Source organism: Capsella rubella, unplaced genomic scaffold (genome assembly GCF_000375325.1).
Source record: "Capsella rubella cultivar Monte Gargano unplaced genomic scaffold, Caprub1_0 scaffold_6, whole genome shotgun sequence".
In the NCBI taxonomy this organism is placed as follows: Eukaryota; Viridiplantae; Streptophyta; class Magnoliopsida; order Brassicales; family Brassicaceae; genus Capsella; species Capsella rubella.
Window position 1 is genome coordinate 14,756,169 of NW_006238918.1, and position 60,260 is coordinate 14,816,428.

General features: G+C 34.5%; 9 protein-coding genes and 2 long non-coding RNA genes across 80 annotated transcripts; 7 read left to right on the plus strand and 4 right to left on the minus strand.

The window, feature by feature from the left end:
• Positions 1–5,363: 5,363 nt before the first annotated feature.
• On the plus strand, positions 5,364–6,759 carry LOC17884275 (peptide methionine sulfoxide reductase B6). The gene is made up of 3 exons (XM_006289238.2): positions 5,364–5,542; positions 5,659–5,815; positions 6,580–6,759. Exons 1-3 carry the CDS (start codon positions 5,439–5,441, stop codon positions 6,757–6,759), a joined length of 441 nt encoding a protein of 146 aa, XP_006289300.1. The 5' UTR covers positions 5,364–5,438.
• Positions 6,760–7,637: 878 nt separating this feature from the next.
• LOC17882166 (K(+) efflux antiporter 3, chloroplastic) lies at positions 7,638–12,386 on the plus strand. Its single transcript, XM_006287050.2, has 18 exons — positions 7,638–8,035; positions 8,190–8,531; positions 8,620–8,721; positions 8,811–8,891; positions 9,081–9,182; positions 9,377–9,454; positions 9,564–9,632; positions 9,827–9,877; positions 9,992–10,105; positions 10,233–10,334; positions 10,416–10,550; positions 10,649–10,830; positions 10,931–11,066; positions 11,153–11,224; positions 11,298–11,393; positions 11,487–11,648; positions 11,738–11,827; positions 11,907–12,386. The coding sequence occupies exons 1-18, from the start codon at positions 7,985–7,987 to the stop codon at positions 12,267–12,269; spliced, it is 2,328 nt and encodes a 775-aa protein (XP_006287112.1). The 5' UTR covers positions 7,638–7,984; the 3' UTR covers positions 12,270–12,386.
• A 437-nt stretch (positions 12,387–12,823) lies between these two features.
• On the plus strand, positions 12,824–14,995 carry LOC17881368 (derlin-2.2). Its single transcript, XM_006288483.2, has 6 exons — positions 12,824–13,142; positions 13,296–13,395; positions 13,897–14,111; positions 14,192–14,275; positions 14,364–14,417; positions 14,508–14,995. Exons 1-6 carry the CDS (start codon positions 13,044–13,046, stop codon positions 14,688–14,690), a joined length of 735 nt encoding a protein of 244 aa, XP_006288545.1. The 5' UTR covers positions 12,824–13,043; the 3' UTR covers positions 14,691–14,995.
• A 2,238-nt stretch (positions 14,996–17,233) lies between these two features.
• LOC111830097 lies at positions 17,234–18,203 on the plus strand. Of its 4 annotated transcripts, none has more exons than XR_002833399.1 (5): positions 17,234–17,427; positions 17,503–17,649; positions 17,722–17,865; positions 17,951–18,025; positions 18,104–18,203. It is a non-coding gene; the product is annotated as an uncharacterized LOC111830097 (long non-coding RNA). The 4 variants fall into 4 exon arrangements; XR_002833398.1 differs by having other exon boundaries at positions 17,239–17,427; positions 17,503–17,629; XR_002833396.1 differs by having other exon boundaries at positions 17,236–17,427; positions 17,503–17,865.
• A 101-nt stretch (positions 18,204–18,304) lies between these two features.
• On the plus strand, positions 18,305–23,518 carry LOC17883447. Of its 28 annotated transcripts, none has more exons than XR_002833385.1 (24): positions 18,305–18,346; positions 18,433–18,500; positions 18,637–18,796; positions 18,886–18,957; positions 19,085–19,155; positions 19,245–19,271; positions 19,352–19,475; positions 19,562–19,765; positions 19,840–20,059; positions 20,151–20,215; positions 20,321–20,450; positions 20,542–20,636; positions 20,730–20,808; positions 20,892–20,970; positions 21,089–21,271; positions 21,352–21,502; positions 21,605–21,666; positions 21,743–21,853; positions 21,939–22,042; positions 22,154–22,288; positions 22,494–22,658; positions 22,845–23,013; positions 23,091–23,177; positions 23,298–23,518. It is a non-coding gene; the product is annotated as an uncharacterized LOC17883447 (long non-coding RNA). The 28 variants fall into 28 exon arrangements; XR_002833387.1 differs by having other exon boundaries at positions 20,892–20,967; XR_002833383.1 differs by having other exon boundaries at positions 20,912–20,970.
• Positions 23,519–25,112: 1,594 nt separating this feature from the next.
• LOC111830221 lies at positions 25,113–32,951 on the plus strand. Of its 38 annotated transcripts, none has more exons than XR_002833618.1 (29): positions 25,113–25,319; positions 25,410–25,489; positions 25,568–25,616; positions 25,689–25,884; positions 25,969–26,073; positions 26,217–26,357; positions 26,432–26,509; positions 26,581–26,655; positions 26,860–27,078; positions 27,184–27,268; positions 27,349–27,398; positions 27,533–27,581; positions 27,682–27,748; positions 28,024–28,338; positions 28,503–28,553; positions 28,643–28,789; positions 28,881–29,030; positions 29,130–29,253; positions 29,347–29,658; positions 29,757–29,967; positions 30,200–30,458; positions 30,552–30,708; positions 30,797–31,019; positions 31,102–31,159; positions 31,262–31,406; positions 31,509–31,630; positions 31,718–31,786; positions 31,905–32,023; positions 32,244–32,951. XR_002833618.1 is itself a non-coding variant. In XM_023781855.1 (10 exons), the coding sequence occupies exons 4-9, from the start codon at positions 30,942–30,944 to the stop codon at positions 31,941–31,943; spliced, it is 432 nt and encodes a 143-aa protein (XP_023637623.1). In that variant the 5' UTR covers positions 29,974–30,199; positions 30,344–30,458; positions 30,552–30,708; positions 30,797–30,941; the 3' UTR covers positions 31,944–32,023; positions 32,244–32,951. The 38 variants fall into 38 exon arrangements, 2 of the variants coding, with proteins under 2 accessions (XP_023637623.1, XP_023637622.1); XR_002833626.1 differs by having other exon boundaries at positions 31,262–31,312; positions 31,529–31,630; XR_002833619.1 differs by having other exon boundaries at positions 30,797–31,003; positions 31,227–31,406.
• A 4,057-nt stretch (positions 32,952–37,008) lies between these two features.
• Positions 37,009–39,576, minus strand: LOC17882246 (cardiolipin synthase (CMP-forming), mitochondrial). The gene is made up of 8 exons (XM_006288061.2): positions 39,005–39,576; positions 38,857–38,923; positions 38,702–38,776; positions 38,491–38,542; positions 38,011–38,096; positions 37,807–37,881; positions 37,626–37,720; positions 37,009–37,506 (listed from the first exon to the last, which is right to left on the minus strand). The coding sequence occupies exons 1-8, from the start codon at positions 39,481–39,483 to the stop codon at positions 37,413–37,415; spliced, it is 1,023 nt and encodes a 340-aa protein (XP_006288123.1). The 5' UTR covers positions 39,484–39,576; the 3' UTR covers positions 37,009–37,412.
• Positions 39,577–39,783: 207 nt separating this feature from the next.
• Positions 39,784–42,156, minus strand: LOC17883572 (adenosine deaminase-like protein). The gene is made up of 11 exons (XM_023781221.1): positions 42,032–42,156; positions 41,801–41,871; positions 41,566–41,657; positions 41,424–41,483; positions 41,074–41,286; positions 40,909–40,985; positions 40,755–40,824; positions 40,555–40,668; positions 40,405–40,471; positions 40,186–40,290; positions 39,784–40,070 (listed from the first exon to the last, which is right to left on the minus strand). The coding sequence occupies exons 1-11, from the start codon at positions 42,106–42,108 to the stop codon at positions 39,949–39,951; spliced, it is 1,068 nt and encodes a 355-aa protein (XP_023636989.1). The 5' UTR covers positions 42,109–42,156; the 3' UTR covers positions 39,784–39,948.
• Positions 42,157–42,528: 372 nt separating this feature from the next.
• LOC17884646 lies at positions 42,529–46,135 on the minus strand. Its single transcript, XM_023781069.1, has 4 exons — positions 46,043–46,135; positions 45,086–45,836; positions 43,065–44,519; positions 42,529–42,836 (listed from the first exon to the last, which is right to left on the minus strand). The coding sequence occupies exons 2-4, from the start codon at positions 45,816–45,818 to the stop codon at positions 42,667–42,669; spliced, it is 2,358 nt and encodes a 785-aa protein (XP_023636837.1). The 5' UTR covers positions 45,819–45,836; positions 46,043–46,135; the 3' UTR covers positions 42,529–42,666.
• Positions 46,136–47,366: 1,231 nt separating this feature from the next.
• LOC17881365 (polyadenylation and cleavage factor homolog 4) lies at positions 47,367–51,429 on the plus strand. 2 transcript variants are annotated; one of them, XM_023780603.1, is made up of 7 exons: positions 47,367–47,846; positions 48,063–48,164; positions 48,259–48,501; positions 48,690–48,846; positions 48,938–50,046; positions 50,134–50,649; positions 50,782–51,429. In XM_023780603.1, the coding sequence occupies exons 1-7, from the start codon at positions 47,502–47,504 to the stop codon at positions 50,824–50,826; spliced, it is 2,517 nt and encodes an 838-aa protein (XP_023636371.1). In that variant the 5' UTR covers positions 47,367–47,501; the 3' UTR covers positions 50,827–51,429. The 2 variants fall into 2 exon arrangements, with proteins under 2 accessions (XP_023636371.1, XP_023636372.1); XM_023780604.1 differs by having other exon boundaries at positions 48,941–50,046.
• Positions 51,430–51,677: 248 nt separating this feature from the next.
• Positions 51,678–57,624, minus strand: LOC17883132 (homeobox-leucine zipper protein PROTODERMAL FACTOR 2). 2 transcript variants are annotated; one of them, XM_023781106.1, is made up of 12 exons: positions 57,305–57,624; positions 55,185–55,573; positions 54,959–55,076; positions 54,647–54,835; positions 54,128–54,568; positions 53,923–54,024; positions 53,621–53,824; positions 53,339–53,510; positions 52,964–53,235; positions 52,664–52,759; positions 52,156–52,575; positions 51,678–52,052 (listed from the first exon to the last, which is right to left on the minus strand). In XM_023781106.1, the coding sequence occupies exons 2-11, from the start codon at positions 55,415–55,417 to the stop codon at positions 52,165–52,167; spliced, it is 2,238 nt and encodes a 745-aa protein (XP_023636874.1). In that variant the 5' UTR covers positions 55,418–55,573; positions 57,305–57,624; the 3' UTR covers positions 51,678–52,052; positions 52,156–52,164. The 2 variants fall into 2 exon arrangements, with proteins under 2 accessions (XP_023636874.1, XP_023636875.1); XM_023781107.1 differs by lacking the exon at positions 57,305–57,624 and adding an exon at positions 56,526–56,670.
• Positions 57,625–60,260: the final 2,636 nt, after the last annotated feature.

Sequence of the window (60,260 nt, forward strand, 5' to 3'; positions counted from 1 at the left end):
ATTTTCCATTATCAAATAGTTGAGAAAATAATATAATGAATTTAAATCAAAGAATAACTATCATATTATTCACAAATCATATATATATATATATATAAGATCTTACCATCTTCTTATTGGTCCACTTGGCATGTAACTTTTAAAAATATTTTATATTTGATTCACACTTTAATATAAAACTGAAAAAAACAAAGAAACCACAAAACACATTTAATCATATATATTAAACTCACACTTTAATATAAAAACTGAAATAACATAAATTTGCATTAACTATATTTTCCATTCAATTTTTTCAATACACAATCAATTATAATTGACTCCCATAATTGTTTTATGAAATTGTAACTCGCATCACTTATCTTCCTATATATACTCATTTTCTCATTATATTATTCTCTCATTCTCTCATTATATCATTCTCTCATTCTCTCATTCTCTTCTTCATGAAATTTGTTTGCTTTGTTTATTTTTGTTGTATGAGTTTTGAAAAAAAAAATTATTATATAAAATTTCAACTGTAGAAACTTTTAGAGACTATATGATATATTGATAGGGAAAACGGGGAAAATCAACCCAAACTATTTCCCAAAGGTATTTTCATACCCAAACTCACGTACTCTGAATTCAAATAACCAACCTGAACCACATCAAATTTTGTCGATTTCAACCTCGACGTTAACAATATCCCTACCCATCTTGAAGATTTGGACAATCAAGCTCAAGCTTCTGTAAAAACCAAGAGAACTGGACATATAAGTACATTCACTCCCTCTCTTCCATTATATTCATGTATCTTTAATATTTTTTTCTATTTTTTATGTTCTTATGTGACATAAAAATCAATGAAATAATCATTTTAAGAATTTGATATAAATATCTTTAGAAAGTATGATACAAATCTAACCTAGTATCTTATATTAGTTCCAATAATCGTACAACAAGAGAATTAAGTTATAAAGATCCATTTTTATATATGCATTTTCTTTTTTGATTATGAAATATCTAATTAACTATTTTATTGTAACACAATTTCCAAAATAATATATTAACCACTTTTTTATTAACCGCAATTCTTGAAGTCCTGATCGCTTGTTTAAGCTCAGGATCGAGTGATTGGCTTGTTATATAAATAAAAATTTCGATTTAAAACATTTATCAAATAATGTTTTCTTATTTTTTTAATCTCAAATATTGTTTGTAATTCATTTTAATATATCTGTCATTATATTTAGTTTTTGTGATCAAATAGACTATTGTATAAAAAAATTATAATATTTAGTTTATTTAAAATTTGCAGTCAAAGTGTTAAAAAAATATTTATACTTGCTTACAAAAAAATTGGTCCCTAAATTTTTTCTTTTAAAGATCATACATTTTATGAAAGTTATATTTAATTTAATTCATTAATTAAATTATGATAATTAATAACATACCCCACTCTACACTCTTAGTAACTTAACCTCATTTGCTAAAATAAATAATAATTTTTATATTCATAATAATAAAAATACCTATCCAAGTTATTTTCCTAAAGAGACCGAACATATAGTTAGTATTGTTGTCGTGTACATATAATAGATAGATATCGCCAAGTATATTTTTTAATAATTTCTTTTTGTATTTACATTTTCTTTAAAAAATTTTAAATTGGTTAGATTTTCTTTCTGTTTGGTAATTTATATTTATAAATAAAATAATAATAGTAAGCAGAGTTAAAATTTTATTTTTATCAAATGAAAAGGGCAAAAACCTAAAAATTCGCCATCATGTACATATAATAGATAGATGTCGTTGTTCATCTTCTCTGTTAATTTTGATGTAAACATGTTATGCTATTTTAGTTTGGATTCATTTATTTAGCTTTTATAGTAATGTAAATCTTCATGCATATTTGTTTTTAAAAAATTTAGTAGTAATTTTAAAATTAAACTAATGCTACATTAAATAGTCTATATATATATTCTCATCTACCTCCTATGTCAGCTTCCTTTACAATCAAATAGAATATAAAAATATCAAAGTTCTTCTTTTCATGTAATCTTCTTCTGTTTATTTGGCTTATGATCTCTCTTTTTAGTTTTACATAACTATAGTTTAAATGCTTTTATAATCTAAATTGAAAAATCTTTTCTAAATAAAGTTTAAAACAATATATCATATGTTTCAAATGAAATCTTTTAATTTGATATTTTGAAAAGTTTAACTTGATCATTTTTAAAATTTAAGTTACTTTTAGGTTATGATAAAATATAAGGTGAGTCACAAATGCTCATAATTTTGTATGTGCTAATTTTGTATTACTTTGTTTAGATCTCATTCAGTTCTATATTTTCCAAATATATTTTTCGTTTATTTTTAATGTTTACAATGTACACAAAATATGTTTTATACTAATTTTGCGATCGCGTTCAATTTTGTTTGTGCGTTAATTATTTTGTTTTAAACGTAAAAATTAATATTATTTTGTAATACACATAATGAATATAAACATATTATTTTGTTTTAAAATTATTTTCAAAACATATATTAACACTTATACACATATATAATTTAATATAATTTTTAATTAATATTTCATGTATAACCCACGCATCGCGTGGGCAACTTTCTAGTATATATATATATAAGAGACAATATTTTAAGGGCTTTTATACGGTAATTTGTTTTAAGTATCTCTTTGGTAAGATGAAATACGGTTATAACTTATAAGTATTTAGATGTGTCCATTCATTATCTTCTTTTGATTCTTTGGTGGTTACTTTAGCAGAGCCTAGACAGGAGAGAAAAAAAAAAACAACTCTTCTACTTTGATTTGTCTAACTTTAAAGTACTTTAAGGGTAGGTTCAGGTGAGAATGCAAACTTGTTTTTAAAACCATATTCACTTTTGTTTAGACAAAGTTAATACACAAGTGTTTGTCACTTTGGAAGTCCGAGTTTTGATTACATGAAACATAGGCTTTGAATGGAAAGCAATAAAAAACAGATAAAAAGCAGTTTTCCTGCCAAACAGATCGACTGTCCTGTATATTTACCATTCAACATAAAATACATAAAGTGCAGTTCAGAAAAAAAAATTATTAAAAAATAATTGTCCTGCTAGCAGATCAAAATTTAAAAGAAAAATTGTACTACACTATGAACAGTAAAAGCGCTGGAGATTTGGAGTGTTTGATCTGCTAGTTCGCTTGATCTGCTTTTGTTCTGCTAGATATTTTTGACCCGCTTGATCAGCTCTGCCCGAAACGCTCTCTCCATTCGAAGCCATAAAATTATGTTTTCCAATCTTCTGAGTAGAGATGCTTGACGTCATAACATTCAGGATTGGTTGCTATGTTGACCAAATTTTGGATTGGGACTGACTGTAGACGTTGTTATCAACAAATTCCAAGTTACAGAAACAACTGCTTTTCTGATCATCTTTATCAGGGAAATGACCGGAACTCATCTGAATCGTCATATGTCGTCCTAAATGTTGCGAGTTCAGAATTTTACTGCCTCACTGTGCGTACGCTGCGTGATCAGCCAGTGTTGTAAATAACTCTAATGGCCAATATCCTACTATGTTGCTGAAGCCTAAACTTAGCCACCAGTTTCCTGAATTTCGATCGTAAATATACATTAAAAAATACTATATATAAACAAAGTCGAAGTTATATGATAATATGAATGCGTATACCGGTATACATATTTATATACTAGCAACACATCACAATTTCGAAAGATGACGTTATAATAACTGAGTTGATTTTTTAATTGACAAAAGAGATAAACAAACAAAAATAGAAAAATAAGCAAACAATGAGCAAAACATAATCATAACATAAGAAAAACATAAAAATAAAGTATACGCAAAAATAACAAACATATGTCAAATTTCAAATTGTATAAACCTTATGAAATCTTATAGACATTTTATAACTAACAACGTATAAGCTTTATAAATATTCATTATGAGAATTTCTCTTTTATTAATAGACTTTTGAATGTTACACTATTTTCTTTTTTAATTTGCTTTTTTGGACACTTTAGGAAGAGATAAAACTCACTTGATTCCATATTTAGGTTTCTCTAAACCATTAAACCAAAGATTTTATATGATGTAATGTAATGGTGAAGTGTGAAACTCACACTTGCTATATATTATTAATCAGCTTTCTAATTTGTCTGCAGTTTCTAATTTTTAACATTAATTCATCTATCTCGTAGCTATCTTTTATATATTTACTAATGTGCATGGATATATATTATTCATTTGGGATAGAGCCACCCAATATATCACCAGCGAGTGACATGAATCATGTGATAGAATAAGGAAACATATGTGGAATCGACACCCACATCCATGAATAATATACAATTGAAAACAGAATAGTACTTTTTAGTGATTTTTTGTTTGTTTTAAAATATGGTATATGTGGCATATGATTCAACAAAAGTTGTATATATGACTCATCATAAATGACCAACACTATTTCGAGCAATATTATTTTCTGCAAAAATTTGATAGTTAGTTTAATTCGGTAGAAACAATACTATATCAAAGTTCAGATAGAAAAATGCATTTTGTTGAAAATGATCCTTTCCCCATCAATATGATTCATCTAATTGATCTAATTAGTCCTCTAACTCGTCTCACAGATTCTTAACCGTTGTAAAGAGATCTCTTCCTCTGTGCATGTATATAAACAGAGTATCATTATCAATAATAATGATTATACTAAAGTCAATATCATGAATGAGAGACGCAGATACATATGGTCTCTCATGCATAATACAAACGTGTTAATATTTAAGGGTGATCTCCATCATATATATGACCAGTGACAATATACGTGTTTTTATCTCAATGCCTCACAACTTCCATTTGTCTTTTGCACTACGCACTCTCCTCACGTCTTGATTAGTGTAATGATTACAATAATAAAATAGTAAAATGTAAAAAAAAACACGTTAATTATCAATAGTAGTAAAACATTGTCGTCACACGTTAATCAATAGTAAAACATTGTCTCGTTGTCAGCAGTCATCACTAGTCACAGCACCAAATTGCGGAAGTCAGGGCAGCTGTAAACGGTAAGTATATACTCATCTCATTTCAACATGCAACAATAATGCGTCAGTGGACAACACACATGTGGGGAGTATACGTACGTTCCTGATACTTCAAATATTACAGCACTACAACCATATCTAGTATTTATGGGTGCATGGTGGTGTGCTTGATGTAAGATTCGATTTCCACATACTCTAAAGTTGAAAGACAAAGTTAATTACAACCAGAAACAAAAAAACCAATGTGCAAAACGTGTCAACTAGTTGTTTACAGAATGTAGGAAAAGAAAAAAAAAAGGTGAAAGCTTCTCTAGGCATATAAATATGCACAAATTAATGTATCGATTCTTCATAGCCAAACCTTAACAAACTTACCAAAATATGACGACAGCTCCGGAAGCTTGTTTGGTAAGAAGATCCAAGGAGGAATGGCGTGCGGTTCTATCTCCTGAACAGTTCAAGACTCTTCGGGAGAAATTTACCGAGTAATTATTAACTTTTTTCTTCCTCTTCTAATTAGGGTTTTTTTGTTTCTTAAGCCGCACGTTTTAGGTTTGATAACGTTTTGTATATATTTTTATTTTCTGACTGATCATCGTAGGAAGAGAGGGTCAGGAGAATATGTGAAGCTGTTCGAGGATGGAATCTACTGTTGTGTTGGTTGTGAAAACCCGGTTTATGAATCAACCACTAAATTCGATTCCGGTTGCGGTTGGCCTGCATTTTTCGATGCTATTCCCGGCGCCATTAACCGAGCTGTAAACATAACATCCACTCTCTTTTTTTTTTCCTTTCTCTTCTTATAAAGTTAGATTGTTATTATGTTATACATATATATGTAACTAAATTAAATCCCAAAATATATATAACATAACAGGCATTCTTGCGGTTTAAAACGTTAAACATAGGTAATTGCTAAACTGATAATGGTAGTTGAGTTACTATAATCAGTTTTACTCATATTTTAAACACAAACACAAATAAAGGAAAGTTATGTGGAGCTAATTGTAGTTATGCATGTCGAGAAATGGAATTGAATCATAACTAGATACATGCATACTTATATTATAACCACGATTAAAAATTTATGTGGTTCATATGGGGCTGCATGTACTGATGTACATATAGTGTCCATATTTTTTTTTTTTAGTTTCAGAAGTTCGATTACATCAAAAGAAAAAGAAAAAAAAAAGTTATTATTAGTTAAGAGTCTTGTAATATTATCATGTTTTTGTAAGAATGAAAATCAAATCCATCTAGGTGTACGTATATAACATAATCCATATATACATAATATATAACAATTGTATCTTGTAGCTAGAAGTACCATATCTTTTGCTTTAAAGTATATCACAAACCAACGAATATGTTTTCTTTAATAATTAGCGGATTTGATTTCGAGTGATTAGGATAACTAGCACAACTTCATTAGCACAAACAGCTAGCTAGTTTACAAATCTTACAATCCTAGTCAAGTGGACGAACACTTGCAATGAAAACAAAATGTTAATATTGCATGCAGGAGGAGAGAGCAGGGTTAAGATATGAGATAACATGCGCAAAATGTGATGGACATCTCGGCCATGTCTTAAAAAACGAAGGCTTCCCAACACCAACCGACGAACGCCATTGCATCAACAGCGTTGCGCTCAAGTTCTCTTCCGCCATTCCCATCTCACTGATCATCAAAAGTGATGCCTAGCTAGATGCCTTTCTTGGTTCATGTATTATGCATTTTGAAATCCATATGAGATCTAATTTTAAAATCAAATTTCTTGGTTCATCTCTGGATTTGTCTCTTTGTATTTTTCATATCCAAATCCATTAAAGTAAGTGTAAATTTTTTTTATTTCACTCAACCAATATAATACATACTTTTAAGGGAGAATTTCAAAAATAACTCTTTTCATATACATCTTTTTTAAAATACTCCACTTTTAAAATTTATCAAAAATACCACTAAAAATATTGAAATTTATCCAACTAAAAATATTGAAATTTATCCAACTAAAAATATTGAAATTTATCCAAATATGTGTGTAAACTTATAAATATATACTCAAATTATCTTTATATGTGTATACAACTTTATAACTTTTCATAAGTAGCGTAAAATAAATTATAAAAACTTTATAAAAACCTTATAAAAACCGTATAAACCTTTTAAAAACTCTCTACTTTTAATTAAAAAAACTAATAACTGATCACACATAATTTTTATTTAAATTTTAAACCAGTTAACCTCCTAAGCAAATATGGCAGACGATATGAAAAATTTCCGAATGCAAAAATTATTGTTGTTTCCTCAATAAATTTATGGTTTTGATATAATTAAAATTATAATTTGCCGTTAAAATAAAGTTATTAATATTATATTAATTTATTTTTAAAAAACTGGTGAGCTGCACTGTGAGGCCCACTCGTACGAAAAATTCGGCCCGTGAAAAAACACAATAGACACGTGTTGTTTACTAAACCGATGAGAACCGGTTACCGGTTTAAGTGTTAGCAACAGAAGAGGAGAGCCAAAACCGAAAAGGATTGTCTTCTTCTACAATCAGAATCTGTCTGTGTGGCTTGTAACGACGCTTCAATATCAGTGAGGTCTTAAGTTATCCACAAAAATTATACAAAAATGAGATTAAAACCAAAAAAAAAAATGAATCTTTTATCTCTCTAGACTTGAAAATTTCCCTCCTTTCTCACTCCCTATGCATGTATGTATATAGAATCGTATACTTGGAGAAAATACACACAAGGTGCTCCCGTCTCTGACGTGGTCTATTGTCTTCCTTAGCTTTTAGTCAATTTTTTCATCGGAGTGTTGGTTCTGTAATATTATCTGAAATTAAAGTTCGAGCCTTTAGTGTTTATGGGTAACAAAAGTAATTGCCTTTAGGCTTTACTTCTGTGGATTTCATCTCAATATGGCAATTAGTACTATGTTAGGGTCCATCTCTTGTTGCCCCTCTCCCAAGGTATTTCCTGCTTTCTTCTCCCTCTTCTTCGGCTGACTCGCATGTCTTTTGACTGAAAAATTACTTCTTTATGTGAAAAACCATAGTTAAGCCTTAGTATTGGTTCTTGACAGTGAATCTTGTTTGCTGAATCCTGGTTCTGATTCGATTGCAGGGTTATGAGATAGCTAAACAACACAGTGGTCGTTTGAAGCATTGTGTTTTCACGGTGAAATCGTCGTGTGTGCCTGTGTATTCGGAAGGCGTAGTAAACAAAGGGATCAAATTGCATTCTTTTGGGGGTACAGATTTAGTTAAAAGAACAGTTTTTCTGGATACTTCTAGAAGATTCTATTTCCAAGGTAGATGGTCTGAACCTTCCGGGAAGAGAGTGGTACAAAGTTATGATGTAGCAAGTGCTGTTGATGTAATCAATGATCTTGGATTCGATACTTTGACCTTCTTGATGGTCACTGTTATTATTGTCCCTGCATTCAGAGTCCTCAAAGCCAGTCCGGTATAACAAAATGCTACATGGGGTTAGTTTATATTCTCCTTGTTATAACTACTTGGCGATAACATTTGTCTTTTTGATGATGTCCCAGATACTTGGTTTCTTCTTTGCTGGTGTTGTACTCAATCAATTTGGTTTGATTAGAAATCTCACAGATGTTAAAGTTCTTTCGGAATGGGGGATTCTTTTCCTGGTGAGCATTTGGTTTGTTTCGTTGACAGAAAGGCTTTATGTATCGAATAAGTGGTAATGACCGGGATTGTCCTGATTATTCTTTGGCAGCTCTTTGAGATGGGTCTAGAGCTTTCACTTGCACGTCTGAAAGCTCTCGCAAAATTTGCTTTTGGCATGGGACTAACTCAGGTAAGGTCCTAAAACCGCTTTCATTCCTTCCTATATCTTCACTTCTGTCAGATAAACATCTCAAGAGGCAATAATCTAGCAGACTCAATTTGGTAGATCATTGTCTTCTAAGATGTCAGTTCATACATCGTTTCCTTAACGGTACCCTACTTGTGCTGTTTTACATTGACCCTTTTTCTTGTTTTAAAGGTTTTGTTATGCACGCTTGCATTCACTGCTTTTGAACTCCCACCAAATGGGGCCATAGGAACAAGAATTCTCGAATTCCTCTTTCATTCAAGGCCTGACTTGGTAAGACTTTTCACATGGGGTGTTCTTAAGATTTTCTCTTGCCCTTTTAGTACCTTTTGCTTAATGTTTTTGAAATTTAGTAGACACCTATTTACCCGATGATAGATAGTCTCATAACTGTCCACCTCCAATGCTTTATGCTAGACTATTAAAGCTATATCCTTATATGATCTATACTTTCTGTACAACTCTAGGTCAACATCAGAAGCATTGATGAGGCCGTAGTCATTGGCGCTGCTCTTTCACTGTCATCTTCAGCTTTTGTTCTACAGGTATTAGCACAGTTGCGATACCTTTAAGTCATATTTCTACAATGGTTATGAGAAGAGGCAAACTCATTCAAGACTTCAGTATATTTATTGACATTTTCGAAATGTATAGCTGCTTGCAGAGAAAGGTGAGCTCCCTACAAGATTTGGCTCAGCAACCTTGGGAATTCTTCTTCTACAGGTTTTGCTTATCCTGTATAATCCCTATCTTCTATTCTATGAATTTTTATCCGATACTCCATAAGTTATAGAAAACATGTATTTCGGAAAAGAATCAGTTGATTTGTAAATTCACCAAGATATGCAAAAAATCTTGTGCGAACTCCTGAAGTAGACAAACTTTTTCTTACTATTCCGGCGTCCCATTGTTTGCAGGATATAGCTGTTGTACCCTTACTAGTCGTTCTTCCGGTGTTGGAAAGCCAGGTAACTTGGCTATCGACTTCTTGAACTTTTGTGGAATAATATTTATAAGTAGCTATAGATTAGTATTGATTAAAACCTTTGCACTTAATATCTGAATTTCCGTAATTTTGCAAGAATCTTGGTGGGGAAAGTATATGGCCTATGCTTGCAAAAGAAAGTGCAAAGGCTCTTGGTGGGTTGGGCATTCTCTCTCTTGGAGGAAAGTTCTTTCTCCGTAGAGTTTTCGAGGTAAGTTATTTTGTGTCCTTATAACTTTACAAAACCCTTTATGTTGAGTCCCCCTTTTAAGTGAGTGAATACAGGACACTGTATTATTTGGTGCAAAGCTCAATACTAATTCCACAACAATATTCAGGTTGTAGCAGAAACCAGAAGTTCAGAAGCTTTTGTGGCCCTTTGCCTTCTCACAGTTGCTGGGACTTCACTTCTGACTCAAAAGCTTGGTTTCAGCGATACGGTTTGAATTACTTCCCCTTCAAAAATAAAAGTTCCATCTAAAATCCTCACTATAATGGCCTAACTCAATTTAACTCTGAAGCTTGGAGCTTTTCTTGCTGGCGCACTTCTAGCAGAAACAAATTTCCGAACACAAATAGAAGCTGATATTAGGCCGTTTAGAGGGTTACTTCTTGGTTTATTCTTTGTGACCACAGGAACTTCCATTGACATGGAGGTAAAATGTTATATTGCATTGCATAAAGATTCACTGGTTTTCGCTAAAACATATGAAACATTTCATATCCATGTTTATGTGGTTAAAATCTTTTGCAGGTTTTGTTTCGAGAATGGCCTAATGTCCTCTCACTCTTGGGTGGTCTGATTGTGATCAAAACTCTGATCATAACCGCAATCGGTCCCCGAGTTGGTCTCACATTACAAGAAAGCGTAAGGGTCGGTTTTCTTCTTTCCCAGGGAGGAGAATTCGCATTTGTTGTGTTCTCTTTAGCCAACAGGTTTTTTCTAACTATCAATATTTTTGCTCAAACATCTCCAAACATTACATTTGACTCGACATTTCCCTTACTAATTAGGTGGTTACAATCATTTGTGTAGGCTAGGAGTGCTTCCAAATGAGCTGAACAAGCTGCTCATTATCGTTGTTGTTTTGTCTATGGCGTTAACACCTTATCTTAACCAACTTGGAAAAAGAGCTGCAGATTTTCTCGATGAGAAACTTGATCCTGGAGACGTAACTTCTAAATCTCTATTTTTCTGCACTTATATGGAAAACAAGATTTGCTTTTGTTACGAATGAATCTGTCTACAATTCTGCAGAGAATAGGTGAAGATGTGAACTTCGACGTCAGTGAATCAATTGTCATCATTGGATTTGGACAAATGGGTCAGGTAAAAGTCATCATTTGCTTTCCTGTAAAAGTTGTGGTGAGGGGTTTCTTATCAAGTCACTATGATTTTGCAGGTGCTGGCCAATTTTTTGTCGACGCCATTGGTCTCAGATAGTGATCTTGTGGGATGGCCTTACATTGGTTTTGATCTGAATCCTGCTGTAGTGAAGGTCTGAAACAGATAACAGATTCTTTTTGTTATATCTGATAAAATTGTGGGCACTCTAAACTGGTTATATTTTCTTTATGTTGGTTGTTGGTAGGAATCAAGGAAACTCGGTTTCCCGATATTGTATGGAGACGGATCTCGACCATCAGTTTTGCAGTCTGCAGGTGTTTCATCTCCTAAAGCTATCATGATAATGTATAAAGGCAAGAAGAGAACTACTGAGGCGGTTCAAAGACTCCGTCTTGCCTTCCCCGGGGTAATTATCGCTCTTCCTTTTTCCTTTTTCAATTCAAACATCTGAAATTACCAAATGGCTGAAAATGATTGCTTTTAATATATTACCAGAGTCCGATTTACGCGAGAGCTCAAGATTTACCGCATCTCCTTGAACTAAAGAAAGCAGGAGCCACAGACGCAATCCTAGAAAATGCAGAGGTAAAACTTCAAAAAATGTTCTCTTTCGTGACTACACTGAGATATCGGTCTGAACGAGTTTGTTTGTTTTGGTTTGCAGACAAGTCTACAGCTAGGTTCGAAGCTGTTGACAGGATTTGGAGTAATGTCTGACGACGTAAGCTTTCTGAGCAAAGTTTTCAGAGATTCGATGGAGATCCAAGCTCAAGAAGAAATCACAGCTGGTGAAACCAATGCTGTTGGTTTGAAGCCAATGCAAATGAAAGCTTCTGATATAAACGTGGAGTCTGCTGCAAAGGTCCAGCAGCTGATGAAGCCAATGCAAATGAAGGCTTCTGATTCAAACTCAGATTCTGCAACACAGATTCTTCAAGAAACAGATGGTTTGAGTCAGCCTGAGAATGATTCTTCTGTGAATAAAGATAATGGATTTGTTGGTAAAGCTGATAAAGCTCAAGAGTAAAAATACTCAAAACATTCTAACAATTTTTTTTCCTGAAATGTGCAGCCAATCTTTCAAACTAAAAGGATTTTACATTTTTCAATTTCTGTGATTATTTTGTATATTCCAGTTTTTAGCTCAAAATTTAGAACATAATCCAGTGTTAGTCTTTTGCATATGAAATTGTTCAAAATGAATTCCAATAGATGTTTTCAAAAAAACAAAAAAAAACCCCAATAGATGTATACTATAGTTCTATAAACAAATACATTTACTGTAAAAAAAAAATGTATAATTCAGAATGTATTCTTCCAAAATGTCATCAAAAAGATTATAAAACATAGAAAAATAACTTTAGATCATATGTAACTTTGGTTATTAATTGAGCTTAATTCCGGTTCGGTTAGATGTTAAAATTAATATAAACTCGGTTCAATTAAACTTTCTTCAGTATAACTGCTGACGTCATCAACGTCTTCTAATTGGGTAGTATCAACCACGCGCTTAGTCATTCGTTCGGCTTGGGTCAAAATTAAACAAAAATACTGCAAATGTCTAAACTACTAAACTAAATTCTGTATATACGAAAGAAGGAAGAAGCTCTTAACAGTATCGATTTCGTTTGTTTCTTCTGTAAAAAAATTTCAATCTGAAACACTCGTTGCAACCTTAGTAGAAGAAGTAGCTCTCGTCGACGTTTGGGTTTTTAGGGTTTCGTTAACGATTTGAATTTTACTTTGTTGATTTGATCGGATCGATTGCGATTACGGAAGAGAGGAAGAAGAAGAAGAAGATATGGCTCAGGCTGTAGAAGAATGGTATAAACAGATGCCGATTATCACTCGCTCGTATCTCACGGCGGCTGTTATCACCACCGTCGGATGTTCGCTTGATGTATTCGCCAATCTCTCTTTTGTTTTGTGAAATTTTAGAAGCTTTTTTGATTTTGTTTCTGTTATTAAATTTTCCTTAGTTCAAATTGATTTGATTAGTTAGGGTTTCATAATTTTGATTTGATTTTTTTCTTTTGGGTTTGGTTTGGTGCAGATTATATCTCCATATAACCTCTACCTGAATCCTACCCTTGTGGTGAAGCAATACCAATATTGGCGTCTCGTTACAAATTTCTTGTATTTCCGGAAGATGGGTAAGTTTATTAGACTCTGAGAAATTGTGGATACAACATTCGTCTGTGAATTTTGTCTGTAGTTGCGAAGAAGCTCTGAATAGGTGTCTGTGTTGAAATGGCTATAGAACTGATTAGGATAGGTTATGAGTTATGTTCATGGTATATTAGTTCATTAGTTCTTTCTGAGTTGATGTATTATTATCTTGCCTTGTAGTTATGATTCTCATTGATGTAGATACACTCACATAACTGCTAAGTAGTGATTCTTTAGTTTCTGAAAGTTCCCTTTTTTAGTTGTACAAAATTTGAAAGGTTCAGAAGCTTTAGATTGAGTTGAACTTTTGCATCACATGCTTGACTATTTTGTGTGCTTTGTCACATTACTAGCTCTAGGCTGCTGATAAGGTTTGGCTGCTTCTTTTAATAGCGTTTTGACTGAATTGATTGTGTATTCAATTTGCCTAGTTTGCTTTTGCATTTTTGATCGAAAATTTCTTCATTTTTTGGGTTTTTTGACAGATTTGGACTTCATGTTCCATATGTTCTTTCTTGCGCGATACTGCAAACTCCTTGAAGAAAACTCATTCAGGGGAAAGACTGCTGATTTCCTATATATGCTCTTATTTGGAGCATCTGTTTTAACTGGCATTGTTCTTATCGGCGGAATGATACCATACTTGTCTGCATCATTTGCTAAAATCATCTTTCTCAGCAACTCATTGACTTTTATGATGGTTTGTAACTTCTGTAACACCTTTTTCCTCACATATCTAGGTCTTCAAACCAGCAGCTAACAGTCTCTTCTGTACTACAGGTCTATGTATGGAGCAAACAAAATCCTTATATTCACATGAGTTTCCTTGGTCTGTTCACGTTCACTGCAGCTTACCTACCGTGGGTGAGTGCAAGTTTCTTGCGTCCTCTTTTTCCCCTAAACTTCAACCAGAGAAGAAATTACATTTTCTTTAAAATCTGTCATTTTGCAGGTGCTTCTTGGGTTCTCTATCCTTGTTGGTGCCAGTGCCTGGGTGGATCTTCTGGTATATAGTCAACAATCCCAACGTTTCTTATCCAATTTCTTTTAATCTTTATCCTCCACATAGTCTTGAGCCGATCCACAATAATTACAGGGTATGATAGCTGGTCATGCGTACTACTTTCTGGCAGAGGTTTACCCGCGAATGACTAATCGTCATCCTCTAAAGACTCCATCATTCCTCAAAGCCCTATTTGCAGATGAACCAGTTGTGGTTGCACGGCCTGAAAACGTGAGGTTTGCTGCTGCACCTTTCGATGAGATCCACCAAGATTGATCCTGATCTTACTTTTTCCAAACCAGAGCACCAAAGCTCGGCTTGCTGGTCAGATATAAATGGTAAAAAGGCAGATGATACTCAGTCTATTGACTCTGACACGTTACTTGTTACCCACACACCCTAGTTTCTAGTAGTTGGGTGTGTTTTGGTTACTTCTCTTTTCTCCCATCTCTTTATCTTGTTGTGTATACAAATTTGCTACGCTCTTAGTGGTTATGAATATGGACACTCAAATTGTACACAGCCCCCAAGAAATTTCGTAATGTTTCATGTCAAAGTTCTTTGTCTACTAAATTCACCTATCACATACTGTATGTTACTCGTTCCTGTTTCCATCTTTCCTTTAACCTTAGTTCGAATCCGAAAGTTTGCTAATTCGCCCTCTCCCTAATCGGGCTGGTGATGAGAGAGTTCAAAGACTCGCACATGCCCATTTTTATACAAGGTTCGCGTAAATAGATAAACCATTTAAGCAGACATTAGCAATGGTGAAATAAGCAGACGTTAGCTCTTCCGAAGATCCTCAAAAACAAAGCGGCGTCGTTGATATTGAATCCACTAAAAGTAACTCTAACCGACTGCTGCACGAAAGATTAACATATTCCTGTTTAATATTTTTACTAAACCAACACTTATTATAGACATTAATTTAATAAGGCCAATAATGGGTCTAAATAGTCCAATAACAAGTGAATTAAGGTCTTTTTATACTTTTTTTTTAAATCAAATTCGGATTTGAATTTTTAAGAGACAAGGAGAGAAGCGGAAGGTAGAGATATTTCCCATTTTTTGTATTTTTTTTAGGGTTAATTGCGTGTGGACACACTTTCAAAACTTTAATTGCATTATGACACACTTATAAACTCATGGTGCACTTTGGAAAAGTTTGTTTACTCTCTCACCCTCACTTTGACAACATATTAACTCATTTGCCATCCCAACTAAAATTCCACACAACTAAACACTTACATTCTCTTCCTCTTCCTTTTCTTCTTCCTCTTTTTCAATTCTTTCCCTTTTTTCCTCTTTCTCTTTCTCATTTTTTTTCTTTCTTTTTTATAATCACTTTATCTTGTTATTATAACAATATTTTATATTTATTTTTGTACAATACTCAATATTTCCATTTTTCCTATATTTGAAGATACATTTTACTATATTTCTGGATGAATTATATTATATATATTATCCATTTGTATTTGACCATTTATTCGCTGATAATTGTATGGTCAATTGTAATATCATGACTGGATATACATACTTGTGTTTGGACATTTTAGCAACATGTGGTTACTTTTACATGTTTTAGTATATAATAAGTGCATATATACATGAGAACATTCCAATAAAAATGAGTGTAAATGAGTGTCTCTGTACATGTGAACATATGGACAATAATCGTCTATCCAACGTCGAAGATGAGAGTATTAAGAATGATTGGAAGCATTTTTTGGACATAATAGATCATCGATATCCAAAAAAACCTCATCCACATGATCACAAAGAGCATCTGATGAATTATATTATGTATATTATCCATTTGTAGTTGACCATTTATTCACTGATAATTGGATGGTCAACTGTAATATCGTTTCTGGATATTCATACTTGTGTTTGGACATTTTAACAACATGTGGTTACTTTTTACATGTTTTAGTATAAATGAGTGCATATGTACATGAGAACATTCCTATACAAATGAGTGTAAATGAGTGTGTCTCTGTACATGTGAACATATGGACAATAATCGTCTATCCAACGTTGAAGATGAGAGTATTAAGAATGATTGGAAGCATTTTTTGGACAGAATAGGTCATCGGTATCCACAAACCCTCATCCACATGATCATAAAGAGTATCGTCACTACCGATTTAGATCTGTAAAAACGAAAAACAAAAACTAAAAAAACTCAGAAGCACTTACCTAGATCTGTCATCCAAAGTGATTGAGAAATTAGTATATACAAGTTTAACATAAACGAGAAAACTCAGAAGCACTTACCTAGATGCTGCAATGGTATAGAGATGGTGTGTGTGTGTGTGACTTTTCGATTTGTTGGAGAAGACGAAACAGGGCTACCTTCTCTATTTGTTGGAGAAGAAAAAAGCTATAAACCACTTAGTTTTATTGATTTATTATATTCTTGTTTAATTCAATTATATAATTAATAGTAACCAAGTTACGAACGAAGTTACGAACGAAGTTACTCATCAAAACGGACGACGACGGAGGGAGTTGGAAACATACGAGACACAATTTCACTTTGTTAGGGCAGTTTGTGTCTTTTTTTGGGACAAACAGTGCCAAAAGTACACAACAATTGCAAAGTGTGTCTTTTGTAACCTCTCCCCCTTAAAGTGTGTTAGGTGGTAAATCACCCTTTTTTGGATTAGCAATTTCCTTTTCTCGAATATTTCCTTTTTTTGTTTTTCCTTTTTTTCTTTTGACAAACGATAGAAATTTCCTTTTTTTTTGTTTTTTTTTTTCCTTTTTTTCCCCTCTGTTTATAAATACGTATAGGGGGAACTCTCTCCCTCGTCATCTCATTCTTATTTCTTCCCTGCTGAGACGAAAATCAACATAAAAAGGAAAAAGCGAGAGAGAGAGCGAGAGAGAGAGGGAGCAGATTTTTGGTTTTATGGTTTCTCGTGATATGGAGAATTAGGCGTGATGTATTGATGATGATGTCTGCTCTGGGAAAAAAAAATCATCTTCTTCAGCAATCACCATCTCTGTAAGTAAAATTCCTTGTTAGTTTATTACTATGAGAAGTTGATAAACGATATCTTGTCTTGTATTTCACTCTCAGAATCTTTGATATGGTGCAAGGAATTGTTCTTTCGCAAGTGAGGATCGGAGCACGAGGAGTAACCCCCTACTTTGCTCTGTAACAATTCCGAGGATACAGAGATCTACAATAAGACCACATATGCCATGTTTTTCTATATCATACTTTGTGAGATGTAATTGTAGTTAAGCAAGATGAGAAACCATTCTAATGTTCTTTTTCTTTTTCTTCATTCAACAGTAATCTCGGGAATGTGAATGTCGGAGAAGATATAAAGCAAGCAGAACACAAACCAGCTCTGCAGTTTTCTCTTGGAGGTAGCTAGTCTTCTTAGGAATCCATTCTGCACTTAGCCTAATGCAGTCATCTGCAAAATATGAATAGGTAAGTTACATTCTTGATTACCATTACCATTCTCACGCTCCTCTTGTTATCTTTTTGTTTGTCTGTGTTGATTGCCTCATTACAGGGAAACAAGTGTTACAAACGTAGCTAGCGGAAGATAACTAGTTTTGGAAAGTCAAGCCAGCAAAAACTAAGACAGGTGAGTCAAATTGTTACAAAATCAGATTGATGCACTCCATGACTGAAACTCTTTCCTCCATCTCATTGATTTATGTAGATTTTCAATCAAAAAACCAGCAACGCTGCTGCTCCACAGGACAAAACGAGGTCTTGCTCACTCCCAAGTTTTAAGCTCAACCTTTGAAAAACCAGAGAACAACAAGGCAATGCATCTATTTTCACCAAGGTATATATTTGTACTTGATATATAGAAAACTAAACGAAACCAGTGTGTTCTGTGATTTGATGCAGATCTCGAAAGCACCAACTTTGCCTGCACCACACCTACTAGAATTTCCAGGTATATACCCTTTCCCAGAGAGTATCATCACTTCATAACAAAATCCATAGCTTAATTTGCAACGATTTCATTTCTCAATGTTGCAGGAATTTCATCTTCAAACAATGACAAGGGCTAAACATCTTCACTAGCTTCAACTTAAGTCTCTAATAAGGTATGAAGCTTCTTTTCACCCCTAGATAGTTTCTTTTCATGCCATTTGATATGCCTTTGTTTTCCTTGTACGCAGAATAATGATTGGCTAATCAGTGAAAGCGTCAACTGATATACTTTAATTTCTGTGCTTGCAGGACTGAGCGTTGAGTACTAGAGAATCGTTTTTTGTTGTTGGCGTTTCATCGATTTGAGATTCATTTAAAGTTGTCTGATGATGAATCCATCTGCACTTTGGCCAAAAAATCAGTTACAGTTATCTCAAGCCAAAGAACATCATCAGAGAAGTGTGAAAAGGTAGGGGACATTCTTAACAAATAACTTCATATCGCGATTTATGTTTTTTTTTGTTTTTTTCATGTGTTGATTTGTCTCACTGACTGCAGGGGAACTAGTGTTACAAACATAGATGGTCCAATCATGACCCAACGATAGAAAAGAAATTCCTCTTCTGCTTTGTAAGTAATCTCAAATTCCTCTACTTTTGCAAAAATAAGTAATTGCGTTGACTCTAGTGATCTCTCATTTCTCGTTCCTCTCTTGTAATAGGTGTTTTTAATGTGTTGATTGTCTCACTGACTGCAGGGAAACGAGTATTGGTCTGACCTGCTTCGAGGTTCTTCGTTTGAATTCACCCACAACAATGGCTTGAACAAGTATATTCCCTCCTCAAATCACTTATTTTTAATTTTAATCAGAGTCTTTGATCATTTTGTTTTTGTTGATTTGGTGCCTCTCTTTGTAGATGCTCGACTACAATTTAGGCACCGGTGTGAGGAGCCTGTCTCAGACATTTCAACCAAAATTAATCAAATCATATCAAACATTTGAGTGTTCTTTCTTGTCTTGTAGGGAAGCTTAGTTGTGGTCTCTCCGTGGTTGATAGCTAGTTAGCTACAAGCTCTTGAAGCAAGCCAAGACTTGACCGAGTACATATAATTTCCTTTTGTGTGCTCTCAGGTGGTGCATTGAATGGGTATTTTCCATTTTTACTCTCTCTTTGTGTAACTCTCTCTCTCTTTTAAATTCATTTCAATGCTCGTTTTACCTTTTGCATTGCAGCTTCAAGGTTCTTTTCTCGTGCTTGATGACCTCATGGACTACTCTGTCACAGACTCACACAGCCTCGTGGGTTCAGACAGCCAAAGGTTGGTATCTTATTGCTATTAACAATGGATTCTACTTGGTAATCGTATCCACAAGATTCTCAAAAACCACTTCAGGGGAATACCTTGCTACGTTGACCTTGTTGATATGTTTAATGAGGTAACAAACTCTTTGGCGTTTAACTTTCCAATTTTACAATTTTTCTTAACTCGATTCTCATACATCGTTTCTAGGTACAGTTTCAAACAGCCTGTGGCCGGATAATTAATTTGATCAGTAGCTTTAGATGGAGAAAAATATTTTGTCCAAGTACTCCTTCATATGTGAAGAATGTTCTTGTTGACATGGGAATTTACTTCCAAGTACAGGTAATTAGTTACTAATACATGAGAGTTCATATTATGAGCTCGTTTGAAGATCCACAAGAGCAATACACCGCATCTGCTATTTCAGGTAAATACCCTTCATCTGTGATCACTTTATAACAGAATCATAGCGTAACGAATATGTAATCTAGAGGGATCTCATTTTTTTATTGTTGTAGGAACTTAGCCTTTAAACAATGGCAAGGGATAGACCAGCATGCATAGACATCTTCATAGATTCAACGTAAGTCTCTAGGCAGGTGTGAAGCTTTTTTCACACCAGAAAAGTTGTTTATATGCATAAAACACTTCATGCTATCTGATATGCCTTGGTTTTCCTCCCATGCAGAATAATTATTGGAGGTAAAGAGCCATGTTTTCCCAATTGCAGCCTTCTAAGGCCAAGAAAGAAGTAGTTCTCATTTAAACAAGTTACTGTTGTCTCAAGCAAAAGGCTGTAGTAAGAGAAGTGTTAGAAGGTAGATGACATATTTAACTATTAAGATACCAACTCTGGTCTCACGTTCCTCTTATTATAGTTCTTCAATGTATTTATGCCTTTCACTGCAGGGAAGTTTTCCTAGAATTGTGAACGAAGGTGTAACTTGAGGACGAAATGTTCGCAAAGATTCCAAAAGTTATTAGCTCGAACTATGAACAAGAAGGTAATGCATTGATAGTTTTAGTTCTTTATTTACTGAATTGATAGTATTTACTATTTCTTTTAGTTCGACTCTTGACCTTTTGGTTCCTGATAGACCATTGATGGAGAACTAGATATGATGATGATCCCTGCACTGGAAAAAAAAGTCATCTTCTTCACCAATCACCATCTCTGTAAGCAAAATTCCTTGTTAGCTTATTTTCTTTACTATTATCAGAAGTTGATAAACGATCTCTTGTCTTGTATTAACTCTCAGAATCTTTGATATGGTGCAAGGAAGTGTTCTTTTGCAAGTGAGGATGGGAGACAAGGAGGACCTTGTTGGTTTCCATGTCGTATTTCTCTTTTACAACTCTCATCTTATTATTATTAACTTTGACTGATTGATTATAGTGATTGATGGTTTTTTATTTTTTTATTTCATGTGTTGATGTATCGTTTCACTGACTGCAGGGAAATGAGTGTTACGAACATTGCTAGCTACTAGCTCTACCAATCTGATTCACTGAGTATAAAGCCAATCACAGGGTAAAAGCTAGATGATCCCATTATATGAGCCAACCATGGAGTAATCCTTACTTTGCTCTCTAACAATTCTGAGGATATAGAGATCTACAATCAGACCGCATATGCCAGGTTTCTTTCTGAGATCTAATTGTAGTTAAGCAAGATGAGAAACCATTCTAATGTTCTTTTTCTTTTTGTTCATTCAACAGTAATCTTGGGAATGTGGATGTTGGAGAAGATATAAAGCAAGGAGAACACAAACCAGCTCTACAGTTTTCTTAGGGAGAAAAGTGTATGGACAAGAAAAAGCATCAAATTGCTACAAAGATAGCTTGAGCCAAAATCAGCATTTAGAAAAAGGTAAAAAGGTAGCTCACATTAATTAACCATTCTAATACCCAAATCTGGTTTCACGTTTAACTTGTAGTAGTTTCTTTTTGTGTGTTGATTGCCTCATTGCAGGGAACGAGTGTTAAATTCATGCCATCAGAAAGCAAAAACTAGATGTTGGAAAATCAAGACAGGTAGGAGCCAAATTGTTACAAAATCAGCATCACTTCATGATTGCAACTCTTTCCTCCTCATCAAAAATTTGTGTAGATACTCAATCCAAAACCAGCAACTCTACTCCACAAGACAAGACAAGGTCTTTTTAACACCCAAGTTTCCCATGTGTAAAGCTAGACCTGTGAAAGAACATAGAGTAGGAAGGTAGTGCATCTAGGTTCAACGAGGTATGTTTTTACTTCAGAATTAGAAAAATAAAAAAAAACCTAACACGTTGTATTTGGTGCAGATCTCGAGAGCTCCAGCTTTGCCTGAACCACAAAGAAGTACACCAAATCTGCTAACAGTGGCAAGGGCTAACCAGCATGGATAAACATCTTTACTAGCTTCAACGTAAGTCTTTAATCATGTATGAAGCTTCTTTTCACCCCTAGAAAATTGTTTCTATGTATAAAACACTTGATTTCATGCCATCTAATATGCCTCTATTTTCCTCGCACGTAGAATAATGATTCGAGTCCTCACTTTACTGAACAAAGGAGCCTTGTAGCCCTGTGTTCCAAAAAACACTACTCCAGAACTTGAGTAAGAGCAACTCAAGAAGTCACCAAATTTTAAGCAAAAACTTTGAACCAAAAGGTATTACTGAAGTGGTGTATTTTAGTACTATTTACTTCATTTATCTCTTTCTCAATCGAACTTCAAATCAATTAGATATATAAAAGTAAAAGAGAGACGGGCAACACCAATTTTTTTTTTCTTTCTGATTTAATAATATTTATTGTGTCTTTCAGTTCAACTCTTGACTGCTTTTTCTTGATACCATTGATGGTTTTGATTGCAGGTCTGAGTAGTGAGTGATGAATTAAGATATGAGCATAAAGAATTTTTTTTTATTTTTTTTTGGAGTTTGATTCAAAGTTGTCTGAATGAATCCATCTGTACTTTGGCCAGAAAACTAGTCACAGTTATGTCAAGCCAAAGGCAATCATCAAAAAAGTGTGAAAAGGTAGGTGACATTCTTAACAACCATTCTAATACTTAAATATGGTCTCACGTTCCTCTCTTTTCATGTGTTTATTGTCTCATTGACTACAGGGAGACGATTATTGCTCTGACCTGCTTCAAGATCCTTCGTTTGAATTCCAAATATTTGATCATTCGTTTATGCTGATTTGATGCCTTCTCTTTGCAGATGTACGTGGCGGTGATAGGAGCCTCTCTCTGAAATTCACATCAAGCACTTGTGTGTTCGGTTTTGTTCTGCAGGGTAATCGTGGTCTCTCCGTGTTGATAGCTACAAGCTATTGGAAGCAAGGCCACGACTTGACCGATAAAGAGACTTTTCTTTAATGTGTTCTCAGGTGGTGCATTGAATGGGTAATTCCCTTTTTTTAGCCTCTCTTTCATCTCAATGTTTGTTTTATTTTCTGCATTGCAGCTTCTAGCTTATTTTCTTGTGCTTGATGACATCATGGACAACTCTGTCACACACTGTGGTCAGCCTTGTTGATTCAGACAGCCAAAGGTTGGTACGATTGCTACAAACGATGGGATTCTACTTCGCAATTCTCAAAAAGCACTTGTAATTAAGTGAGATCATGAGATGCCATTCTAATTCTTCTTTTTCTTCTTGTTCATTCAACAGTAAACAAGGAGAGCTTCCCTTGTTCTCGGGGATGCGGACGCCTGAGAACATAGAAAACAAAGAGAGCATCCATGACCTTATATCATAAGAGTTAATTACTTAATAAGGACTTTTCTCAATGGCATTTTTGTTTTTGCCATTTTATGTTAAATCTTTTAGATTTGTCACTTTTATAGATCTAAAAACACAACTAAAAAAAAAAAATCACACATTTTAACAAATTTAAAAATGGCAAATCTATAAATTTTTAGTGAAAATGGCATATTGATAAAATTTGAGTTAGAAAGTGGCAAAATCCATAAGAATCCCAAATCTTTTCTTTTTCACATAATTACAAAATAGTTTTTTTTTCTTTCTTTCTTTTTCTTCTTCTTAAAAATGGCAACCTGGATATTTATAATTACTCTTCATACACTTACTTCACTTGAGAAATAAAAAAAGTATCACTCTTCTTAAATCTCTCAGAAATTATAAAACAAAGTTGAGATTTGAGAAATAAATAAAAAAGAGTATCAGAATCTTCTTCACTCAGAAACAAGTTAAAAGAGAGTAAGCATCTCAGAGAAGAGAGGTATTAGAATCGTTGAAGCATTACAATGGCGATCATATGAGCAAACAAGTCAGAGATGTATCCTTTGTTATAAATCCATGATTTTGGTGATTAGAAGCGTTTTTTTGTGTGTGTGAATGTATTAGTAAACATGGGGTCCAACTCAAAACCAATTCGCAATGAGTGAAGAGATCCATGTACTATATATATTGCCCTACAAATCACCCTTCTCTCGATGTGGGACTTTTACTCTAATAGAATGTTTGTATCTTAGCAAACTTCTAAATCTATGATAAGAGAGAGTGTGAGCGTTACAATAGATCATCAAACTATTCAATGATGTGATATTCAAACTTTTAACTAAGTCTTCAAGATTAAAAGAGAGTGACTTAATTATGCACTACTCACTTAAGTCTTCAATAGTAATTGAATGCTTAATCTTAATTTTCTCCAATAATTTCAGTTTTCTATATGTATACAGCCTAAAACTAGTAAACATGTAACATAGAAGAGGAGCAATGGTAGTAAAGAAAAAACAAATGTCTCTTTTTCTAAGTTTGCTTATTATACTTCTATGTCTCTCCTTTCATGTCCCAATCACGGAGGCTGGACGCGTAGGTCAGTATCTATTTATCCCAAAAACTTTGCTACACGATACAAATATTTTGTAAATTTTATTATTAACTAATTGTTATTTAGCCTTGCATAAATATCATCAAGAAGTTAATTACTGTTAGCGATAAATTTGATTGTTGTTTGGGATTTTTTGATAGTAAAAACAATACGTGTTTTGTGTTTATCTCCTGATGGCGACGAGAGAGCATCACAGAAGAGAGATATGTGCTGTATAACAAGCGAAGGCCCAATAAACTTTAAAATCTGATATCTATCTTTAAAGAACGAAGGCCCAATGAACTTTAAAATAAGATATGTATCTTTAAAGAGCAAAGGCCCAATGGACCTTAAAATCAGATATTTTTCTTTTGTGATTTCCTTTCTTTTTTATTGTTTCCAGAAATTTCCTTTTCTCGAGAGTGACAAATAGGAAATTTGAATTTCCTTTTCTGGAGAAATACAAAATATGAATTTTCTTTTTCTCAATAATTACAAATAGGAAATTTCCTTTTTCTCAATAATTAAAAATAGGAAATTTCCTTTTTTATTACTTTTTTTTTTCATTGTAATACAACAAAACGGATACTCTCCGAGTTTGTTTATAAATACTTAGATACATCTTCATAAGTTCATACACTTACTATCTCACCTGAAAACAAAAAAAAACAAATATCACTCTTCTTGTCTTCTAATTCTCAAAATCTATTTTCGTTTTGATTCTTTGAAACAAGTGCTTCGTTTTTACCGTTCATTCTGAACACAATCGTCGCCTCCGTGCTTACAGTAACAACACCAATATTGATTTCTAGTTGATTAGATCGATGATGGTGTGTTGTGAGAGTCGAATTCATAAAACTGTGAGTCAAATTTGCTTTTTAAAATTGTTTTTTTCTCTTTTTAATTTTTGTTACAATTAGAATTGAGGGTTTAATTTATTTGTGAATCAGATCATCGTTCAAGGTAGAGACCATGTGCCAACGTCTATGAAGAAGACGAAGAAGAAGAAGAAGAAGAAGAAAGCCCCTAGGTTTTGTTTCAGTCATCCATCACTTTTGTTTCGTCAACTACTCTTTTTATTTATTTTAACCATTCTTTGTATTTTCAGGATAAAGCGTCGATAGAACTCAGTAGCTCCAACGCAAAGCAAGCCTCAGGTGATAACCAGTAACTAGTAGTAACTCTTGACTAATATTTTTTCTTGATACCATTGATGGTTTTGATTGCAGGTCTGAGCGATGAGTACTAAATTGCAGGTCTGAGCGATGAGTAAAGAATCCTTCAAAAAGAAGAAGAATCCTTCAAAAAGAAGAAGAACCCTTCAAGGTTTTGTTTCAAATTGTTTAAAGTCAACAACTTTTTGTAATAATTCTTATTATTGCAGGATATAGGACAAAGCAAGCCTCAAGATATAACCAGTAACTAGTATCTCCAGTTCTTTATTCTGTCTTTTAGTTTAACTCTTGACTGATCTTTTTTTGTTGATACCATTGATGGTTTTGATTGCAGGTCTGAGCGATGAGTACTAGAAATTCTTCGTGGGTGATAGCTACAAGCTGGTGATAGCCAAGACTTGACTGATAAAGAGACTTTCCTTTTGTGTGCATTGAATGGGTAATTTCCAGTTTCACAATTTTTCTCAACTCTATTCTCATACATCGTTTCTAGGTAGAGTCTCAACTCAACGTGAGTCTTGTTCTAATTCATTCAACAGTCCTCCATTCTAACTCATCTTTTTCTTCTTGTTCATTAAACAGTAATCTCGGGGATGCAGACGCCTGAGCATATAGAAAACAAGAAGAACATCCCTTAACCATACCACCACTGCAGTGGTCCTTAAAGCAGCAAATTACAAAGATAGCTCAAGCCAAGATCAGCCTTCAGAAAAATGTGTAAAGGTAGCTCACATTCTTTCCAAACTGGTACCCAAAACTGGTTTCACCTTCAACTTGTAGTTTCTTTTTGTGTGTAGATTGCCTCATTGCAGGGTAACGAGTGTTAAATTCAAGCCATCAGGAAGCAAAAACTAGATGGTGGAAAATCAAGACAGGTACGAACCAAATTAAAGGTTTTTTCTTTAAAAAAAATTCATGTGTTGATGTGTTGCTTCATTAACTGCAGGGAAATGAGTGTTACGAACATTGCTAGCTACTAGCTCTACCAATCTGATACACTGAATATGTAGCCAATCACAGGGTAAAAGCTCGATGATCCCATTATATATGACCCAACCATGGAGTAATCCTCTACTTTGCTCTATAACAATTCCGAGGATTCAGAGATCTACAATAAGACCACATAAGCCACGTTTATCTATATCATTCTTTGTGAGATCTAATTGTAGTTAAACAAGATGACAAACCATTCTAATGTTCTTTTTGCTTTTTGTTCATTAAACAGTAATCTCAGGAATGTGAATGTCGGAGAAGATATAAAGCAAGGAGAACACAAACCAGCTCTGCAGTTTTCTCAGGGAGAAAAGTGGGTGAACCTTAAGAAAAAGCATCAAACTGCTAGAAAGATAGCTAGTATTCTGAGGAAGTCATTCTGCATGCAGGCCAATATAAACCAGTCCCAGTTGTCTAAACCAGAATGAAGTCATCAGCAAAATGTGAAAAGGTAAGTTACATTCTTAATTACCGTTCTGATACCAACTCACGTTCTTAAATACCATTACCATTCTCACGTTCCTCTTGTAAACTTTTTGTTTTTCTCTGTTGATAGCCTCATTACAGGGAAACAAGTGTTAAAAACGTCGCTAGCCGAAACTAACTAGTTTGGAAAGTCAAGCCAGCGAAAACCAAGACAGGTAGGAGCCAAACTGTTACCAAATCAGATTGAGTCCCTCCATGACTGAAACTCTTTCCTCCTCATCACTGATTTATGTAGATTCTCAATCCAAAACCAGCAACGCTGCTGCTCCACAGGAAAAAAACGAGGTCTTGCTCACTTCCAAGTTTTAAGCTCAACCTTTGAAAAACAGAAGGCAATGCTTCTAGTTTCAGCAAGGTATATTTGTACTTGATAAATAAAAAAACTAAACGAAACATGTGTGTTCTGTGATTTGATGCAGATTTTGACAGCACCAGCTTTGCCTGCACCACATCTGCTAGAATTTCCAGGTAAATACCCTTTCCCAGAGAGTATCACTTCATAACAAAATCCATAGCTTAGTGAAACTGTTTAGTTAATCTACAAGGATTTCATTTCTCAATGTTGCAGGAATTTCATCTTCAAACAATGGCACGCATAAACATCTTCACTAGCTTCAACTTAAGTCTCTAATAAGGTATGAAGCTTCTTTTCACCCCTAGATAGTTTCTTTTCATGCCATTTGATATGCCTCTGTTTTCCTTGTACGCAGAAAAATGATTGGCTAATCTCTGAAAGCGTCAACTGATATACTCTAATTTTTGTGCCGTTGCTTCTTCTTAAGTATCACATTTATAAAAAAAAGTTTGTTTTGTGTGGCTGAAATTCGTTTGACATTTGATTCTGATTCGTTTAGGATTAGAAGCTGCTCAATGTGTTGACGTTTCTCTCTTCTTGTTTCTATTTATGCAGGATAGTTTGTTTAGGGTTGGTAGTTTAATCGAACCCGTTTTCAGTTTTACAGAACCTGTGGTAATTCCCATTTTTACTCTCTCTTTGACTTTCATTTCAGTGCTCGTTTTACCTTTTGCATTGCAGCTTCAAGCTTATTTTCTCGTGCTTGATGACATCATGGACAACTCTGTCACACACTGTGGTCAACCTGTTGGTTCAGAGAGCCAGAGCTTGGTATGATTGCTATTAACAGTGGGATTCTACTTGGCAATCATATTCACTGGATTCTCAAAAAACACTTCAGGGGAATACCTTAGTATGTTGATTTTTGAGGTAACAATTTCTTTGGCCTTTAACTTTCCATATCCACAAAAGCAATACACCTCATCAGCTAGAATTTTCAGCTAAATACCCTTCATTAGAGACTATCATCACTTTATAATGCTTAATGAATCTGTTTAATTAGTCTGCAAGGATCTCATTTCTTATTGTTGCAGGAATTTAAACTTGGTAAGGGTAAACCAGCTTCAACGTAAGTCTCTAAGCAGGTATGAAGCCTTTTTCACCCCAGAAAGTTGTTTATATGCATAAAACACTTCATGCTGTCTAATATGCCTTTTGTTTTCCTCCCATGCAGAATAATGATTGGAGGCAAAGAGCCTTAATGAACCAAAGAGCCATGTTTTCCTGATTGCAGCCTTCTAGCCAAGAAAGAAATAGTTCACAACTAAACCAGTCACTGTTGACTCAAGAAAAAGGCAGTAATCAGAGAAGTGTTAAAAAGGTCGATGACATTTTTAATTATTTTGATACCAACTCTGGTCTCACGTTCCTCTTCTTATAGTTCTTTAATGTATTTATGCCTTTCACTGCAGGGAAACGAGTGGTAATAACGTTAGCTCGTATCCAGAAAAATCAACACATCAAAAGGCAAAGGCTGGATGATGGACCATATCTCATTGTATGACTGAAATTTTTTTCCGCATCATCATTGTTTTATGTACTAAAGATCATCTTCATGCTCAGTAAGTAATCTCGAAATCCTCTGCTTTTTCTACTTTGTTCTGTTTCAAGTTTAATTGTCACTCAGCCAATAATAATAACTCGTTTCTGGATACATTCAGTGCAGCCTATTGGAAGTTTTCCTAGAATAGTGAACGAAGGTGTCTATACCGAAGCAGTAAATAACTTGAGGAAAAAATGTTGGCAAAGATTACCAAGTTATTAGCTCGAAATATGAACAAGAAGGTAATGCATTGATGGTTTCAGTTCTTTATTTACTGAATTGATAATATTTACTATTTCTTTTAGTTCGACTCTTGACCTATTTGTTCTTGATAGACCATTGATGGAGAATTAGGGATGATGATGATCCCTGCACTGGAAAAATAAAATCATCTTCTTCACCAATGCATTACCTTCACCTGTGATGTTGCCTCTCTTTGCAGATGCTTGACTACAATATAGGCGGCGGTGTGAGGAGCCTGTCTCAGACATTTCATCCAAAATTAATCAACTCATATCAAAGATTTGTTTGTTCTTTCTTGTGCTGTAGGGAACACAGTTGTGGTATCTCCGTGGTTGATAGCTACAAGCTCTTGAAAGAAGCCAAGACTTGACCGATGCTGATACTTTCCTTTTGTGTGCTCTCAGGTGGTGCATTGAATAGTTAATTCCCATTTTCTACCCTCTCTTTGTGTGACTCTCTCTTTGACTTCATTGTAATGGCCGTTTTACCTTTTGCATTGCAGCTTCAAGGTGATTTTCTCGTGCTTGATGACATCATGGACAACTCTGTCACACGCTATGGTCAGCCTTGTGGGTTGGGTTCAGACAGCCAAAGGTTGGTATCTTATTGCTATTAACAATGGGATTCTACTTGGCAATCAGATCCACAGGATTCTCAAAAACCACTTCAGGGGAATGCCTTGCTACATTGACCTTGTTGATTTGTTTAATGAGGTAACAAACTCTTTGGCATTTAACTTTCCAATTTCACAAATTTTCTCAACTATACTCTCATACATCGTTTCTAGGTAGAGTTTCAAACAGTCTGTGGCCGGATAATTTATTTGATCACTTCCTTTAGATGGAGAAATTTTTTTGTCTAGTACTCCTTTCAAATGTGAAGAATGTTCACTAGCTTCATCATGCAGAATTATCTTCAATATCTTTAACTTGAGTCTCTAAGCAGGTATGCAGGTTAGCTAAACTGCAAGGATCTCATATCTTTGTGAAATGGTATTGTAGTTAAGTGAGGTCACGAGGTGCTATTGTAATTCTTCTTTTTCTTCTTGTTCATTCAACAATAATCTCGGGGATGCGGACGCCTGAGCAGATAGAAAACAAGGAGAACATCTTTTACCCATCCCACCACTCCAGTAGACTTTAAAGCAGCAAATTGCTAGAAAGATAGCTCAAGCCAAAATCATCCTTCAGAAAAATGTGAAAAGGTAGTTCACATTAATTCTTATTCCCAAATCTGGTTTCACCTTCAACTTGTAGTAGTTTCTTTTCTTTTCTTTGTGTTGATTGCCTTATTGCAGGGAACGAGTGTTAAAGTCAAGCCATCAGAAAGCAAAAACTAGATGGTGGAAAATCAAGACTGGTTGGAGGCAGATTGTTACAAAACCAGCATGATCCATATCTCATATCTCATACTTCGTTTGAATTCACCCACGACTCCGTCAATTGCTTGAACAAGTATATTCCCCCACGAGTCACTTATTTTCAATTTAAATAAGAATCGTTGATCATTTCGTTTCTGCTGATTTGGTGCCTCTTTTTGCAGATGCTTGACTACAACGTATTTGGTGGTGAAAGGAGCCGGTCTCAGACATTTCATCCAAACTTAACCAACTCAGATTGAAAACTTTTGTGTTCTGTGTTGTTCTGTAAGGAAGCTCAATCGTGGTCTCTCCGTGGTTGATAGCTACATGCTACATGCTACATGCCAAGATTTGACCAATAAAGATACTTCCCTTTCTTGTGCTCTCAGGTGGTTCATTGAATGGGTAATTCCCTTTTTTACTCTCTATTTGTCTGGCTCACTCTTTTTCTTTTATCTCAATGGTCGTTTTATCTTTTGCATTGCAGCTTCAAGCTTATTTTCTCGTATTTGATGACATCATGGACAACTCTGTCACACCCCGTGGTCAGCCTTGCTGGTCTCACGTTCCTCTTCTTATAGTTCTTTAATGTATCTATGCCTTTCACTACAGGGAAACGAGTGGTACAAACGTTAGCTCTTATCCAGGAAAATCAACACATTAAATGGCAAAGGCTGGCTGATGGAAAACTAAGACAGGTGACCCAATTTTTATCTCATTGTATGACTGAAACGTTTTTCCTCCTCATCATTGATTTATGTCCCAAAGATGGAAAAATCCTCTTCACGCTCTGTAAGTAATCTCGAAATCCTCTGCTTTTCTCTATTTTGTTCTGTTTCAAGTTTAATTGTCTCTCAGCCAATAATAATTCGTTTTTGGTTTTATTCAATGCAGCCTATTGGAAGTTATCTCAGAATTGTGAACAAAGAAGGTGTCTATACCGAAGCCGTAAATAACTTGAGGAAGAGATGTTGGCAAAGATTCCCAAGTTATAAGGTAGAACTATGATCAAGAAGGTAATGCATCTAGTTTCACTGAGGTTTATCTGTACTTCAGAAATAGAAAACTAAATAAAATCTTATGCGTTCTGTTATGTACTACAGATTTGGGCAGCTCTAGCTTTGTCTGCATTGCACCATCAAAGAAGTACACCACCTCTGCCACATTTTCAGGTAAGTACCCTTTATCAGAGATAAGCATCACTTTAGAACAGATTTATAGCTTAAAATGAATCTTTTTTTATTCATTATGAATTTATGATTAGAGGCCTAACCTTACTAAATTAACCAGCCCTGTGATCCAAACAATGCTAAGAGCTCTTCCTACTAAATAAAAAACTACTGCAAAACGTAAGCAAGAGGAACTCGAGAATGTAACAAATTTCAAAGCAAAACCTTTGAACTAAAAAGGTACTACTGAAGTGGTGTATTTTTTTTATGTTTACTTCACTTATCCCTCTCTCAAATTCACATCCAATCACCCAAAGATACATATTTGAAAGTAAAGGAGAGATGGGCATCTTTTGCACCACCAAGATCTTTATTTACTGAATTGAGAATATTTACTATGTCTTTTAGTAAGACTCTTGATTAATTTGTTCCTGATATATCATTGATGGTTTCGTTGCAGGTGGATTCATCGGAGTGATATGTTAAGAATTGGGTACCAAAGGATTGATTTTATATTTTAGTTTCGTCGATTTGAGATTGATAAAAAGTTTGCTTGGATTTTGAGGAATGGCAAAAGAGGAATAAAAAAAAGTGTGGGAAGAAATGCAGAAGCTGAGGATCATGAGGAACAGCTCAAAAAACTACAAGAAATTGATGTAGATGGAATAACACTGGATCAGAAGAGGAACCAGATGAACTGCAACTATATTTTGCTAATCACAGTCTTCTAAGACCAAGAAATAAGAAGATCATTGACATTCCAATTCTCTTGTGAAGTAGAAGATCATTGACATTCCAATTCTCCTGTGAAGTAGAAGATCAATCCCATGCCGTCAACAAATATGACAGTATTTGTTCAGCTATTTGAAGAGACCAGGATGATTCCAGTGGTTGTTAAGGCATTGGATACAGTTAAAGTACTGAGGATAGAGCTGGTAAAGATGCAAAAGAAGGGTGAGTTAGATATATGCCTTGCCAAGGTTATTTCTTTGTTTACAAAAAGTCACCATTGAGCGAGACTAATTCATTCTTGTGGCACCGTATTTCTGACGGCGATATATGGGACGGACCAATATGTTTTTCGACAAAACGCTGCGTTTCAAAGCATTTCGACATTTTTTTACACAGAAAAAATGTTAAATTTATACCGTTGGATCATTTTAGTAAAGTTGGTAAACCAAACGGATCTTTACCACAATAAACAAGCCCAAAATAAAAAGCATAGTTATGTAACAGGTTTAAAAAGCTGTGAACTGAGAAGAGGAAAAAATACCCTCCAACTTTAGAATCCGACTAAGCGAAGCCTTCGCTCGATCCACAGAGACTACTCACAGCTTGGACTGGGCAGCTTAAAAACATGCCAACACCAGAACCGACCTGAGGAACCGAACCAGTGTTCCACCGCTTTATTGTCCCCACTTGGGTCACTTGATACTTAGCTCGACGGTAGGCAGTTCGTTTCCTTTCATATATAAAAAATACACAAAATCAGTAGAGTAACCGATGTGGGATAAATAATCTCTTTCTTGATGTACGAATAATCCATTTTCGTCAGTCCATTAAGGGCCCATTTATGTGTGCTTTTATCAGACCCAACAGTTGTATTTGAATTGAACACTAGATTCTATATATATACTAGTTTAGTACCCGTCCGATGGACGGGTTATCTTTATTTAAAATTAAATTAAAATTAAAATTTATTATAACTTATAAAAAATAATTTCCAAATTGTTTTTTGAAAAAATAAGAGAAATTAATTTCATTTGGAAAGAGATTATATTTGGTTTAAAGTATCAAATAAACGTATATATATCTCTTAAAATTCGTTATTAAACGATAATTATAAAAATCTAGTAATGTCAAATTGGCAATCATCAAAACATTTGGGAGCTATTTGGGAGCTATTCACCATTACTCATAATATTGCTAAAATATTTTTAAAAAACTTAATTTAGCAATTATCCTCTAAAACATGATTATACCATTTTGTTAAAAAAAAACATTTCTTAACTTTCAATTCAGAAAATCATTCTCAGACTATGAAAATAAATTAATTATTATTTAATATGATGGTAAAGTTCTTTCAAATTAACATCAATCTAAAATATAATGTTAAATACAAATATAGTCATTTGTAAATAAATTCATATAAACAACGCAAATAAACATAAAGATTCTAAAATAAATTATAGCATCGTTGAAGAAAACACTAAAAAATCTTTCAAATATGAATTATAAAAAACTACATATTTTCTTTTAAAATATTTTTAAAATTACGATATTACGATTTATATTGGACTTTGTTATCTTTAATTTAAGCTAAAAATATTATTTTTGAAAATCTTTTATTCACCCTTATGTTTTAGACAATGCTCAATGGCATAATACATTCATACATAAATTAAAAATTAAACAAATATAACATATTGTAAAATAAAAATCATGAACAAATTTATGTATTTAGTTAAACTCAAGTAAACTCAAAATCTAATTTATTTGTAAACTGTAAATCCTAATTCTCCTTTATGAACCCAAACTGATAAATAACCTTGTTTAATTGTAAAACCTAAATCTCACTCCTCTTTAATAAACCCAAACCGATAAATAATCTCGTTTAATTATAAAATCTAAACTATAATGCAGATTTATAAACTCAACATATAATCCTTATAATTGTAACCTACAACTGGCAAAACCAAAAATTAGGTTAATAGTTAAAAGATAATTTTTTGAGAAATACCCTTTTAGGTGTACCCCTTTTTAAAAAGAGAAAATTTGGAAAACTGCCTCCTTTTCAAGTTTACCTTTGAAAAGTAACCTCTGTCTTTTTTCATTTTTAAATTTATTTTTTAGATATAAAAAATTACTAAAATGGTCTTACTGAAATTTAATGAAAATTGAAAAAAAAAATTAAGCAAAAGTATAATTATTATTTTTATTTATTTTCTTACAAAAACAGCCTAAAATTCTAGACACATAATATTGTTATATATATTTTCAGAATCTATCAATTTCTACGTAAATTCTTTTATAAACATATGGTAGTAACATAATCATAATAACAAACATACGCACGTCTTCACTCATAAAGAAATCTCTATAAAAACAAAAACTATTTTATAAATATTGTAGAATAAGATTAAAAAAATCAACCTAGTCATGAAGAAACATAATAATATAGTTAACCCTTCAACAAAAAAAAAAACATAATAATATAGTTGAATTGTGGAATTGTTTTGCTTTGTATAAATTTAATAATTATTAAACTATAGATTTGAAAATATCTAAAAGATAATTTCTTCTAAGATTTCGTATTTTTAATAATCTACCATCATTTTAGTTTATTTTATCCTTTAAATTTTGCATTTTATAAATGAAGCATTTAAATTAAATCAAGACAGAATTTTCTTTTGATATATTAGAAAAAACTATTTGTTATTTTAAATAGGGTAGGTGTAGTTTTCAAAATAAAACTTTAAAACAGGGTAGTTTTCAAAATCATCCTATTTATAAAGTTTTAAAAAGGTTCTAAACGGCATTTATAAGACTTTTATAAGGTTTTTATAAGGTTTAAAAAGTTTTTATATGTTTTTAAAATAATTTTTAAAAAGTATTTATATGGTATTTAAATTTACACATATAGTATGATAATATGTGTCTAAATATATAAGCTTACACATTTTTTTTTTATAAATATCAATTTTATTACTTTTTAATTATCAAAAATACCCTTTTCTCATACCAGTTTTTAAAAATACCCCTATTTCAAACTTAATAAATAAAAACCACTTTAAATGTTGAAATTTATCCAAATATGTGTGAAAACTTATAAATACACTCACAAATTACCTTTATATATGTTTAAAATTTTATATATCTTTTATAAATAGCATAATATAACTTATAAATACCTTTTAAAAACCTTATAAACTCTTTTAAAAACCACTTAAAAACCTTATAAAACTTGTAAAAACGATTTAAACCCTTTTAAAACATTATAAAATATTTGTATCAAATTTCCAAGTAGTAGTTATTATATAGAAGTACCTTATAAACCATATAAAATTTTATAATTTTTCATATTTAAACATGGATATTTTTTAAAATGGATAGATAAAGGAGGTATTTTTGAAAAGGGGTATTTTTCAAAAATTCTCTTTAATTTTTTATAATTATTTTTAATGTTGTTTAAAAATTATATCTGTATCTTAATATTAACAAAATTAGATATAACATGTTGCGACATCTTATGTTTTTACTTGACACTTATCATGATCACGTGAGTTAGTAAATTTAAAAACCAAGTTTCGACATATAATCTTGTTTAATTGTTAAACTTAAACCATAATTTTAATTTATAAAGATAAACCATGATTCTCATTTATCATTTATATACCCAAACCAACAAATCACCTGTTTTAATTGTAAAATTAAAGTTTAAACTTTAATCCTCTTATGTAAAAAAAAACTGCCATATATTCTTGTTAATTATAAATTTTAAATCTCTATCTTATTAATAAACCAAATTGACATAACTGAAATTAGGTTATTTGTTTAATTTTATTAATATTTTTTTAATATATAATTCTTTATTTTTAATTTTATATATTTTTTGTTATTTATAATTGACACGTGTCACGATCTTGTTAATGGCTGACTTTGAAAACCAATGTTTATATAATAATGTAAATTTAAATACCAAGTTTCGACATATAATCTTGTTTAATTGTTAAACTTAAACCATAATTTTAATTTACAAAGATAAACCATGATTCTCATTTATCATTTATATACCTATTATCTCAAAGGCACTACATATTATAAAGATAACATAGGTTGTTGGAAAGCATGACAACCTTCCTAGCAAACGAAAACAAAGTATTATAAATTTTAAATCCCTATATTATTAATAAACCAAATTGACATAACTGAAATTAGGTTATTTGTTTAATTTTATTAATAATTTTTAATATATAATTTTTAATTTTTAATTTTATATTTTTTTTTTTGTTATTTATAATTGACACGTGTCACGTAATGGCTAACTTTGAAAACCAAGGTTTATATAATAAGATTCGCTTATTATAATATTGAAATGAGGTTTGCCAAGAAAATATTACATTCGACCCTTATTAACAATAAAAACACACATACATGTATATGTTTAACAATAAAAACACACATACATGTATATGTGCGACTAATACGAGACATTAGCCCAGAAGTTCGAGAAAAAAACAAACGGAAACCCTTTTTTTTTTACAAGAACAAGTCAAGACATCGTTTCCCATTAGGTTCACAGGCTTCTTGTAAACCACTTTTTTGTTTTGTTCAACTCTTCTAAACAACTACTACTCTCGTTTTCTATATTTAAGTTAGCAGAAACATTTTTGTTCAACTCTTGTAAACAGTGAGCAGCGCATGCGGGAAACAACAAGAAATGTTCAAGCTTCTTTCAGTATGTGGCCGCCTGGCCGGCATGTGAGTTTATAAACGTCGGAAAACTATGATCTCCTAATGATAGAGATAGTTCTCTTCTTCCAGTATTGTACCCCATAAGCTGCGTATTAGGGAAACACAAAGACATGGTCAAGCTTCTTTCAGTATGTGGTTGGTGTGTACGTTGAACCTATGATCTCTTAATCATAGATATAGGTCTCTTCTTCCAGTATTGTACCCCATAACCTGCGGTTGAAGCCATAGTCGTCGAAGCAACTAACCAACTGGATACAAAACAAAATAAGACCAATAACAAGATTTTCAGAGAACACACTTCATATGTTTATAACTTGAGGGCAGTGATTAGTCCAGGCTGTGTGATAATTAGAAAAGAACATATTACCTTAGATAAGTGATCCATGTCTGGGTTTCTGGATTCCCAAACTCAGGCTGAAGTAATGCACCAGCGACTAAAGCCAACTGGAAAACTGTATTCACCTGTTGATGAACATGTTCTATTAACTACCCAATTACGCATGCCAAAGATGCCAAGATGAGAACAAGCTGTCACCTAGAGATCATACCTTGCTTATAAACAATGGTTCTACTTTCTGAGGGCTTGAACCATCGAGGTTGAAGAAATCACTCCAACTCTTCCACTGAAACAAGACCAATAGGATTCCCACCAATAATTTCAGTTCATGTTCTTGTTAAAGCATATGGTCGAGCAGGACAAAAATACTGTGAAACAAGAGGAATAAGTTGAGTGGAATGTTACAAGAACTCACCTTCCAGTCCAAATTTAGTGCCCTTAGGTAAATTGCACCACCGACGAGTGCAACATCCCGTAACACCACAATACCAACCAGTCCAGCTTTAGAGCACAAATGTCACATGCATCCACCAACAATGGCTTTAGTATTAGAGTTTAAAAGGCAGTATTGCAACTAGGACTCCATTAACTAAGAAACGAAGCCAAGTTTAGCAATTAGTTAGTAAACTTAGTTAGGTTTCCTCTTGATATAAATACATGTAATCTTTATAAGAGGTCTGTCCAAGGAGATCAAGAGGACGATATTAAAACTACAAAAACTGTGATGCATTTCCCAAGGTTGTAGATCATTCAATTCAAGTGTAAATCAAAGCACATTTTCCTTCTAAGAGAAAATTCCTCCCTTCAACTTCGCAAACTCTGGATATCTCAAAAAATTTATAGTAACTGCTATCTTATTATCTACCAGGAGCAGGAGAGATAAAAGTATACTCACGATGTAAGAGATCCTTCTGCACCATTGCTACTGCAACACACCCAATAAGAACCTGAATTTAAACATAAGTATAATCAAGAAAACTGAGATGAAATAAAACCTCACACATGTCATCAGTTTGAAACGTAAAACAACCTTAACCCCTAAACACATGCAGAGAACATCCAATAATGAGCCAAAACAAAACACATACTAGATCAAAAGACTATACCTTGTCTGCAAGAGGATCAAGGTACGAGCCAACAACAGAATTAATCTTCATCCTCCTAGCCATGTAACCATCTAACTACAAAACCAAGGGTCTATTATAAACAATGTCCTTCTTCCCAATACTAGTAAAACAAAAATCACAAAGGAGATGAATACCCAATCACTAGCTCCAGAAACAGCCAATCCTACGAAAGCAGAACTATACATCTCATTCGAAATCATCCTACAATACAACCACAATCAAGTTTCAGATTCTTCATTCTCCAATACTTTTTTCCAGAGAAAAAGATACTTCTATACTTACCACCAAAGTGCAGGACCAGATACTAATCTCGCCATTGATATCAAATTCGGCACATTAACAAAACTCTTGATTAACCCACCATCCTCCTCCTTTGAATCGTTGCTATCTACCGTTGGTACCACTGATTGTAACCCTAATTGTCTTGGAAACCTAGTTCTTCTTCTAATTCGATCCAATCTAAGATTAAGAGCTTCAACCTTCTTCAAAACAGCGCCGTTCCCGCGCCAATGCAGAGGTGTCGCCGACTGAAGCAGTTTCCAAGGAGGAGAAGATAAGAAGAGAGGTCCATGAAGAGGAACGAACCATTTCGAAATCGGAGACAAACGGTGCGAGAAATGTGGAAACAACGGCGAAAACTGCGGTGGGATCAGGGAGACGGTTCCACCGGAAGGTGATGCAGCGGTGGCGGCGGTGTAGAATGGTCTTGTATTCCGGTGACTGATTTCAGCTAGCTTTCTTAGAGATCTATAAGTCGCCATTGATATCAACAAAGCTTCGTCTTCGTCTTCCTCATTTACTTAATTCTTAATTTGATTAATTAGAAATTCAAATCTTTAGCACCAGTAGAAGGAGGAAGATGAATCACAAGGAAGACGACGACTAGGTTTTCGCATCTTGAGGGTTTTTGACTTGTGCCACGTGTAAGATTCATGAAACACGTGGATGTTTTGTACACGTGTCCAGTTGCTACAGAACCGGAATAATCCAATCTTTCTAAATTTTTCCGACCGCTTAACCGGAATATTCAATCTCTTCTAAGGAAAAATAAAAAATGGTAATAAAAAGAAAATGTGAAATTTTAAATTTAAAAAATCATATCAGTAGTAGTACAGTCGAAATTTTGAGACGAATGAGTTTAATTCGAACCAACCAATGAACCAAAACACATTTGTCCGGTTTGATATAAACCAACAAAATCAAGTAAACCAGTAATATTTGAGGCGCTAAACATACTCTGGCGAGGCTGAATCATAAACCAACCTAAGTTGTTGCTTGACTTCATCTTCTGCAAATGTTGCGTCTATGGCAGTTCTAGCCAATGCAAAAGTTTCTCTTTTACTAAGACCTTCACAGGGAAATGCACAATTTAGTTTCGTTAGCAATGTAAACCATATCACCAGACTCAAGAATCAGAAAACCTCTGTAACTATTGAGATTTGAGCTCAGGTTCTGGAACTTACCAAAGGAACGAACAGCGAGAGCGTACTCATTGCAGAGGGTTGTGGAAAATACTCCAAAATCATCAGTACATAGGACCAATGGATGTTTTGCCTTGTAGAGATCAGCTGTTAAGATCAAGATTAAGATCATGTCAAGGTCCAACTGTTTCGATTTTAGCTTTGATGCATCAAAGAAATGAGAAAGGAGAATGGGAAGCAAAGCAAAAGAAAATGTCTAACCAAAATGGTGTATATCAATGGAAGATATCGATTTGGTTACAATGTTGGACGTTAGACATATTTCAATCTGCACAAAATAACAGATTGTCAAATTGTTTGGAACATTGTCATAAGATCATACGCAGCAAAGAACAGTTGTATAAATATTACCGGAATCCGGAAAGATTTTGCCTTTGTCCAATCTTCATTATTGAAGAAACAGGCATGGCCAACTCGATGCGGTTTGAAATCCAGCATGGCTTGGATTTCTTTTGGATTGGGGACCTACAAAGCACTAAGATAGAGAAAGTAGTAGAAAAACCAAAAAAAGATATTTGAAAATTGTTTAATGGACTTTCAAGAGTTAATACCTCTCCACAGTGAAGAGTGATGTGAAGATCATTGTCTTTAGCAAACTGTAATGCAGGTAAGAAAGTGTTCCTACAAGAACATGGAAGATTTCAGAAGAACTCATAGAGCAAAGCAAAGGAAGAAATAGAACAACAAATTATACAAAGCTTTTACCATTCTCCAACAAGAGGATTCCCTGAAAGATCAATACCAACTACCCCAACATCTCTCATTTCCAATGCGAGCTTGACCTTTTAAGTAAAAAACGAGAATGTTAGATGTTTTTTTGCATTAGTATTTTACGTTTTCGAGTAGCATTGCTTGTTTTCCAACACTTACAGTTTCCATTGCGGACTCGGTTGTCTCTCTACGGTCAATACTAAGAAGAAGCCTAACATAAATCTTCTTTCTTCCAATTCCATCACAGGCATTGTGCAGTTTTTGAGAATCCGATGCCGTAACAAAGTCAATATCAACTTCACTGACAGATCTCAAACCTTCAATTACCGCTTCCATGTAAGAACGTTTACTCATACCAATTGAATCATTCCTCTACAAACAAACAACCACTCTCTTCATTTTTCAAATGTAGAAACAACTAACTTAGGATATTTGCAAAAACAAAAAGAGGCAAATTCTCTAAAGCAAAAACCTCTACAACCACATTCTCTAAAGCAAAAAAAGTATACCTTTGGAGTTGTTCGTAACTCAAGATACACCACATTCTCTAAAGCAAAATCCTCTACAACCTGTGTCAAGATAAGATCAGTAAAGTCTCAAGATTTACTAAAAATTCAAATTGATGAATGGAAAATGAAACTAGGGTTTTACTTCTCTGGTGATCCTTGTCAAGGTTTTGTGATCAGTAGTGACCTTATGGATCAAATCAAACAACTTGAAGACTTCAACTAAAGATCGATCATCTAAGAAAAAAACATCAAACAAGAAAGATTTAACCTTTTAAGTTTTTAGACTAACCATTGAAACTACTTATGATGTCACTTGACTTGAGCAGACCAAACTAAGCAAAATACAGAACAACGAATTCTAAAAGTAAAGACTTTACTTTTCTGAATGACATGTTCAACATCAGCAAACGTTATAACGCCTTTCTCACCAAGAACCTTAGCAAGCTCTCTGTTCATCAAAAAGAAACAAAACCCATCAATATAGAGAAAACTTCAAATTCGAATTGCGCATTCACAATTGACCAGTGTAAATGTTGTGGATACGAAAGATAGAGATAAACAAACAAAAATCGTAAAGTAAAAAAAGATAAGTTTGGGGGGAATTTTACAGAAGAGTGGAGTCTCTAATGGAGCCGTTGAGATGAGCATGAAGCTCGATTTTGGGAAGTGAATTTATCCATTCCATTTTTTGTTTTTGGAGAAAAGAAGAGAAGAGTACGGATTAGGAAGATAATAAACAGAGAGACACAAGTTGAGCTGTAAAGAAGAAGAAGAAGCGTGTAAATTTTTAGCAGTTTGGTAAAAAACAAATAAGTTAAAAAGTACCAAAATAGTTTTGAGCCCATAAACTTCGTTTCCTTACGGCCCGGCCCATACATTAGACCGACGACACAAAAACTTAGCAAAGCTACAACAATGATTTTGTTTTGTCGAATTGAATTGAAATCGCTATTTTGTTTTTGCTTTCAACTTGGTTAGATATGTACTGTATATGAAATAAAATCAAGTGATACGAGGTTTAATTCTGTTTTTCGACCAAATCTTTAGTTACGTTCAACCAAATTGGACATTACGAGCTTCTTTTTCTTCCTCTAGGGTAGGTAAATATCGAAGCGTGTGATCCAAGTCATAATCTTTCCAACTAGAAAGCAAACCAAAACTTCAAAAGGCTGTTTAGTGCGCATGAATAAATCCTGCGGTTCTTAATTGTGTTAAATCTCATTACGCTAATGCAAGCAGAACATTACCACTCTTCATCTTCATCTTCATCTTCTTCACCATCTTCATCTTCTTCACCATCTTCATCTTCATCTTCATCTTCATTATCATCATCTTCGTCCTCATCATTATCATCTTCTTCTTCTTCTTCTTCTTCAAGATGATCATCATCGGTCTCTTTCCCTTTACCTTTTCCTTTTACAAGATAACACAAACATAAGTCAGAAAAATATGAGACTGCAATAACAAAATATATCTCCTTTTTACAACGCTATACTTATATAGACATCATGAACCAGTTTAACCAAATACTTCCCAAAAAAGTCATATAATCCTAAATACTAAGCCAGGTTTAATTCAAATCTGTCTAACTAACTTTTCAGCTCACCAGTGCGGATTTGTTTCACGTAGATAGAGACTTACCTGATACTTTAGGTGGAGGAGAAAATGTTGGAACACCAGAAGCTTCCGGCCAAGATGATACCTCAGGAACAGGAGAAAATGTAGCTGAGTACGTTTTGTGATACCTTTCAACAGTATAACAGTCGTCTACATACTGCAACGGGTTGATTTTTAGCTTATCGTAGACTGCTAGCGCGTGCAGACATGGGAACTTGTTCCTTTGAAACATTCCACAAGTGCAGGTTGAGTCATTCAACTGAACAATCCCGCTGGTAGAGACATTAACCTTACCCATATACCTTTTCTCCTTTTTCGAGTCCGTTGAGACCTGATATGCACCTCCTTCCACTGGCGTTATAACGCAAGTAGTGGCATTTTTCTTGAACTCTTTAAACTTCTTCATGACAGAATCTGTGTACACATCGCCGCGGTTAAGAGAGCCACGGGTTCGGCTAAAAGACTCCTCAAAAGCGTCTCTCAGCTCACTAAACAGAATCATCACACCCCCTGCCATTGCAACTTTCGGAAATGTTTTACAGAGAGCAAAGAGAGATTGAGTTTTTATCCTCATGATTCCGTATCTCCGACTACCACTGTCATGAGCCAGAGCCCACTGATGTGGAGGGATTTGGTTTAACCATTTCCAAGCTTCTGGATTCTTCTCTTTGATCTCCATCATGCTGGATTCAAATTCTTCCTTCTTACTTGACGATCCAGCCTTATCCAAAAGATACTCCATATTGTGATCGCAGTCTGGACAAACGCTACGGAGTTGGGAGCGAAGATGATCCAGACAGAACCTGTGATAAGCCCACGGTTCTTTCCACTGAGACCTGGGTTCATTAATAGCAGCCCGTATGTTAGGGTCGAGACTGGAGATGAGGCAAATGCCTTGCCTCTGTGTTACCTTCTCTCTGATTCTAGTGAGAAACCAACGCCAACTATCAACGGATACTTCCTTAGTAACCGCAAAGGCAAGTGGAAAGTATTGGTTGGCTGCATCAAACGCTGAGGCAATCATCAGTTTCATTTTGTACTTACCGCCCAAGTTTTTGGTGTCCACAACGATCAGAGGTCTACAATGTTGGAACCCTTGGATAGACTGTGAAAATGCCCAAAACACGCTGCGAAAGGAGACGTGTTCACGATCAGGCCAAGAATCATATTGCCAGTCCACAACCAGGCCATTAGAAGAGTGAAGCGCAGACATTAACTTGGGTATGATTCTGAAACTCTGATCCCAATCTCCAAAGACTCTTTTGATAGCTTTCTCTTTCGCAACCCGCAAAAGTCCTTGTGCATCATGGTCCACCTCCTCCACTCCATCAAGGGCATAGCCAAACTTTTCTTCCCACCACTTATCCAGCTCTACAGTTGAGAGCATGGGATGTACCCTGACCGCACGTTCAATCTCATGTTCTAAGAACTCCACTTCAAAATCTTGTGAATTATCATAAGGGAGACAAGTATGTGGACCTAGGCATGACCAAAAGCTAACCTTAACCGTATTTTTAACCGTAACCGGACCGTTTATCAACCGTAACCAGACCGTAACCGTATAAAACGGTTAAAAATTGTAACCGTTAACCGTAAAAGTAAATTAGTTACGGTTAAAAAATAATAATAACCGTAACCGTTAATTAACCGTAACCATAATTAACCGTAATTAATCGTCGGTTAACCGTACGGTTAAACGCTCGGTTAACTGCATATTTAAATTTTTAAAATAAATTATATTATAACTGTATACAATACCCAGATTTAACTAATTCAGTATAAATAATTGAAATCACAAATATTTTTTACTTGTAAAATAAATAATATTTCATAAAATTTTATCTCCAATATTAATATTATAATAATCATCAAATAACCGTAACCGTATTTAACCGTAACCGTAATTAACCGTAACCGTATATAACCGTAACTGTCTTAACCGTATATATAATGATTAAGGTTATGGTTAAAAAATTATAACCGTTAACCGGTGGTTAATTAACCATAACCGCATTAACCGTAACCGTGGTCATGCCTATGTGGCCCACTACACTTGGTTATCTCAAAAAGACCGTCTTTATCTATTCTACCTGCAGAAATTGACCACTTGCATCCCCATCTTACACACTCAAACAAATACATGTCCTTGTCTGTCTCTCTTAGTAAACATTTATGCTGCCTCTTAATGGACCACCAGTCCACTGCCTTCTTCAACTCATCTATGTCTTTAAAACACAACCCCACACGCATTGTAGAATCGTCAAGCCACAAACCAGACACAAGACGAGGAGCATTCTTATCCCGGCCCACCTCTTGTTGTGTACTGCTCTTCTGTGAACCTGAACCATTTTTGTCCCCCACCTTTTCTTGTCTCCTCTGTCTTTTCCTTGGATTTTCCATTGGCAATGGCCTAGCAGCAGGTGGATTTGGTTTAACTTCCAAATACAACTCCACAGTGTTTATCGAAGTGAAATTGCTTGGAAGCTCGAGCATAGTCTTGAAAAAAGTGTCGCTGAGCACGGGATGAAGTAGATACTTAAACTGATTGGGTGATTGAACTACAGGGTACTTACCAATTACTTCAAGCTTTGATTTTTGCTTGTCTAATCCAGTAATTAGATAAAGCTCATCCAGAAATCTGCTAAAGTCGGTATTTTTCTTGACTCTCATCTCTTTAGGAGACGATCCTTCAAAGTAAACACCATCAGGACCATGCTTGATATCACAATCCCAATCTTTCCAGTAACACAACACCACAACCTCGTCGCTCTCAGCCATTATGAGACACAACAAAACCTACAAGAAACAAAAACTTTCAAGTAAAAACCCTAGAAAGCTATAACCTTTTACCAAAAAAAAACCCTAGAAAGCTACACATCAAACGCAAATGTCTAGTGTCTATGACTTTTTTTTAGCAGGTAAACTCATTCCAAACAAAAAAAGGAGAAAACCCAAAACGCTAGACAATGAAAATCAAACTGCTATACAGAAATGAAAATGACCTTTCGCTAAGGAATCCTGAGGAGTAAATGTGATAACTGCTTTTTCTTATGCTTCCGCTTCCTCTGGCAACTCTTCAGAGAAAAGTATCAATCATCCTCGTCTTTCAAATTAATTACACCCTGTAATTAGTAAAAAAAAAGAATTATACAGTTGGGCCGATATAACAAAGCCCAATAATATGTGATCTAGGAAAATAAAGCCTAGCAACCAATGAAGTCGTCGTGATTCGAACGGGTTAATACCATATCCGGTTCAACAAATGATCTGGTAGTAAATAACGGATTGTTTCATTGAGCAAACATGTGGAGAAAAGGGACTTAAGTAATATATAAAGGGTTAGGGCCAATCCACTCATTGCCAATTGGTTTTGAGTTGGAAGCCCATAACAAACCCTAATTTAACATGGTAGCAGAGGCAGAACACACGCTGACCCATTAATTAATCCGGCCCGGAAAGAGGCCCGATCACCCCATTAATTGATGGCCCAAAAGAAGACCCAATTCTGTATAATATGATCTGTACGTTTATTATAGTGTACGGTTACACATACATATACACAATATACTTATATTTACTGTATATTATATGAGTTATACGAATAAAATATATATATATATATATATATATACATATATGTACAGAAAAATATATGTACATATATAATTATACAAATATAAACCATTGTACAGTTAAAATATTTGTACAGAGACGTACAACCGTACAGAATAATGTATGTACAAGTACAATTGTACATATATAAACCTCTGTACATCAATATTTCTGTACACAAATATGATAAAAACCTCTGTACAGCAGTATTTTTGTACGGGCACGTCTTTATGTACAGACATATAATTGTACGAATCATAATTTGTATAAAATATTTTAGAAATTATAAAACAAAATGCATATCAAACTGTAGAGAAAAAAATGATAGATTTTTATGTTTATGAAGTTTTTTGAAAAAAAAATCATGCAATTAGTATTTTAGTTATTAAATTAGTGGAGATGTAAGAAATATAAAAAAACTATATATATATATATATATATATAACATACACACTATTTTGGTCTTTTAACCCACTCTCCTCTACCCTACATCATCTTCTATCTCACAATTCTTCTATCTCACAAACAGTAAAATCAACTCAAATCTCTAATTTTAAATAGTAAATGTAGTATATTGCCTATTTTGTTTCAAAAATGTACTAAATGACAAACTTTCCAAAAGTAAATGGGTGTAGTTGAAAACTTGACAAAAAAGGGGATAAAAGTGAGATTTTCGGAGAATAGAGATACAAAATTGAGAAATTAAAAAAAAAATCCTCTTCACTAAAAAAAAAAAACTTCCGTTATCGATCTCTCTCTCTGAGGGTGGCGATTCGAGTTTCCATGGTGGAACAGAAACCCTAGGGGCTATGTTGGTACTAATTATCACTCTTCACTATTGAATTGGGGATGGAATCAGAGAAACTCCTTAACCCAAGGCTTCTTTCGGTTAATAGCAGCAGCACTACCACTGGTCGCAAAGGTATGTCTGTTGAGTTGCCACAGAAACCGCCGCCGCCGCCTTCGTTGCTTGACCGGTTCAAGGCTCTGCTGAATCAGCGTGAAGATGAGTTCGGTGGTGGTGAGGAGGTTTTGCCTCCGGGTATGGATGAGATTGTTCAGCTTTATGAGGTTGTTTTGGGCGAACTTACTTTTAATTCCAAGCCTATTATTACTGATCTCACTATTATTGCTGGTGAACAACGGGAATATGGTGAAGGAATCGCTAATGCCATTTGCACTCGAATTCTTGAGGTTTGTCTCTTTTTCTTAGTTTCTGCCATTTAAGCTTTACTGTATACTTTGTTAGTGCAAACGTGGAAGAAATTTAGGTTTTTTTTTTATTGTCAGAGTTTTATGCAATTAGAGAAGAGTGTTTAGTTTGTTGTTTAGTGAACTGGGGCTGCTTCTGAGTTACTTTGTTGGTATGTGAATACAGAAATTTTATGATAAAATCTCATGTTTATGCAGGCTCCAGTTGAGCAAAAGTTGCCTTCTCTCTATCTATTAGACAGCATCGTTAAGAACATTGGACGGGATTATGTTCGTTATTTCTCATCCCGTCTACCAGAGGTAAGCAGGCTACAAGGAGATATTTGCTATATTGATCTGTATAGGGCTGAAGCATGCTCATAAAGATGTTTTGATTCTCTGTCTGCTCCTTTAGGTCTTCTGCCTAGCATACAGGCAAGCACATCCGAGTTTACATCCTTCAATGCGCCATCTGTTTGGGACTTGGTCAAGTGTTTTTCCACCGCCTGTGTTACGCAAGATTGAGGTACAATTGCAACTTTCATCTGCAACAAACCAACAATCTTCGTTAGGGGCTTCTGATCCTGCTCAACCAACAAGGGGTATTCATGTTAATCCGAAATACCTTCGTAGGCTGGAGCCCTCAGCCACTGAGAGTGTAAGCCTTTCTATTTGTTATTATGAACAGAGATGGCATTCTTTTATGAATGCATCTGTTACCTTGAAGTTCTGATATGTTTATATTCTATTACTGTACTAAGAAAGCCTGATATAAGATTAGTCTAGCCTCATAGTGACGTATACCTTACATGCATATTTCCTTGACTGCTCCTACTTGACATGCAGAATTTGAGGGGAATAAATTCCAGTGCAAGAGTGTATGGCCAAAATTCACTCGGTGGATATGATGATTTTGAGGATCAGTTAGAGAGCCCATCTTCCCTGTCTGGACCAAGGTCTGGTACAGTTGGAAGTGTGGCCCTCTCGTCTTCTGTAAATGGAGGTAATATTCCTCAGGCTTGCAATCTCCAGACCTGTAAAACTTGATGGACTTTGAATAACCCTTTTATCTTTTGACCCTAATGGTCCTGCAGCAGATGGTTTTCCCAAGAGGTTTAGTGATGGAGCTAATCCTTCTAATCAAGCCTTTAAATATGGAATGGGTAGACTTACTGGCAGAGATGATGAACATATGGAATGGCGAAGAAAGGAAAACTTAGGCCAAGCAAATGATCATGAAAGACCTAGAGCTTTGATAGATGCATATGGAGTTGACACCAGCAAACACGTAACCATCAATAAACCAATTCGCGATATGAATGGCATTCACAATAAGATGGTCACACCATGGCAGAACACTGAGGAAGAAGAGTTTGATTGGGAAGATATGAGCCCTACCCTAGAACGTGGCAGAGCTGGTGATTTTTTACGATCATCTGCCCAAGCATTAGGAAGTGTAAGGGCAAGACCCAGAGTAGGAAACACAAGTGATTTTCATTTAGATTCTGACAAGAAGAATGGTGTAAGTTATCAGCTACGAGAAAACTGGAATTTGTCACAAAATTTCCCCCATTCATCAAACCCTGTTAATACCAGAGCAGGAATAGACTTGAAAGTATTGGCTTCATCGGTGGGATTAGTTTCATCAAACAGTGAATTCGGGGCTCCTCCATTTGATAGCAATCAAGATATTAACACACGTTTTGGTCGGGCTCTTCCTGATGGAACATGGCCTCATTTGAGTGTTAGAGGATCCAATTCTCTCCCTGTATCTTCTACGCACTTGCATCATTTGGCAAATCCTAGTAATTCGATGTCAAATCGCTTGCATGGTAACCCTTTATACAGGCCCGAGAACCAGGTCTCCCAGAGTCATCTTAATGATATGAACCAACAGAATCAGATGCTAGGTAGTTATTTGCCATCTTCTTCTGCTATGGCTCAAAGGCCAATGCAATCACTGCTGCCCCACGTAAGTCATGGGTACCCACCACAAGGGTCAACCATTAGACCATCCTTATCAATCCATAGTGGAGAAGCCATGCATCCTCTTTCTTCAGGGGTGTTATCTCAAATGGGATCCATCTCTCAGAATGCTTCTCTGGGAACCTCTAATCAACCGCCGAGTGGCGCATTCTCTGGTCTGATTGGCTCCCTCATGGCTCAAGGTTTGATCTCGTTGAACAATCAGCCTCCTGGTCAGGTAAATATTCAAACTCATGTCACCCCTTCTACTGCTTGAGATTTGTTTCTTCTTGCTTTATCTTGAATAGTTGGTTTATATATTCAGGGATCATTGGGAATGGAGTTTGATGCGGACATGCTTAAGATACGTAATGAGTCTGCAATCAGTGCTCTATATGGGGATCTCCCTAGGCAATGCACAACATGTGGTCTACGCTTCAAGTGCCAAGAAGAGCACAGTAAGCACATGGATTGGCATGTAACCAAGAACAGGATGTCCAAGAACCATAAGCAGAATCCTTCTCGGAAATGGTTTGTAAGTGGTAGTATGTGGCTTAGTGGTGCAGAGGCACTTGGAGCTGAAGCAGTACCAGGGTTCTTACCCGCAGAGCCAACAATAGAAAAGAAGGATGACGAAGAGATGGCAGTTCCTGCAGATGAAGACCAAACTTCATGTGCTTTATGCGGCGAGTCATTTGAAGACTTTTATAGTGATGAAACTGAAGAATGGATGTACAAAGGTGCGGTGTACATGAATGCTCCAGATGGATCAACAGATATTTTGGACAAGTCTCAGTTAGGTCCTATAGTGCATGCAAAGTGCAGGCCAGAGTCCAATGGGGTAAGCCATTTTATGTATTCTCTCATTTGCATTCATGGTCGCTTCATGAGTTATAATGCAGTTGACTCCATCATCGTTTTAGCTGTTTTAAATATTATTCAGCCTCGTAATTTTCATGATTACCTTTTTCAGGGTGACATGGAAGAGGGTAGTCAGAGAAAAAAGATGCGGAGTTAGATCCCTTAGACCGACTTTTAGGTCGTTTCTTGACTACATATAAATTACATTCTTATTTCTTCATCATCTATGTGCACTTAGTCACACAACACCACTGATGGAGAGAGTCTTCTTTCTCCTCTGTACCATTAAAAAAAAGAGGTTTACACCCACATATTTTATCATTCTTTATGCCTCTAAAATCCTGCTCTGACTTAGAACATGGATCTGGTGTAACTGTTCTGCATTCACTGCTACACCTAACTTCCTCAGGGTTTTTTGTAGTAGTAAAATCAGATGTCGCAGCGGTAGTTCCCCCATGTATATGGAATGTACTGTCTGTTTCTTTCTTGTTTCGAATTGTCTTCTTTTTTCAACTTTAGATATTGCAGGGAAAGACCGGGAAGACTGATATTCGAGTGATCAAATTTCCTTATGATGAATGGATTTCGTAGAAGCTGTTGCTAAGAGAACCAGTTTCAGGTTTTTTCGTTAGAGCTTTCCCGTCTCAGTCCTTTTTATGTAGGCGTTAACACAACTCTTTTGAGGGGTATTTATTCTCTTGACTTTGTCTATAATGAAAATACTTTTCTTCTACTTGAACATTTTGATTTTGAATTTTTATATACCTGTATCATACCTACCGGATATAGAGCAGGATTTATGTTGAAGTAAAAGCTTACAGAACGAACCGTTACATTCAGAATATGAAGTACGGAGGATTTAGAGGTTATGATTAGAGTCATTTTGAGGTTGGTCAGATGGCCAATACAAGTACTTAGCCAGATGGCCAAGAACCAAAGATAATGTTTGTTTATTTTAGGCTTAGTTGGGAAAATGGTTCATTGGTCAAACGGGTTAAGATTTAAGAGAGAGTTAAATAGGAACTAATATGTAGTACTACTAGTAATAACAAAGATTTTTTTACCCATATGGGTCGAGTGCAACAAAAGGGCTTACACAAATACAAGAAAGAAACATACACTTGGGTGGGAGAAACACAAAAAGGGAAAAAACCCATAAGTGTTCCAAAAAAACTGTCAACGACGCCCAAAATAGAGAAATCTAAAAACCGTGGTTTCCAGCAGAAGTCAATACCCGAACCTCTTTACCCTTTTTCATCCATCCGAGATGAAATTAAACGCAAAAGGTGCGTTCTTGACTTCCTTTGGATTTCAAATACAAAAACACAAAATTAGAAACTATGTTTCTCCTTCCTTCCTTTTCGCTCTCTCTTATTCTTACTTCTGCATAAAAACAAACTACATGATCAAAAATCTTTGTCGAATATTTTTATTACTTGTCCCACAAGAATCCGATTAGGTCAAGATCTTAGTCGTGGATTCATACCTGAAAAAACTACGCTCCTCCTCCTCCTCCTCCTCCAGCGTCACAAGCAACTGCCGCTTTAATCCTCTCCACAGTACATTTGATCAGACTATTAACCGTGGCCACCGAGCCAAGTGAGAGTTTAGCTGTAGGAACAGAGTCAACAAGAATCTGAAACGCAACGGTTAAAAGCGAACCACCACAACTCCCAGCAGAAGTAGAAGAAACAACTTCCTGATGGTTCCCATCTCCTCCTCCCACAGAACCATCCGGTAAAATCGCAAAACCAGACGGCAACAACGCCACGTAATCAGGATCTCCCCCGCTTAGAACCACGTTCATTGCCACTATATCAACAGGCGCATAAATCACATACGACCCTGATGCGTCCGTACAACTCTCTTGTAGAATCAACATGTTGCTCTGGCTTGAGTTTCCGCTCTGTAAACAAACAACAACAAAGTTTTCAGAATCTGGAAATAGTAAAACTAAGGAGAGAAGTGTTGGTTATTAACAATGTATGTCTCACATTGACTCGGAGCAAGGAGACGCAGTTCCCAGGTTCTCGACCATTGGCTATATGGGCCATTTCTTGAACCATGCCTCCATTAGACAATATATCCCACTGCAAAAAATCAATCAAATTAAATAAAAAACCTTCCAATTTATATCCTATACATTTTTTTTAAAAAAAATGGTTAAGTACACATAATATGATCTCAATACATTATCAGTTCATGTTCTTTGTTTACTCAATTATATAATTTACGATATTTTCTATTGGTTCTGATTAATAAGATTTCATTATTTAATAAGATTCTTGAATTACCTCTTTTCTTGAATTTTCGTCACGGAGGAAATCAAAAACACGTTTGGGAGCAACAGGGATCCAGAAGGAAGTCGCTGCACTAAGAACAATACCCGGAGGTCTTCCCGGATCATCCATACTCTTCCGGGTCATAACCCGAACGTCATCGGATCCTGTTGTCGACATTGTTGTCCAAGCGTGTGCAGTCGACGCGCCTACACCACTGCAGAAACTCATCACCATCCTCTCAGCTAGCTTCAACATACTCTTCCTTCCTTCAGGACTCGTTATCACTGCATATATTAATAATTACCATAAATTATAAGGACCTACTAGTTAAAACAATTTCATTCGAATCAGCCCCAATATATTCGAAATTATCTAAATAGCCCATACCGGAAAGATCACCAGGAATGTTGTTGGCCATGGAGCTAGCGAGCCGCTCGCATTGTCGTTCGAGTGTAGCCACCCAACGTTTCGCACCGAAAGCTAAACCGGAATGAACCAAGGGTTTATACATATTGTGTACTGATCTATCATCTACCTCCATATGCTCTATCCATGTAACCTTTCATACCAATATCACCCCATAAGTTTTATAAATTTAAACTTTATACACTAAACTTCATATATATATACACAGTTAAAACCCTTTATATCTTCTGATCTTTTACATACCTTAGAATAACCATTAGGTAATTCTTGAATGAGACAACCTGAAGGCCTTCTTCTGGTTCTTAAGATCGGAGTACTTGGTCTAAGGCTGTCTAAAGAGACATCAACCACAGCCCAAGAACCGTCACTATGCTGTTTGCAGTATCTCACAAAGTAGTTCTCACGCGTTGGGACTAGCGGAGACGGAACTTGAAACTCAGCTGTCATCTTCACATACCAAAAAAAAAAACATTCAAAATCGAATACTATTGCATTTGATGTACAGTTTTCTTGAGAAGCAAGTAATTAAACTGATATATACATACCACTTGCAAAGCACCATTGTAGTTCCCAGCAACTCCAGTGGAAAGGACTTCAAGTGTCAAGGCTCTTGACACAATCCCAGAGAAAATACAAGACCATTGATTCTTAAAACCCACATCAAAAGATTAAAAACTTTAGTTAGTTTTTTTTTTCTCAATCATTTTTAGCGGTTAAGTTAGTTCAAAATCAAGAAATGAATATAGTTACCACATCCATGAGAATCTCAACGAGATTGATGTGATTCATTATAACAACAGCAGATTCTCTCGACGCCTCTGACCTCAATCCTAACGGCTTTGGTCCTATTCCTCTCGGAAACGTTCTAAAATACTCTTCTTCATTGAGAATCTCTATCGAATTATCGGTTGAAACCCATAAAGGATCCCCTGCTTGAGCCATTCTCACGAGTTCCTCCATAGCTGCAACCGCTAGCTCAACGATTATAGGCTTATCAGTCTCAGAAGGGATCGAAACCGACCTCAAAATATCCCCTGTTCCATACATATCTCCTCCAAAGCCTGTTTGGTTCCCAAAGTTTCCAACTTCAAGATCAAGCGAGCGAGAAGGCGCGTGGATCGCTAGTGGAGCGAAAGACGTTCCTAATGGCTTCCCAACGTATTTGGCAGCAATAGCAGAGATCCTATCAATCTGTAGAGATGATTTAGTAGTAAGTTGAGAATCCAATGTTTTAAATTTGTAGTCATATAGACAGATGTATGTATATACCTCTTCGCGGAGTCTAGCATTTTCGATCCTGAGATGCTGTTCGTCGAATGACATTTCTCCAATAGCAGCTGGACCACCACAGTTAGGGCATGTAGCATTGCTTAGAGCTTCTTTGTATCTATTGTTCTCTGCTCTGAGTTTGTCATTGTCTGACTTTAGAATCTGGTTCTCATGCCTCTCACTTTGTGCCTATAAATATTAGTTACACACACAATACTTTATTAATATGAAACTATAAACTTTATAAAATCAAAACAATTAATATCGGCTTTAAGGAGGATAAATAAATGTATTGGTCAAATTGTTACAAACCTTCATTTGAGTGCGTTTGTTTTGGAACCAAAACTTTACTTGAAGAGGCTCTAAATTGAGATCACGGCTCAACTCTTTCCGTTGCTTATCATCTGGATGAGGACATTCTTTAAAGAACCTGAAAAATCCAACCGAAAAAGCTTGAAATAAAGAGACTGAAAAAGTTATGACTCTCTATTAAATGTGACATGAGCTATATATGTGTGGTTTGAGGGTATTTTCTTACGATTCGAGTTCTTGAATTTGGCGTTGCGTGTGGCGATGGTAACGCTTCTTTTTGTTGGGACGTTGGTTAGGATCTTGAAGCTCTTCACCAGGATTCTCAGTGGTGACTTCGGCACCTGACTTGGTCTCGAAATCATCTTCTCGGCTTCCGGTGATTCCCAAGTCATTATCTGATGTACTCTTTGGGGTCATATCGAACATATGATGGCTCTCAAACATGTTTGGATGATACATTGTGATGGATGATGATTGGCTATGATATGCTCAATCAACTATATATTAATCAAGAAATGGGGTTTGGAGTTGTCAACTTTGGTTGCCTTCAAATCTTCAAGGTTTCTAATCAAAATATATTCTTGATTTGATTTTCTTCCTCAAGTATATCTTCCACTGCCAAAAATCAAAATCAAATTAGTTTAAAGATTATATATATGAAACGTTCATATGTGTATATAGAATGAAGAAAAAAGAAGATCATTATGGAAATGGAAGAAAATAATGATATTAAGGGAAAGTTGTATAATTCTAGTTGTAATATGGAACTATATATATATTTAGCTTTTGTCAATAATTTTATCATTTTCATAAGTAACCGTTGTCTAAACTAAAAAATGTCAATTTTTTTTTACGATCCATTTGCTTGGTAATATATAAGATATAACATTTTGATAATTATGTATATACCCAAAAAAAAAATTACGATTAACAAATGTTAGAGAATATACGTTTTTTCTTTAAACTAAAGAGAGGAACAATGATTCGACAAACGGAGATACGAAAATGTGTATATACATATACAAATGAAATATTTACTTTATTAAAACAATAATCAATTTAGTATATCATCTAAAATGTTAATTTTACAAATAATGTGATGAAAATATGAGGAAACATTTGGATAATAGATCCACAATGATATTTTATTAAAAAAAGTTAGAGAAGAAGAAATATCTTCCTTCACATTTTTTGTTTTGGTAAGCGATTATCTTATAGAAAAAGTCAAAAAACACTAATGAGATTTCACAATAAAATTGACGGGACTTACATAAACAAGAAATGAGAAAAAGAAAGAAACAAAAAATGAGATTTATATATGTGTATACATGCTCACAGTAACATATCTCCAAGCCTGTGTACGTCTAAACACACACAAATCAATCTTGAAACCGTCAAGATTTCTGAAAACATCAGATCTATCGGACAGATCTAGCTAGCAGACGGTGGAGGAAAGAAGCAAGAAAGAGAAAAAGAGTTTTATGTAATAAACCCTAATTTAAATGATAAGAAGGAACATGATAATAGTAGGTTGTATAGTATTAACTTAAATGCTGAAAATACTTACTCAAATTCGATCTGAAACCCTTTTGTGTGATGTTAAGAAAGTTTTCGAAACCCTAAAAGACAGATCTCTTTCTTTTGTTGGTTGAAGTTTTTGGGTTCGAGTTTAATGATATTTTCTCTCTCTCTTTTGGTCGACTCACAGAAGCTAGTACGTGAAGAGAAGAGAGAGAGAGATAGAGAGAGAGAAGGAGATTCACAAGTTTTTCTAATCTCTCTAAATTGAATTTATTAAAGAATTAAATTGACCTTGGTCTTTGTGCACTTAAAAAACCGAACCGTTTCAAGTAAGTAAAAAGAAAAATACTAAAAAATGTTAATGTAGGGTTTGATTAATTAGTATATATAGGGGTTAATTAACGCGTTGACAATAAGTCAATATGGTCCTTTTTTTGTGTGACACAACCACCAAGTAGATTTCGTCAAACTCCTTTTGAACTCCTAACTCCAAGAAAAGTTTTTTTCCGTAACGCTTTATTTTTTATTTTTTAATCTTAGATTCATAGTAACTTCATACAAGTCTCCGCAAAAAGACACAAACACATTTATACATTAAACTAAACTAAAACAAATCTCAGAGAAAAAAGAAACACAGGTCAAATCATAGGAAACAAGATCTTGAGATCTAAAGACTTCACAAACAACATGCAACACATATATGGATCTGATCTGTAACCCTAACCCAAGATACATAAACACAGAAACATGCATATGCATACATAAATGTGTATATATATATATATATGTACTCTCTTTTTGTAACATTGATAATAGAGATCTTACTTTTGGAGACACAGTGAAACCCTAATTCACAGTGTTCTTTGGTTTATCCCCATGTGAATTGAAGAAGAACAGAAGCTCGGGGGACAATGGCAAAAAGAAGTAAACACTAAACAGGGTTGGTTGCTAGCTAGGGATCCGAAAAACCGTTCGGTTACCCTAAAACCGGTGGTATAATCTCAAACCGGCCGGGGAGAGCTAGCTAGCTAGGTATTAAGAAACAATGGAAGTTTTGTGGTTGACGAAGAAGACGAAGAAGGAAGAAGGAAGAAGATGAGGACAAGAGAGGGAAAAGAAAAAGGAATAGGTGGAGAGTTTCAATTAGAAAAAAGGAGTTATTGATGAGAGCATAGAGAGGTTGCAATGCATTTATGATTCTCTAAAACCTCCATTAATGCTCTCTCTAGTAAGAGAAACTTACTCTCATACTTATCTTTAGAGAGTTTCATAGTTCATATCAGTAAAAAAATATCAAAAAAAAAATCACTGTTTATCTTTTAACTTATGGATTCTCATATATATCTCTATCTCTATATGGGTTTAAGCTACGAAATTATTATAATTTCTTACATGCAAGCTCATGTTTCTTTGGCTTCCACAAATACTAATAATGTGTATAATTATCTCTTACCAACCGATTCCTACCTCATCTATGTCAAAAAACAACGCATTATATTTTGATTAATAAAAATTATGTTAGCTACGACGAGTCTACAATATGCATGCGTGCGTGTGTGTGTTTTGTATGTGTGTAAATGTATGCATACGTACATAAATGAGTTTTATTGTTGAAATGCTAATTAAGTTTATGATATTATTGTTTTCTTATTAATGGGACTAGATATATATACTACACTTATATGCGATCGAGATTCGAGAACTACTTCCAAGTAGAAGCATGGATGGACGACGGCATATCAATGAGATATATATTTTCTTTCATTAATTATTAGTTATTAACGAGTGGAAGAAACTGTGACATTTATAACGAAGTCGTCTCATACTGTTTATAGGCATATATGTATATTATTTCACTAATTTTTAATTTTCAAACAATATAAATTTGAGAATAAACTTATAGATAGGGGAGACATTGGGTCACTTGAAAATGGCAATGTACATCGATCAAACATTTCCGTTGTAGAGATAAGTTCTTAATCCATACATATTGAATACACTAGTATCTATAAATATATGTGTAATAAGAGGTGAAGCATACTAGTGAGATGTATTTTGTTGGTGGGATTATGTAAGTAATTATGTTATAATTAATGTATCATCGTGTCTAATTTGTTTGCCATCAAAATTCACATTTTTCTTGTGTTTAGATCGCTTTTTACGGATTCTATATAATTGCAAACGTATAATACATCTGCCCTATAAATCATATGTACAAAAGTTCATCGACACCAAAACATTTATTTGGATAGCTAGTGGCTTATGGTGCTCAATAGAGTAAACTCAAGGTTAATTAAAGTCTTAATTAAAGAGTGAAGAAATGGATTGCATGTGACCCTATTTGTTTTCTATGTAGCGAGAAAGATGAGTTAATTATGAAAAATCATGCGCTCTTTAGTGCCCTCATGTCTTGTAAACCTAGGATCTATCATCAATACACACAACATATCTCTCCATTAATATCGATTTATTCGAGTTTGCATTACTATTTTTTGGACCAACCTGAAAATGACAATTTGGACATGGTGAATACGTACTTTTCCATGAGTTTTTTTGGTAAGCTTAGACTAATACTCATGTAATATTTAAGGAGATAAATCGAACATCACCTGATCATGTTAATCCGGAAAATATACATATAAACGTCATTTATAAAATCGATTCAAGATTTGCTTTTTTTTTGTGTGTATCATTTGTATATAACCAAATAATACGAAAATATTTTTTAACACATAGGAATGTAACAAACAATGTCGACAACACAAAGAAAAAAGATGGTATGTAATCATATGCTTACGTACCATATATACGAAACCAAAAAAGTAGTATTTGTTTTTGCAGACGCGAGATACATATACTCAGCAATAGAGAAGTAAACGACGTGTAGTTCAATAGTTCTAAATGAAAACGTCAATATGTGTGAAAATTAATTAACGGAAGGTGGCTTAGCTAGGGTGATTAGTTAAATAAATAAAATGAAGATCGATGAAAAAGGCTTGGAGCAATGGGACGTCACCTTCATAAGTTCATATAATTAAGCTAGTGGGAAAGAGTGCTACTGTTACCTACCAACCAACTCATTTAATTGACTCCAAATTTTAAAATTTGTTTTTGAGATTTCTTATTTTTTATTTCATTATTTCGAATTCTCAGACATTGCGTAAAATTTATAGATATACAACATTATTATAGTATATATATCTTATTTCTTCTGTCTGAAGTAGAATTTGTATTATTTTCATTTTGTAAAAACCAAAGCTTCAGAAAGATTCTTGACTTAATTTTCACATTTTAGCACATTTCTAGACAGTTCTTTTCCAAAAAAAAAAAAATTATTATGACAGTTGTATTTTTTATATGAAAAAGTAACCTCTCTTATGATTTTTGTATTTTTTATTTTTTTTTTATATTTTATTTAACGAGTGGAACACTTAAAAATAAAATGAATAAGAAGCCATATATAGTCATAGTGAGTGGGCTATATATATACACATGTATGGGACCGAATCATTTAATTTATATTTAGTAACATTTTCAGTTTATGTTGAGAATTTTTATTTGTCCCCACATTTTTCCAAGTTGAATTTTTGAATTTTGTTTTCATTCGAAATTTTATATTTTGTTTAATGTAGATGACTGTTAATAGCTAGATTCCATTTTTCTTCTTCATTAATTTGCAAAGTTAAACTTTGATAGAATATGCTATATTTATAAGAGTTATTAGTAGCATACTATATAAGTTTAATTAAGAGACCTTTTTCCCCATATAAAAGACCTTAGT

Coding starts and splice junctions, on each gene's coding strand:
- LOC17884275 (XM_006289238.2), top strand. CDS start 5,439: ATGACGACAGCTCCGGAAGCTTGTTTGGTAAGAAGATCCAAGGAGGAA. Junction 5,543..5,658: donor CTTCGGGAGAAATTTACCGA/GTAATTATTAAC, acceptor TGATCATCGTAG/GAAGAGAGGGTCAGGAGAAT. Junction 5,816..6,579: donor CCGGCGCCATTAACCGAGCT/GTAAACATAACA, acceptor TATTGCATGCAG/GAGGAGAGAGCAGGGTTAAG.
- LOC17882166 (XM_006287050.2), top strand. CDS start 7,985: ATGGCAATTAGTACTATGTTAGGGTCCATCTCTTGTTGCCCCTCTCCC. Junction 8,722..8,810: donor AATGGGGGATTCTTTTCCTG/GTGAGCATTTGG, acceptor ATTCTTTGGCAG/CTCTTTGAGATGGGTCTAGA. Junction 11,828..11,906: donor CAATCCTAGAAAATGCAGAG/GTAAAACTTCAA, acceptor TTTGGTTTGCAG/ACAAGTCTACAGCTAGGTTC.
- LOC17881368 (XM_006288483.2), top strand. CDS start 13,044: ATGGCTCAGGCTGTAGAAGAATGGTATAAACAGATGCCGATTATCACT. Junction 13,143..13,295: donor CCGTCGGATGTTCGCTTGAT/GTATTCGCCAAT, acceptor GGTTTGGTGCAG/ATTATATCTCCATATAACCT. Junction 14,418..14,507: donor GTGCCTGGGTGGATCTTCTG/GTATATAGTCAA, acceptor CAATAATTACAG/GGTATGATAGCTGGTCATGC.
- LOC111830221 (XM_023781854.1), top strand. CDS start 30,942: ATGCTACATGCTACATGCCAAGATTTGACCAATAAAGATACTTCCCTT. Junction 31,160..31,226: donor CAACTCTGTCACACCCCGTG/GTCAGCCTTGCT, acceptor CTTTCACTACAG/GGAAACGAGTGGTACAAACG. Junction 31,611..31,717: donor AAAGATTCCCAAGTTATAAG/GTAGAACTATGA, acceptor TATGTACTACAG/ATTTGGGCAGCTCTAGCTTT.
- LOC17882246 (XM_006288061.2), bottom strand. CDS start 39,483: ATGGCGACTTATAGATCTCTAAGAAAGCTAGCTGAAATCAGTCACCGG. Junction 38,924..39,004: donor TCTGGTCCTGCACTTTGGTG/GTAAGTATAGAA, acceptor GTTGTATTGTAG/GATGATTTCGAATGAGATGT. Junction 38,097..38,490: donor GCAGAAGGATCTCTTACATC/GTGAGTATACTT, acceptor TGTGCTCTAAAG/CTGGACTGGTTGGTATTGTG.
- LOC17883572 (XM_023781221.1), bottom strand. CDS start 42,108: ATGGAATGGATAAATTCACTTCCCAAAATCGAGCTTCATGCTCATCTC. Junction 40,986..41,073: donor CCGAGTCCGCAATGGAAACT/GTAAGTGTTGGA, acceptor TTTACTTAAAAG/GTCAAGCTCGCATTGGAAAT. Junction 40,071..40,185: donor TCTCGCTGTTCGTTCCTTTG/GTAAGTTCCAGA, acceptor TTCCCTGTGAAG/GTCTTAGTAAAAGAGAAACT.
- LOC17884646 (XM_023781069.1), bottom strand. CDS start 45,818: ATGGCTGAGAGCGACGAGGTTGTGGTGTTGTGTTACTGGAAAGATTGG. Junction 44,520..45,085: donor TGAGATAACCAAGTGTAGTG/GGCCACATAGGC, acceptor GGTCATGCCTAG/GTCCACATACTTGTCTCCCT. Junction 42,837..43,064: donor TCCTCCACCTAAAGTATCAG/GTAAGTCTCTAT, acceptor ATCTTGTAAAAG/GAAAAGGTAAAGGGAAAGAG.
- LOC17881365 (XM_023780603.1), top strand. CDS start 47,502: ATGGAATCAGAGAAACTCCTTAACCCAAGGCTTCTTTCGGTTAATAGC. Junction 48,502..48,689: donor AGCCCTCAGCCACTGAGAGT/GTAAGCCTTTCT, acceptor CTTGACATGCAG/AATTTGAGGGGAATAAATTC. Junction 50,047..50,133: donor ACAATCAGCCTCCTGGTCAG/GTAAATATTCAA, acceptor TTATATATTCAG/GGATCATTGGGAATGGAGTT.
- LOC17883132 (XM_023781106.1), bottom strand. CDS start 55,417: ATGTATCATCCAAACATGTTTGAGAGCCATCATATGTTCGATATGACC. Junction 55,077..55,184: donor CAAATTCAAGAACTCGAATC/GTAAGAAAATAC, acceptor TGGATTTTTCAG/GTTCTTTAAAGAATGTCCTC. Junction 53,236..53,338: donor CATTCCTGGTGATCTTTCCG/GTATGGGCTATT, acceptor TAATATATGCAG/TGATAACGAGTCCTGAAGGA.